The 59,870-nt window shown below is 41.2% G+C and overlaps 2 protein-coding genes across 6 annotated transcripts in view; one reads left to right on the top strand and one right to left on the bottom strand.

Annotated features, from left to right (window-relative positions):
* Positions 1-4,359: 4,359 nt before the first annotated feature.
* mpp3a (MAGUK p55 scaffold protein 3a) lies at positions 4,360-30,180 on the top strand. 2 transcript variants are annotated; one of them, XM_079644587.1, is made up of 18 exons: positions 4,360-4,494; positions 4,613-4,731; positions 4,948-5,025; positions 5,471-5,551; positions 5,755-5,892; positions 6,192-6,273; positions 18,515-18,600; positions 19,401-19,475; positions 20,319-20,515; positions 21,524-21,588; positions 22,577-22,597; positions 23,607-23,648; positions 25,613-25,768; positions 25,941-26,021; positions 26,442-26,535; positions 26,937-27,045; positions 27,273-27,401; positions 28,198-30,180. In XM_079644587.1, exons 1-18 carry the CDS (start codon positions 4,458-4,460, stop codon positions 28,375-28,377), a joined length of 1,770 nt encoding a protein of 589 aa, XP_079500713.1. In that variant the 5' UTR covers positions 4,360-4,457; the 3' UTR covers positions 28,378-30,180. The 2 variants fall into 2 exon arrangements, with proteins under 2 accessions (XP_079500713.1, XP_079500714.1); XM_079644588.1 differs by lacking the exon at positions 23,607-23,648.
* A 9,910-nt stretch (positions 30,181-40,090) lies between these two features.
* asic2 (acid-sensing (proton-gated) ion channel 2) overlaps positions 40,091-59,870 on the bottom strand; it is a 364,105-nt gene continuing 344,325 nt past the window's right edge. For all 4 annotated transcript variants that reach the window (XM_079644096.1, XM_079644097.1, XM_079644098.1 and 1 more), the window contains 7 exons: positions 57,116-57,266; positions 56,878-56,934; positions 46,476-46,629; positions 44,932-45,023; positions 43,726-43,805; positions 43,034-43,102; positions 40,091-41,992 (listed from right to left, as the gene is read on the bottom strand). In XM_079644096.1, the coding sequence (XP_079500222.1) occupies positions 41,891-41,992; positions 43,034-43,102; positions 43,726-43,805; positions 44,932-45,023; positions 46,476-46,629; positions 56,878-56,934; positions 57,116-57,266 (705 nt within the window). In that variant the 3' untranslated portion in view covers positions 40,091-41,890. The remainder of the gene's footprint in view (positions 41,993-43,033; positions 43,103-43,725; positions 43,806-44,931; positions 45,024-46,475; positions 46,630-56,877; positions 56,935-57,115; positions 57,267-59,870) is intronic.

The raw sequence follows: 59,870 nt of genomic DNA, 5'->3' as shown, positions 1-59,870 counted from the left end.
ATCAAAAGGTCAGGAACTGTCCAGTGCTCACAGTCATGAGTCAGACCCTCATGTATTTACCCTGTAGTAGCAATCTATTCAAATGTATTCCCAAAAGAAAACGTTTTGTCTCGATATCCCTTCCCTGGGATATGTACTGTAAAATGTCTTCATAAATCACCAAAATCAGATTACTCCACATTGAGTCCATGCATTCTCTATATTACAAGTTTATTCCATACTCTGAAGAGTTTGAACGTGTTTTGGCCTCGATGTGTTTCCATTGTATGAAAAGCTTCTTATTTTTACTCAGATTTTGCTGTGGATGTTTATTTGCAATTCACTTCAAAAAAATATTCACAACAAAAAAGACTTAAATATGTGTTGTAAATAAAGGAGGATAGTGGCAATAAATATGATAATGAACAACATATAATGAGAAGCACAGAGCTCTTAATAAACATTCCATTAGTGTAAAGTCCTCCATTGTGATATCAAATCCATTCACACAATATCTTTAAAGTACTATAATTGTGCACTTTGAACCTTACAGTGTGAGACATTCCATTGTTTTGCCCATTTATTCCACTCAAATCTACAATTTCATAAGATGGATGGGAGAAGACGGTAGGAAACCTTTGAAGGGTGTCTTTGCTGAAGATGTTTGTTATTGTTATAAAACATCAGTGAAAGTAATTATTGATAAGCAGAGTGAAGAACTTTGCCATTCATAGAGACGCTATATTGACAACGATTTGTATTCCATCCTCTCCGAGTAAAATATAGTGAGGTTTTGTGGAGAAAATCCTTGCTGACACAAAAAGAGACTCTCTCTTGTGTGTTGAACCCACTGATTCTCCTGACAGAACAAAGGCAAAAAAGAAGAGCAGCCTCCCTCCTCATCTACTCCTCATCCCTCTTTCTGGCTCTGTAATATGTTCTCTGTGCATTATTCATGAGCTCATTGCTGTCTCACTCTGTCTCTGCTGAGGTTAATCATATTCTGATTATGTACCTTCAAAGCACAAGGATACACTTTAGAAATGCTTTGGGAGGAGAGAGAAAAGTGCATTCCCGGTTGCCTTAAAGCAGCCGTATAGCATGCCTTTCCCCCATCTTTCACACATCTTGATAGACTGTTTGAGATAACCTTTCTTAATCTTCTCTGTCCTTCTCTTCTTAATCTTACCCTGTTTTGTTTAGTTTGTCTGTGTTTCCATTACCAGTCTTTGCTATCTCTCACCGTTGTCTTGCTGCCACTGCAGTCTGAACACCATACGACCTACAGGCACAGATGCTTATCATTAGCCCCAAAATAAACAGGATTTTCTATGTCATTTGTTTCCAGCCGTGTTCCTGTCCCGGCCACCTGCCTGCCTTAGCCCTTTGCTCTTGTATCTGATCATCTTGCCTGCATGTTAATGACTGTACGCTGCCTGTATGCCACTGTTATACACCTGTTTCTCCATACTGTGCATTAGCCCATGACGTGTCATACAAAACACTGACAGTTCACAAACCTGTTCAGTGTGGAACTTTTTCTATGGCTTCGGTAACCAGCAGTTCATGCTTCTAGATGTATTGATTGAATAGTGGCCATTGAACACAGAAAATCAGTTTTGTAAACATTATTATTCATAAAATGTAGTCTGTATGCAAGGAATTACACCAATACAAGATGCATCATCCGGGCAGGCCTCCATAAAGTGGAAGACCCGTAAACAGCCCTACACTGAATTAATCTGTTTATGTTTATTTTATGTATACATACTAAACAGACCACCACAATACTGCCAGACAGCTCAAGCCTTTTTTCTAAATACTGTAGATTCAACACAAGTACATCTTTTGACAGAATAAATATGTGTAGAATATGTAATTCTCTACATAGATCTCAAACAACATTATTGTAGACTGTTGGAGATCGGAGGATGTTTAAAACCAACCTCGTCTCCGCGTGTCGTTTGGTAAACTGGGTAAATTCGTAAAAAAGGAAGGGATTAAGAAACACCAGAATACAAGTTAAACAATAATCTTGTTTTAATGATAAAAAGTAACAATACAAATACAAAGGAAGTACTTCCTGCTCTTCACACACAGGCTTATATCCAAAACCCCAGGAGGAGCTATGCGGCTGCCCCCCCCCGCCCCGAGGGGTCCTCCACTTAGAAAAGACAGCCAATCAGCGCGAGCCAGAGGCGACCCTTACATTCGAGATAACAAACCCCTCCTTGCAAGTTTCACATACTTTTGGCATTTTATAAAGATAGTTTTAAGATATAGTTTTTTATAGTTGGATTATACAAATAACACATGTGAGTTACCTTAACCTCAAACAATAATAACAAGAGGAAAACATCAGCTCTGATCTCAAGCAGTTAAAAAGTACCGCACACTCATTTAGCCTGCAGCTCTTCCAGAAACTTGAGCTATTGTTCTTTAAGAATATTCCCTGCAGAATCTTTATTTCAAATAAAAGGTTGCACATTGCATATTTCCAGCTTCCTTTACACATACTGTTATTATTAATACAAAGTAATCAACCACACACATCTATTTAAAACAAGTAGATTTCCCTGATCATTGACATGCTGAAAATCTCAAGAAGAATGTCCCCTCCCCCAGCTCTCTCGTCCCTGTCATAAAAGCTGCTTCCATTTCCCATAGAGTAATAAATCATGTTTAAGCTAATTTCTCCACAATGTTTGTAGCCCTCCAGTACCCACACATGAAAGAATAAAAACAGAGGAATCAAATAAAATACCAATACAGGAATAGTTGATAAATGATTATACAGGACATATGATCACAGTAAGGAATACACACACATATTCTCTATGAAGTGACCCTTGTTATAGGTCCGAATGTCCTGTCCCCTGACAGTCATGAGTTTTGTTTGATTAACAGAAGTTTAATTGTTCTTATCGCTTAATGGCTTCCCTGAACTTCCCTTCACCCCAAAGTCAGCTTACTAGGAATGAATACATTTTATTGATAAGCTCTTAACTGCCTTATATCTGAAAATGTATCCGGGAATTCCCCTGTTGATTGCAAGGACTATTGATAATTAACAGAGAGACCCTAGGGGCCTCTTCTTGGTATCTGCTAGGCAGAAGTCACTCAATGCAGAAATCACAAGTTTAAGTCACATTCTATATATGAGGTGACATTAAAATGAATATACCAGATTGAACTTTCCTGCCATAACACGTTACTTTAATCCTTCAAATAATTCAAATAATACTTCAAGACCAAAACGGTTTATTTATAATTGTTACCACTTCTTCCAATATGCTAATACTCTTTAGTAGCTTAGTTTTTTTGGATTTGCTTCATTTTTGGTTTTGCTGCTGTTTTTCATCGGTTCCTAGCGTAATATGATGAAGTCTGTGGTTTATGTTATTTACTTGTGTTCCCAGTGGCAGGAAGTATGGAGAATATTGATTGGAGTAACGAGATATTGATTGGTGGTGGCTGCAATAATCCAGCAGTGCTTTAGCTGACAGTATCTTTTGACTCACTCCTATATCTGTCAGCATATGCATACAGATGTGTAAAGGAAGTTATTCTACAGTGTATATATACTGCAAGAAAATGTAATGTATTCCATTATACTGAACTCAAATGGTGTTCTTAGTATGCAACTATATAGATAACTGTCCCATACATATATAGTTGTGTGTGAGAGGGTCGTACGTACCGCTGATTTATGAGATGTTAGTTATTCAGAAATGATTTTTACCACAGTTATCTGTCGTACTGGACTTTGCAATGCACTGTTATTGGACATTTTGGAGCAGTCAGAAACAATCCTGCATAGCCACCACCAGATTCTTATTCTACAAAAGGTATAATACTCCTAATATTATTGGAGGCTAATCTTTATCTGCAAACAGCATAAATACAGGGTTCAAATGGAACAAAAGACTTACTAAAGTATGAAAGCTGCACAGCCTTAATGTTAAAGTGATGAATGAAGCTTCAACACCTCCAATTATTTGTTACAGCTCTAGTATTTCCATGTAGGTTTTGTGCCAGATACAATCCCACTCTCCTGCACTCATACACACCAACACAACGCTCACAGGTCCCGCTGAGCCTAGGCGTGATTGATAGTACCAGCAAGGGCTGTTTATCTTGGTAGTATGGCTCTATAGAGCCAGCTGACTGGCACATACACACCTACACATGCGCATATGAGGTTACTGCACTTCAAAATAGAAAAACATTGCCTCGATTTACAGCATGAAGCCTACAAGGAGATGATATACGGCTATAATTATAGCACATGGGTCTCCGGATGCCTTTACATCAGTTGTACACGCTCACACAATCAAAAATACCATTACCCTTTTCTTTTCTTTTTTACCTTTTTGTAAGTATATCCTCTTCGACTGAAAGCATTTGTATGGAAATGTTAATAATACTTTTTCGTTCTCCTCCTCCCAGGTTTCCTCCCCTCTTCACCTCACTGACCCATGAAAGAAGCCATGCCGGTCCTCACAGCAGGAGCGGGTGAGAGGAGTTTGCACAGATGCTCCACACATAATGTCCCGTACTGCTGGAAGCTTGCTGTGGTTCATCTGTTTATGTTAATGAACATGTTGTGTTGTCTTATTCCTCTCCTCTGCAGGGCTTCATGAAACGTTGGCCCTGCTGACCTCTCAGCTGCGGCCCGACGCCAATCACAAAGAGGACATGGTCTTCCTCAAAGACGTCTTCAGTGAGAGGAGCTTGGGGTACCTGATGAAGGTGAGGAAGTGTTAATACTCAGTGCCAAAGTCTGATCTCACAAGTAACATTATTTACATTTAGACATATTATACAGCTTTCTACCATTGTTTTAACATGCACAATTTGAAAATATGCTCAGGAAAAAAGTTTAAGTGGTTTTTGTGGTCCTTTTTAAACTTTGAATTCATTCCTGAAACCCTCCCCTCTAATAGACAGCATGTCATTGTGTTTCAGATCCATGAGAAGTTGAGACAGTATGAGAGACAGAGTCCAACCCCCGTCCTTCACAGTGCCTCATCTCTGGCAGAGGATGTAAGTTCATCATACACACACACACACACACACACACACACACACACACACACACACACACACACACACACACACACACACACACACACACACACACACACACACACGCTAAATTATTTTTCCCCACTTGGGCACAGCAGTCAGTCACAATGAGTTAGCCCCGACAGAGAAAGCAATGTAGGTATCAAAAGTGAATTTTAATGTTCTCAAAGTGCTGACTCATCCCGGTGCCCATCTAATGAAACTCCATATCCTGCTGCTCTCTCGCTCTTACCAGTTATCAGCGGGGAAACTGCTGACCTTAGCCGCTACTTATCTTCCCCTGTGTTCACGTCTGCCGTCGATCCGTCTTCAATTATTCTCCAGTAAACTGCAGTGTGCATTACCAGTATACACATGCACAGGTTCACACCAGGTCACAGCTTATTTGGTTTGTGATTGGCAGGTGACAGAGGAGCTGCAGAGCGGACCAATGAGCACAGAGGAGAAGGAGCTGCTGCACCTGCTGTCCTCACCACATCTCAAGGTAAACACGATTTTATCTTTTGGTCATACAGTAGTATGAAAGTAAGGAGATCTAGCAATAGTGTATATTCATGTGGCCAGATTTCCTATAGACAATAATGTTCCTCTCTGAAGGTGTTTGTAGACATCTGGCTGCAGTCCCTGCTCCTATGCCGCTTAATGTCAGAGCCGTATTCTCAGCACGTCTGTCTTATGTCCCATCAGGCCGTGCTCTCGGTGCATGACACGGTGGCGCAGAAGAACTTTGATCCTGTGCTGCCACCGCTCCCCGATGACTTTGAGGACGAGCTGGATGAAGAGTCGGTGAAGATTGTGAGGCTGGTGAAGAACAAAGAGCCTCTGGTGAGTTACATTACATGTCACTAGTTAGATGCTTTTATCCAAAGTGACTTACATACTCAATACTGTGGGCAATCCCCACAGGAGCAATTTGGGGTGAAGTGTCTTGCCGAACGACATGCTGACTGCAGTGGGGTTTGAACCTGTCCTCCCCTGATCCGAACATCAACGCACTAGTCCACTGCGCCACACACCTCCCCCTGAGCTGTGAAGGTTTAGAGTGGAGAACTGGATGAAAAGGATTATGGGATTCAGACCTTCTGCTTTTTACTGATCATGATGTTGTTTGATCTGTTCCCTAGGGAGCAACCATCAGGCGGGACGAAGCCACTGGGGTGGTGGTCGTGGCTCGGATCATGAGAGGAGGAGCAGCCGACCGAAGTGGTAGATGATGCTTCTTTTCATTTTGTCCCTCTGGGCTTTCTACAAGCTGTGTCTCAACAATAGACTAACTGCACCTTTAGTTCCAAACCTTAGGGCTTAAACAAAGACAAAGGGTAGTTAAATTAAAGTAGTTAAAGTAATTAAATACATTTTACCTCCCTAGTGCTTTAAAAATGTTCCAATAAAACATTCTGCGCAGGGTTAATAACAATTTAATCACCACATTTTGTACTTACAGTTTATGGACGTGTACCCTATGACGAGGTGTCCCTAGTAGATATTGCTTTGTGTTAAGGGGCCACGAGCAGTAACGTTTTAAACCCTTAAAGATGTGCAAATCAAAGGAAATGCAAAAAAGTTTACAGCGTGAAAGTCGGCCAATACGCAGTCTTCATGAAGATGAGCTGCCAAAACACCTCAGGAGGCTCCGGATTTGTCCAGCAGTGTGATGGCATTTTCCTTCTTGCAACCAGTGGAAATCAGTGACACTTTTTCACACAAAATATACTGTATATGTAAGGCAAGGCAAGGCAAATTTATTTATATAGCACCTTTCAACACAAGGCAATTCAAAGTGCTTTACAAAAAATGAAAGACATTAAGAAAATGGCATTTAAAATCAGTCATTAAAAAGAAAAGCTAATAAAATAAACATTAAAAGAAAAAATACATGGATAAAAGTTACAGTGCAGTCTAAGATATGAATAGTTCAATTAAAAGCAGCGACAAAAAGAAAAGTCTTCAGCCTGGATTTAAAAGTAGTAAGAGTTGCAGCGGACTTGCAGGTTTCTGGGAGTTTGTTCCAGATATTTGGAGCATAATAACTGAACGCTGCTTTACCATGTTTAGTTCTGACTCTGGGGACAGAAAGCTGACCAGTCCCTGAAGACCTGAGAGATCTGGATGGTTCATCATTTAGCAGGAGGTCAGATATGTATTTTGGTCCTAAACCATTCAGTGCTTTATAAACAGCAGCAGTATATTGAAATCTATTCATTGACACACAGGAAGCCAGTGTAAAGACTTCAGAACAGGAGTGATGTGATCCACTTTCTTAGTGTTAGTGAGGACTCACGCAGCAGCGTTCTGAATCAGCTGCAGCTTTCTAATATATGTTTTAGTGAGACCTGTGAAGACACCATTACAGTAGTCCAGTCTACTGAAGATAAAAGCATGGACAAGTTTTTCCAAATCCTGCTGTGACATTAGTCTTTTAATCCTAGATATGTTCTTTAGGTGATAGTAGGCTGATTTAGTAACTGTTTTAATGTGACTGTTGAAACTCAGGTCAGACCATGACCATGACTACACCTAGATTTCTGGCTTTATCTGTTGTTTTGAACATTGCAGACTGAAGCTCGGCGCTAACTTTTAAACGTCCTGCCTTGGCTCCAAAAACCATTACCTCAGTTTTATCTTTGTTTAATTGGAGAAAGTTCTGACACATCCAGTCATTGATTTGTTCAATGCACTTACTCAGTGTTTGAATTGGAGCATAGTCTCCTGGTGAAATTGTTACGTAAATGTGTGTGTCATCCGCATAGCTATGGTAACTTATTTTGTTGTTCTTCATTATCTGAGCCAGTGGTAGCATGTAGATGTTAAAGAGAAGGAACAACAAATCAAAACCTGATACAGTAATGAAAGTGAGACCAATGTGAGAGCTACACAGCAGCGGCAGGGATAGTGCCGTTGTTGCTGAAACACAAAACTCTCCACGGGTCCCCGGAGAATCAATCACACTACACAGACTCGGCAAAGATCCTTCCATGGGCGTTACCATGGAAATATTGGAAATCTCAGCAACATAAAGGTCAGTGTTTCCCCTAGGATGTAGTCACAGCAGTCAGCAGCGGTGCTAAGGCACGTGGGCCCAGCATAATGTGAGCGCGGAGCTCGTGGATTTTTTTAGTGTGTGCGCGTGCGAAGTGCGCCCCGCCAATTTGTTTTTATGTGTTTGCCAGCACAAGAAAGGCTCTTGAGGCCTAGTACCAGGGCAGGTTCTAGCCAATTTGCTGCCCTAGGCGAGATTTTATATATGAAGAATAAATGAAACATCCTTACTAAAGACAAATACACTACAAAAACAGAAACTTATTGACATAGGTAATATACGTCAAAATGGCTTGAAATGTATTCAGTATTGTGTATGAACACGTGTGAATTGGGGGGTGGACGTCACATCCTCTAGGGGAGTCCAGGGATATGCCCCCCCGGGACGAGATTTTTTGAACATTTGAAAGTCAAATGCTTCGATCTGGTGCACTTTGCTGCGAGACGAAATGTTTTGGAGACAATGGAAGACTGTGAATTGATCAAGAGATATAGGATAAATCGTGAGGGTATCAAACTTGTTGTGGAATTAGTGCGGGATGCAATAACATCCCCGACTAACAGTAATAACCCGATTAGTCCGGAAATAAAATGTTTGGAAACACTACGATATTTAGCAACAGGGAAAATGCAACTTTGCAATGCCGACGATTTAGGAATATCGCAACCATCAGTCAGCCGTGCCATAAACCAAACCATCAACGCGCTCTCTAGACCACATATCATCCGACAGTTTATCCGGTTTCCTTTGGACAATCAACAACTACACAGGATCAAAGCCAACTTCATGGCAATTGCAGGTATGCCCGGTGTGGTCGGTGCTATTGACGGGACGCACATAAAAATAATTGCGCCATCAAAATATGAGGACGTGTTTGTCAATAGAAAGAAAGTACATTCCATCAACACGCAAATTGTTTTCATTCATCATGATAGGGGGACTTGAACGGAGGTATGGGCTGGGATGGATGGGGTTACACGCTTTGACCAACAGGGGGTTTATGTTCAAATGAAGCCCGATGAAGCCTTGTAGAGATGAACCCAAAGCGAACCAATTGGCTGGAAAGCTTCAAAAGCTTCCCGTCTACACTACAGGCATGAAAAAATCTTGAAGCTGGGCGTGTCTGAAGCTTGGCGATTTTTTGCGAGCAACCAATCACATGAATCTCCCGCCCCCGACATACAAAGCAATAGCAATGTTAAAACGAACTAAACTGGATATAAACTCTCCAAACAGGCGAAAAAACTATCAGTTTCACCCACTGTCTCTGCCACCTCCCTCCATGCCTGGTTCCTCCGGTTTGTATCCCGGTAAATAGTTCCGGTCGTAAAGAACCGGCTGATTTGCTACCGTAATATCTCGTTTGGAATATGAGGAAATGAACTGCGGTCTGGCTCTCCCAGCTTGCACGCGGTTTGATTGGCTGAGCTTGCACTGGCGGGATTTGCATAAACGGAATTTGATTGGCTGATGCCAAGCATCGAGCCTCAAAAGTTGAACATTGTTCAACTTTTGATGCCGATAGATGCTCGTGATGCTTGCAAAGCCATGCCATGCTCCCCACAATGCAGTTCGGCGAAGATTCAAAATCTTCTACGTCACCCCATTCAAGTGAATGGGCGAAGCGTTGAAAGCATTTTTTGATGCCTGTAGTGTAGACGTACCGGGGCGGGGTGGAGAGCAGAGGGCTTTTTGAGTGCGTGTCTGTGTGGGCGCGTGCGTGTGGGTGAGAAAGGCTGCATGTTAGGGAGAGGAAGAGCAGCACGTTGTTGAGCGGTTTGTTGTTTTTGGTTGTTTTGGCGTGGTCCCGGCCCACAGTGACCCTTCCTGTAACCGCAATAAAGCTGTTAAGATTGTATACGCTTCGCTCGTCATTCCGACCTGTCCGGGTGGACGTTACAATACGTCATACAGTTTTTTTGACGGGTATAAATGTTAACGATTAATCGATAATTGATCGTTAACGTCTCACGATGATCGATTAAAGAGATTTCTTAAAATGCCCATCCCTAGTTCGTGTATAACAGGTGATTTGATGGAGAGGGAGCGGCAGTTCAGGAGTGCGAGGGAGATGGATGGTGGAGCAGGGGAGGGGGTACAAAGGTTGTTGAGGTTGGCAGTGCGGTGGATGGGGATGGTGGGGGATAGTCCAGAGTGAGGGGATGGGTGAACCGTCAGGGAGGTGTCGGTTGCGGGGGAGGCCAGCGCCCCGGTGGATGTAGCGGCGTCGGCGGAGGATCCCAGCGGCGCTAGCTGCGGTGGCAGTAGCAGCAGGGAGACGATGGTTGTTGTTGAGGCTGTGGAGGTCAGCAGCAGTGTAGATGAGAGGGCGAGAGGTTGGTGGTGTAGTAGGCTGAAGCAGCGGGAGAGATAGTCCAAGCAGCAGATGAAAGGTAGCAGCAGATGAGAGTAGCCAAGGTAGTGTATTTGCAGTGGTTATTAACTGATTGGCTAGGAGTTGGTAGGCAGTGAGATATGTGAAAGCAGCAGTGGACCAGGTGTTGGAGTGAGTGATGCGTGTGGTGTTGGTTACCCCAGACCGTCCCTGCGGCACCATGTCTGGACCTAGCTACCCAACAGTAGACGAGCTGGAGGGGAGTGGAGGCTCCCCGCAAGAACGCCGGCTGGGCAGCCAGACAGAGTGAGTGTTGTTGTTGTTGATGTACGGCGCACAACAGGTCGGTCCAGGTTGGCACAATCACCATCACAAAACACACAGCGTACTCACCCGAGTCCAGAGCAGCGATCAACACACCCAGAGCCAGGAAAAACAATCCAGTGGTGTAATCAGGTAGTCCAATTGTGACGGGAGCCAGCTGTTAGCTTCGGTGGCTAACGTAGCATACAGACCGGGTAGTCAAGGTGACGGAGTGGAGCCAGCTGTTAGCTTTGATGGCTAACGTAGCATACAGTCCAGTAGTGAGGGAGCCTATGAATGGAAACGGAGCTGGAGAGATGCACAACGGAGTGAAGAGCAGCCTTGGATCGGCGAAAACCAGCATAGAGACCCGTAGACAAAACAAACAAACATCCAGAAACAGTCCGGGGGTAGAAGCGGCAGTCAACAGACAAGACGCCAGCGTTGCTCTAGCACCGGAGGGACAGACGTGACGTGACACGACAGCTCGAGCCGAGATCTTACCGCTAGGAGTGCTCCTAACTCGCGCTAAAACATTTTACGTAGGAGTTTTTTCTTAAAAGTTATTCACAAAGCCGCTGAGACCTACTAACTGCTCTCCTCACAGAAGCCTGACCATAAAACAACCGTTAACAGAACACGTGAACATTAATGCAGGTCGATACAGAATAACAGAAGTGAGAAACTCACTTTTATGTTTATTTAAATGTGCAAATGTTAAACAAAAGAAATATCCCCGACGCCTCCGCGACATTAAAAAAATAAGAGCCAGTGTTCTTAAAACAAACAAAAACAAAATAAATACAATTCCGCCTCTTTTAGACATAAAACATTAACTAACAATAGTATAATGAGAAACTCCTGTGTTTAAATGTGCAAACAATAAACAAAAGAAATGTCGCGGAGGCGTCGGGGATATTAACAAAATAAGAGCCAGTGTTCTCAAACAAAATAAATACAATTCCGCCTATTTTAGACATAAAACATTAACTAACAATAGTATCAGAAACTCACTTCTGTGTTTAAATGTGCAAACAATAAACAAAACAAATGTCGGAGGCGTCGGGGATATTAACAAAATAAGAGCCAGTGTTCTCAAACAAAATAAATACAATTCCGCCTATTTTAGATATAAAACTTTAACTAACAATAGTAAACACAAAACAATAACACGTTATAGGCCTCGGTCTGACTAAAGGCTACGGTGGTTAGGAGGCTATAGCTTACTTAACCTACTGGTTTTTGTTGAGGAAAATTAGCATGTTAACATGCTCGGGGGTGAGACGTGAACGGAGCCGAGTGACGGTCAGTCCAGCGGCTGAAAAGACCCGCTCTGACGGGACCGAGGTGGCGGGGATGCAGAGATAGCGTCTAGCTAATTTAGCCAGCCTGGGAAACTTTCCACCGTTCACTTTCCACCAATCAGTCGGGCTGCACTCCAGAGGTGGGGGTATGTCCCTCAGAAAGTTCTGAGTCTCTGTTTCAATGCCAGTGTCCTGTGGGGTAGATGAGTATTGCTCCCCCAGGAGAAGTGCCATCGCAGAAACGTGCGTAGTGGCAGTGACAGTTGTGGGACTTCCCCGGCATGACAACACCGCCTCCTCTCTCCCAGTCTGTGGGATAGCCGCCTCACCTGCATCAATTGCCTCTCCCAGTTCAACTAGTTTAGCATTAGCAATTAGTCTCTGTGGTGGCGAAAGAAAGCTCAAATGCTTGTGACGGGGATCCAGCATGGATGCAATCATTGGGGCGGATGTCACAAACTTGTCAGACCAAACCTGTATAAATAAATTATAGAAAAATGTCGGATGATCGATAAAAAACGTTTGAAAATATGCCATATCTAAATAAGCAAAGCACATAAGCGACATTTAGCTATGCCTATGTCAGTCTCGTCATCAGCGGCTATTTATTATGAGTGTCATGTCAACTAATTAGTTAGTTTACCTTCATTCTGTTGCTGAGGGAGGACTTCACTTTGGTCTTGAATTCGGTTACTCTGGTCTCGTCTCCTTCTCTCCGCATGAGATGGGTGTTGATGAGGCTGAAGCTTACTGGATAAATGTTTGAGATGGAGACGTCCTTCTCGGCAGACATGGCAGTTGTGACACACTTAAGTGCTGCTAACACAGGCTGTGCGTCCTCCATGAGCCGCCAGTGCTCATCCTTCAGCTCCAGGACCCTGGCATCTTGAAGCTTGGTCAGGGTTCTGTCCGAGAGGACAGCAACAACAGCCCAGCGCTGCTCCACAAGTCGCTCAAACATCTCACAGACTGAGTTCCACCGTGTTTTGCACGATTGAATAAGCCGGTGGGTGGCGAGGCCCATTTGCTCCTGCTTCTCCTTAAGCGCATTGGTTGCCACAGTGCTGTGATTAAAGTGGCTAACGAGTTTACCAGCTGCAGAGATGACCCGATGCAGGTATAGAGCAAACCCGTCATTTATGGCTAATTGGAGAGTATGTGCAAAGCAAGCAACAGACACCCAGCTGACTCTGGTGGGATTGTTGGCAGCCGTAATGTTGGCCGCGTTGTCGTGGACGCAGGCGATAACTCTGGCTTCAAATCCCCACTGCTCTACAGCTTCATTCATCTTCTCAGCGAGAAGGTCGGCAGTATGCCGGCCTGGAAGGCTTTCAGTGAGCAGGACCGCTGAATTCATTTGCCAGTTGTCGCAAATGTAGTGGCATGTGATAGTGATGTAGCTCTCCGCTGTTAAAGCGGTCCAACAGTCTGTTGTTATAGCAACACTAGCTGCTGTGGCTAACTTGTTTAGGAGCTCCTGTTTTCGCTCCTTGTAGTGGGTTTCTATGACCCTGGTGATAGTGCGCCGTGAGGGAATCTGATACGCTGGTTCAAGTAAACTAACCACATCTCTAAATCCTTTCCCCTCGACGACACTTGTGGGGAAGATGTCCACTTCAATCATTTTGGCGATACTTTCTGTGATTTTCTCCGCCCGCTTCGCATCACAGCTCCTCCGGTTTAAAACTGATGTGATGGTGGGCTGAACGGAGGATTCAGTGCCTCTTAACACGCTGGGATGAAGGCTCTTTAAGTGGTACATCATCGGAGTTGTTGTCGTGTTGTACTTGTAAACCGTGTCGCAGTGTATACAGTGAGCGGACTCGTTTTTTATCTCAAAATGGTCCCACACCGGACTTCGTTTCGCGCGCTTCATGTTGTTATCTTTGTGAGTGAGCAGCTCGCAGGAAGTTTTCTCTGCTGTCGCGACTCCTTACGCTATATCGCCCCCTGCTGGTAGGATGTTTTATTACCGATCATCGATAAGAAAAATACGAAATCGACAAAATCCTTAACGATCAATTATCGATCATCGATTAATCATGCCCATCCCTAACACGAACTGCTACTGGACAATAACATTGATCTGCTTCTCCTCTGTGAAACATGGCAACAGCCCCTGGACTTCTACGCTCTCAACCAAGCCACTCCCTCCAACTACAGTTTCACTGCCAGACCCCGCCCCTCCGGGCGCGGGGGTGGTCTCGCTGTTCTCCACAAACAATCCCTACACATCACTGAACTGAACCTCAACCTCCCACCTATCTCATCCTTTGAACACCTTGCTTTCTCCCTCCCCAACTCTATCACTACTGTTCTAATCTCCCGTCCCCCGAAGCCACACCCCTCTTTCCTCTCTGAACTGTCTGAACTACTCACCATTGCATCCTCTCTATCTTCCCACCTCCTACTTACCGGCGACTTCAACATCCACATGGATCAGCCCAATGCCCCCCTGACATCTGACTTCCTCTCCCTCCTTGACTGCTTCCACCTCACCCAACACATTGACTTCCCCACCCATACCAAAGGCCACATTCTGGACTTAGTCTGCTCCTCCTTTCTACCATTATCTAACCCCCAGCCCCTCCCCTTCCCACTCTCTGATCATCTCTGCATCCTCTTCTCCGCCCCTCTACCCTCCCCCCACCAACCCCAAAAAACGCACCATCACCTACCGCAACATCAAGGCAGTCAACCCCCTCACGCTCTCCCAGCTCATATCCTCTGCCTTCCCGCCCGACTCTGCCCCCTCTTCCCCTGACGACTATGCCACCACACTCAACTCAATTCTCTCTGACTCCCTCGACTCTCTGGCCCCCTGGAAAACCTCCTCTGTTTCATTCACCAACCCCGCCCCCTGGTACACCCCGGAACTCCGTACCATGAAACAGACCGGCCGTCAACTTGAAAGATTGTTCAAACGAACCCACCTCACCGTCCACGCCGAAGCCTATAAAGTTCACATCTCCTCCTACCGTGATGCTCTCCAAGCCGCCAAATCTGCCCACTTCTCCACCCTCATCGACAGCACCAACCGGAACCCCCGCGTCCTGTTTTCCACCATCAATAAATTGCTCCAGCCACCTGACATCAATCCACCCTCCTCCCCTGACCTATGCAACTCCTTCCTCCTCGCCTTCAACAACAAAGTTTCACAAATCAACAGCTCCCTAACTGCCATGACCACTATCTCCTCCAACCCCCACGCCCCCCCTCCTCTCCCAGTCCACCCGCCCTTCCCTCCCCTCACTGCCTTCTCTCCTGTTGACTCCTCCCACATCCTAGCCATCATCACCTCATCCAAAACAACCACCTGCTTTCTTGACCCCCTCCCTACGACCCTAACTAAGGCCTGCCTCCCTGTCCTCATCCCCCACCTCACCACCCTCTTCAACCAATCTCTATCCCTTGGTCTTGTTCCCTCCATCTACAAACTTGCCTCCATCACCCCCATCCTCAAAAAGCCCACCCTTGACCCAGCCAACCTCTCCAACTACCGCCCCATCTCCAACCTGCCATTCCTCTCCAAAACACTGGAGCGTATTGTCGCCACCCAGCTCCACACCCACCTCCAGTCCAACAACCTCTATGAACCCCTCCAGTCTGGTTTTCGCCCACTCCACAGCACTGAAACAGCCCTGGTCAAAGTAATCAACGATCTCCTCTCCTCTGCAGACTCCGGTGCCCTCAACATCCTGCTACTACTAGACCTCAGCGCAGCCTTTGACACTGTGAATCACTCAATCCTCCTACAAAGGCTGCGCCAACAGGGTGTTGAGGGCTCCGCTCTCGACTGGCTCACCTCCTACCTCACCGACAGGCAACAATTCATCTCCCTCTCTGGCCACACATCCGCCCTCTCCCCAGTCACACAGGGGGTCCCCCAGGGCTCAGTCCTCGGCCCCCTCCTCTTCATCTGCTATCTTTTCCCCCTTGGTCACATTATTCGCAACCTCAACCTTGATTTCCACTGTTACGCCGATGACACCCAGATCTACATCACCACCAAATCCCCTCACAACCCTCCCCTCACCCATATCGAAACCTGCATCTCTTCAATAAAAACATGGCTGACTCACAATTTCCTTAAACTCAACAGTTATAAAACAGAGCTACTCATCATAGGCACCAGATCAACCCTCAATAAAACAGGACCCATTTCACTCACCATTGAGAATTCGACCATCACCCCCTCCCCCCTGGCACGCAATCTTGGCGTTATCCTGGACCCCACCCTCTCCTTTGACCCCCATGTCAGCTCCATCATCAAGATCTCCTACTTCCACCTCCGCCGCATTGCCAAAATCAAACACTACCTCCCCCCCCGTGCTGCTGAATCCCTCATCCATGCCTTCATCACCTCCCGCCTCGACTATTGCAACGCCCTCCTCACTGGCATCTCCTCCCATTCCCTCCATAGACTCCAAATGGTACAAAACTCTGCTGCCCGCCTCCTCACCCACACCCGGACCCGTGAACACATCACTCCCGTTCTCCGCTCTCTTCACTGGCTCCCCATCAAACAACGCATCATCTTCAAAACACTCCTCCTCACCTATAAAGCCCTTCACCACCTAGCCCCCCCCTACCTCTCTGACCTCCTCATCCCCTACAACCCCCCCCGAGTCCTCCGATCCTCCTCCACTCTCTCCCTCACAGTACCACCATCAAGACTCAAAACATTTGGCAACAGAGCATTCTCCAGATCAGCACCCCGCCTCTGGAACTCCCTCCCCCAATCTGTCCGCCACTCTCCCACACTGTCTACCTTCAAAACCCAGCTGAAAACATACCTCTTCTCCCAAGCCTTCAACTTACCCTACCCCCCAACCCACTGACTTCACTCACACCCCACGCTGTATCTCTTATTCACCCCACGCTGCATCTCTTATTCATACATTCATCAACTTTTTCTTTCCTCTTTTCCATTATGTTGTCTTTTGCTCGTTGTCCTATGCTTGCTTCCCCCCTGTGTTGTCCTTTGCCTGTTCATGTAATGTTCATGTTCAATTTTCTTGTCCAATATGTTGTCTTCTGCCTGTTCACCCCCTTTCTGTACTTTTAATTTTTTTTTGTAAGCGACTTTGGGTTATTGAAAAGCGCTATATAAATAAAAGTTATTATTATTATTATTATTAAGATAAAATGCTTTGTGAATACGGCCCCTGATCTAGGGGGTACAACTCTAAAAATGAAAAAGATCGGTTTACATTTGAATAATCAATAAGTATGTGAACATAACCAATAACCTACCATAGCCAATAACAAATAAATGTAACTTATTTTATTTTTGTTGTTCATTCATATCTTATTTTACCTAGTTAACATTGATTTATTTATGCATATTTTTGAATCTCTCCAACTTTAAACGATATTTTTGGTTTACTGTCCTATACTATACATTGGAATGATTTCAAACCTGTTTTTATTTATCCTAATAATTATAAAGGAGTGCCTTGGAAATATGTGTTTACATAATTTGTGGTCAAAACGTTTGAGACCCACAGAGATAACTTAGACTGAAATTAACTTATCTAAACACTCAGAGAGTCCTTTACCTCACTGAGCCTCTCAGTCTGACAGGAGATCTCTCCTCCACCCTGGTTGTAGAAACATCTACTTCTTATATCCGTTAGCGCAGCTAGCACCAGATTCTAATAACAACAGCGCCGGTACCGGTGCGCCCTCTCTCTCTCTCTCACTCGCTCGCTCTCTCGCTTCCATGTTTGCACTTTGGCTGTGAGCTGCGGGCGCCTGATAAGCCAACATCCCCCACTTTCATCACTTACAGCGCCCATTGTACAGGGCAAATGAAATGTGTAACCGGGATGAAAATGGTGTTACGTTTACTTAATTATGAATGTTGTTACATCAAGGCCGAAAATTAGGATGAGCGCCAACGGTCAAACATTTTCTGACAGGCGCCCCCTTGCAGCGGTGCGCATATTTCAGCAGCGGCGCTGCGCCGCCACTATTTGTATATAGGGGAAACACTGAAGGTGTATGTTTGGCATTGGAAACGGAAATATGCATAATGGACAACTGAACCAATCAGTGTTTGCATACATTTATGTCTTCCTCTGTATTCTTGCTGCGTCAAGTGATGGGAACAGCTCTTGTCAGTGTGGAGACAGAAGCTGGAGAGTGATTTCAGAATCAGCCCTCAGGTCTCTTTGTAAATGAAAACTATATTTGAGTTTGATTGTACAATAGTGTGTCTTCTATGTTCTTCTCTGTCCTGAGGGGAAAGCGTATTGATCTGACTTCACTCAGCCTTTGATTTCATTGTTGTTGCTGAACTAAATAGACCACAGCTGATGATAGACGCGGCTCGTATCTGCGGATCTGACAACGATTTTTAGATACGAGTGATAAACCCCAAAGACCCAGGGAAGACTCTTCTGTTGTCATTGATGTGTCTGTCTGTGCAGTCTGTCTTCATGCGGTCCCTCGTCCTCACAGGGTTGGTGCATGTAGGAGATGAACTCAGGGAGGTCAACGGAGTCTCTGTCATCCAGAAGAGGCCCGATGAGATCAGTCAGCTGCTGGTAAGGCCCAACGTTCTGATGTAGATTTTAAGAAAGGCTGCTGTAGATTGGCAACATAAAATATAATGAAACAATTATTTTCAATTAAAACTGGGCACTTAAACCCATTTTATCTTCAAAAGATAACAATACTGGTACTTATCTTTATTATAATCAATGTTATCTGTATTACCTGTATTATTATTATGTATTATATATGGGACAGAATCAAATCAGCATGCATAAAAACAATTAAAATCAGGACTTTTGGAATTCAAAGTAGTTGTTTTCAAGATATTTCTGGTGTATTTAATGCCATTAACATTGGATCACCATACCATAACTATTAGTGTTCAATGTAATACTTTTGCCAATCGTGACAGCCCTATTTTAAACCCAAAAATAAATCTTCAAAAAAACACTTTTTACACAAGTTCTATACTTTCAAATATTAAAAAACTATATTATTATTATGTCATTGTAATCAGAAATGTCTAGTATATATAAGTAGGCTGAACTAAAAAATGCTCTGCCCATGTTTTGTTTATTTGTAAACAAGTTATTTGTCCCAGAAGGAAGCACAGGTAAATACTATACAGAATAACTATAAACTAAAAAGACCTTAAGACTCGATTAAAGTGAATCCTCACCTAAAATGTTCCGATCATCTTTTATTTATTTATAAACAGGGTGCACTGTTAGTCCATTAACATTCTAATCCACCTCAGGGAGCCTTTTAAGTGAAGTATACTTAGTGTCTGTCTTTAATCCCAGGCTTCAGTCACACCCTCCTCTACTTCCTCTGTCTATTTGTGATCTAGTCCCAGTCCCAGGGCTCCATCACTCTAAAGATAATCCCCGCCATTAAAGAAGAGGACCGCCTGAAGGAGAGCAAGGTGAGAGGAAGAGTGACCGAGCATGCTCTGTGAAGCTGCAGCTGAAAGGAAACAGTTTGAATGGGGAAAATGTACTGTAATCTGATATTTTATAACATTTCTTCAGTGGCACTACAGATACATAATTTTAAAGTATTTTTATACAAATACATATATTTTCTAAACTCTTAATGTCAATGCAGGCCTCCAAAGAAATGTTCAGAGGGTTCAAATCACATTTAACGGTCTCCTTTCATGCAAAAATGTGTATGTCTTTTATACACAATTATGTGTCCCCGGTGTGTAAGGGCACTCACAAAGTGTCAGAAAACAAAAAATGTACATAATATCGTAAATATGGGCTTGCCCACGGCCCTATCAGAAATGTTGCTATCAGAAACAATGCCCGACGTGTTTTAGAAGTAATACCGTCTTTGTTTACATTAACAAGCATCGCTAACACTCAGAGCTAACCTGTACTGGAGAGTATGTGTAAAGAAGCAGGAAATAAAAAGTACTCACCCACCTTGTGGTAAACCCGCAAGAGAAAATGATTTAAGCTCCATACTGTTTCAGAAATAATCCTTGATGTGGTTTGGAACATGATATGGCGTTTAATCACAGGGCTGAAATAGAGGGATATGAGGCAGGGCTAGAATGGGTGATCTGTTTGGTATTTTGAGTAAAACACTTCATAGACATGTTTTTTTATATATTTGTATATATCTGAGACCTATAATATATGCCTAAAAATAGTATACTATGAGACCTTTAAGCAATTAATCAGGTTAAAAGCTTTATTCATTTTTAATTACCTAAATAAAAGAATCATCTGAACTTGGTGCTTCATGTTTTTGATTACAGGTGTATATGAGAGCGTTGTTTGACTACATCCCTTTGGAAGACAAAGCAACGCCTTGCCAAGAAGCAGGACTTCCCTTCAAGCGGGGGGACATCCTGCAGGTGGTGACCCAGGACGACCACACGTGGTGGCAGGCCAAGCGTGTGGGAGACAGCAACCTGCGGGCTGGGCTCATCCCCTCCAAACTGTTCCAGGAGAGGTGAGGGCGGGGTGTCACATCATGTGTCCCAACGACCTGTGGTGTGAATAGATAAGTGCCAGGACCCCACACTGTGCTGGTATTTATGTTATGTAATCTGTCAGATCCACATTCATGTGTTCCACTTTGAAGGGTCAACCATGATTACATGGAGCATCAAAGCAGTCGGGAAAAAAAATTAATCAAATCGCTTCCTTGAATAGGCGCGTGCTGATACTGTTAGTGTCATAATCCGTCAGAAAGATGATCTCAGCTGGCTGGGATATCCCTGCCAAACACTGCAGCGTCTGTTGGAGCAATAACAACAGCTTAAACACAGAAAAGACACAGGTCAGAGAGCTATCCAGGCTCTGATAAGCGTATATGGGTGTTTGGTTGTTTAAATAGATGTTGAACAAGTGTGATTGAGAAAAATGTCTTTAAATGTTTCAGCTTGATTGAACAAAAATAGCATATGCTCGGGTCTGCTTACTGACATTATGTCATCATTGATAAATTACGGAACAGGCCTAACCGAAACAATGCTTCAGCTTGAAGTGAAGTATAAAATGATCTCCTCGAAGTCAAAGCGAAGTAAAACAAAACCAGTGTATAGACAACAAAAACACCTGGACGAGACATAGAGACGTAAAAAGACCACTGAGACCCAAAAACACAACAAGGAGACAGAAAACTAACAAAGCCACAAAGTGGAGTAATAAGGACCACACATAGATGGCTAGGACCCAAAAGACACAAAATAATCACATAGATGAAAAAAGAAGGCAGAATCTGTTTTGTGTTCCTCTCAGTTTGGGTCCTTCCTCTTATGGAGGATGGACAGTGGGTCTTTACCATGTTTGTGCCCAGGGGCTCTCATGATCTGTTCATTTCTGTTGTATTTTCCTCTTTCATGTTGAAATCTTTTGTTCCGACTTTCTAACATTCCCTCCCCATCTTTTGCTTGCTGATGACTCTCTTCCTGCCTCCATCCTCTCTGGCTCTCTGTTCTGCCGCACATTTCTCCAGGCGACTGGCCTACAGGATGAAAATGGGCACACTCCCGAATCCAAAATCCCCTAAAAAGCCTGCCTGTAAGTTTCTGCTTCTCAGGATTCAACTGCATCTTCAGCATTATTTCATCAACACAGTAGTGTAATACCTGCAGCCTCTCTCTCCTCTCCTCTCCTCATGTACTTGGCCACTGTCATCATGGGACAATGATATCTCCGCTGGATAAATGCAGCAATGTCTTCATTGACATGTATTGACCTTTTCTGTTGGTAATTGGCATACTCAGAGGCATTAGTATTCATTGACCGTCTTCTCCATATTGCTATGTAGACAACGTTTTTGAAAGGGATGCGAATAAGATGGAGGGGCACGGAGACGGAGGGACAGATCACACACAGTTATGAATTCATCTCTTTCATGTTCGTCCATCTGGCCAGCGAGCAGCTTAAGTCGATCCAGACAAATCAAATCAAGTTTTATTGATAAAACACATTTAAAAGTGATTTTTGGTCGAGCCAAAGTGCTGTACATGTAATAAAAACACATTAATACAATCACAATAAAAGACAATAATCTAGACAGCGTTAGGCATCACGCCCAGCGGGAAATAAAGCCTCAACAATACATAACGCTCTCACTTTATGGGCATGTTAACCGCCAGGTGAGTGGGTAATATGAGTGGTGGCTCTTCGTGGCGTGTAAGCTGCCAACGATCCGATTAGCTCTGAGCCAAGAGAAGAGAACAATAGCTTAGTGTGTTAGCTAGCTCTGCTACGCCACGCTACAGCGAGCCTGGGGGACTCTTCTCTCTCGGCCTCCCTCATGCTCCTCCAGCTCCCTGATTCATTCCCTTAAATCCCTGAGGGGGGCCCTTTAAATGTGACCCCCCCCCCCCCTCTCCCCCTCTCCCCCCATTTCTGTCGTCATACGCAATGACAATAAATCTCTTCGATAGTAAAAAATCCTCATTTCATAAATATCCAAATTCTCATTCTTCCATCTGCTACCTTCAGCTTTACCTTCTCTAATGTGTCACACTTTGTGTCTCTTTGTTGCTAACTCTACCAGATGAGCAAGGATGTGATAAAGGTGGGTAACTGTGCAGCAACACATATGATTGGATGAGAACACAAAGACACATTTTAACACAAAACACTCAAAAGGAAATGTTCATAGAAGCATCAAAGCCTCAATGTGTGTGTTTGTGTGTAGATAACTTGCATGTGTGTTAGTAAGGGGTCCATTTGGGAAGTACTTAGCTTCCAGCTTAATTCCTCCCCTCCTGCTGTTAGTGCACCAGACTAGAATATAGAATAGACGTTCTTGCCTAGTGTGCGTATACGTGAGTGTGCGTGTGTGTGCGTGTGTGTGTGTGTGTGTGTGTGTGTGTGTGTGTGTCGCACCAGGTGATGTGCAGGCAGAAAAGCATCCCAGGAGCCTATAGCCCAACCAAGCAGAGGTTGTTAAAGATAACAATAGCTCCTCTTTTCCTTTGCGTCATTCTCTGTCCCTATTATCTTTTGTTCTGTTTTCCTCCTCGTCTTTATTTGATCTGCTGCAGTCCCAATCTGCTGTTTACAACGTTCTTCTGTGTTTCTCATTCTCTTAAAACAATGCATATTGTCCTACATAAAATGAGTTGAAACGACAGAATTCAGACAACAAGTAGTGTTTTTCCTATGTGAGACTGTTTGTACGTCAGCTGTGAATCTTTGGGAGGCGAGGTTTATTTACATGTGTGTGTGTTTGGGGGTCACAGCGACTCGGCTCACACACAGCTGGCTGCTTCCAGATGATGGAAAGCCAACTTTTTCCTCCTCTCCTCTCCTCTCCTCTCCTCTCCTCTGGTATTTTTCTTCCTCCCTTATTAGTTAGTGGCCGTTGCCTCAAACGACGTTCCTTCATTGCCTCTTGGCTGCCCGTCGCCCCTCGCCTCCTGCTGTCTGCCTGCTTGCTGCCTCTCTGCCCCGCCTGCCCTACCCAGCGCCTCCATGGCCCGCTCCCCTCTTTAACTCTTCCACCTCCCCCCTACTCCTTAACTCTTCCAGGTCTCTTACCCTGTGCTTACCCCCTCTTTTCCCTGCTTGCCTCCCTACAGAGGACTGTGACTGTGAGGGCTATTTCAATGGACAGTACATAGGTGAGAGCGTGCACATCTTTCTCCACCTCCTTCTCCCTGACAGCTCTTTGCCTGCTGCAGCCTGGCTGTGCGCTGGTTCCTTGGGTGCTTCTGGGCCGGGGGGGTTAACACCACTGCTTGTGTAGGGTTGACCTGTCTGGGGCCGGGGGTTGAGGGATAAGAGGAAGTTGTGAAGGTTTTAAAGGTTCAAGAGACAGGTTCGAAGACAATGCAAGAGAAGGAGGATGGATGAGAAAATGAATATCTCAATTTCTTTTGGCAGAGGAAAGACTCTAAAGCAACACATCTGCCTCTTAAGTGGCTGCATCAATAGCATAAACAGATGGTTCAGGGACACCTCAAAGTGTTAAAGCAATCAAAATTAGACTGTCACATTTATAAATAAGTGATTTCTTTTCATAATTTTGCGCTGGTGTGCTACTTGTAGGGTAAAATGACGGTGTTCAATAGATACACTTACCTAACACCTAGTAGAATAAAAAGTGTTTTTGTAAGGCCCCACATAGAATATGAATACATGAAAATATACTAAGGTTGTGACAGACCTGTTTTAAAAAAACACGCCTTTAGGACCAAATAACAGTTCTTTACAGAACACTTTCTTGTACAATAATCCACTTTATCCTCAACCCCTCTCTTGCCTTCAACTGGCCGTCCCTCCCTCAACCTTCTTCAGACCCCCATTTACTCCCCCACATCCTGTGAGCTGCTGGAATGGTGATGAGCACAAGGAGCGATATAAACACACCTCTCAGCACCTTCTCCCAAACAAAATACATTATTAAAACGGTATGTGTGCTTCCTATCATGCACTCTGCTTGGAGCTGTAAATCCCTTAAACCCTCCCCTTCATCCCTCCGCCCACCCCCCTCCACCTGGCAGTGTTTGGAACCTCCCCTTCCCTCCCGCCCTGCATCAAACTAACCGACCCTGCTAACCCCCCCACCCCCCCTCCCACACACACAAGGGCCCTGCTGCGTTGGACGCATTTCACACTCAACCTGGCACGTTTGCTGCTCGTTCACCCTGTGTGGAGCTGTGAGGCTGGGTTGTGTGATGCTCTAACGCCAGTTATAGTCTCTCCTAAGTGTAAAGCAGTGGCGCCCTCCTGTGGCCAGGTGTTTTCCTGGGAATTTTATTCAGGTACAGTGCCCGGCTCATTCCCTCCTCAGGTACACACCACTGGTGGGGAAAACAGACAGTACTGGCCATGGGAGACCCTGATTGGTCACTTTCTGCTCTGACGCAGTGTTTCTCAGGGCCAGGCTGTCCTGTCTGTCCTGCCTCAGCACTGTAGCCTCGCTCAGAGCAGCATGCCTTGTTTGGAACATTATGTTGGACAATGATGTCTATTCGGGGTCACTGAGATCAGACTTGAACCGCTGTAATGGTGTTTATACTGTATGCCTTTTGTAAAATGAATTTAAAGGAATACTTAACCCACAAAATGACCATTTGTATATCAAATACTCACCTGTGGTACCTTGGAATAATGGAAGCAACGCTTAGTTCTTTCGCATATCTTATTTTTTGGCTTGTGTAACCATTAGCCAATAACCAACCAAGGTAACACCCTAGCAGCTTCACCTAATGCATTTACTATCGGCTGCATGTAATCCAATTTGAAGCATGAATAATGGCTCTGAGTTCAGCTCATATCTCACACTATCAAGTATTTACACTGCAAATAAGAGTGAGCTATTTTTATCCCTCTGCACTATTTACAAAGGTCTTTTTAATGCATGATGTCACAATAGATTGGCCTTGAATTTGTTGTAAATATTGATTTAGCATTTGCCTGTTGCACTTAACTCATAACATTTTTCTAAGCTTTAAGATGTATGCACCATGGCAGTGAAGTTGTGTACCGATGTTATCTAATCATGTGTAAATAGTAAACCTGACAAAATATTTGTTTTTTCTTTCTGTTCCTTCTTTCCCTCCCTTTCCCGGCTTCCCTGCAGCTGGTTTACGGAGGAGTTTCCGGCTGAGTCGTAAGGACAGGCAAGATTCCTCCGGAGAGGGCTCTGATTTTGGGGACAGCGACTACACGACTTATGAAGAGGTTTCCCGCTACCAGCAGAGGCCCAATGAGAGGCCCCGTCTGGTGGTCCTGATCGGTGAGACCCTGAGGCACACATGTCCTGTTGTAACAGCAGGGACCTCTAGTGGACAAAAGCGTGTGTTACAGCATACTGATGACCTAGTTGTTGGAGCTTTTTTAACAACATAATCCATGTCAAATCAATGTTTTGTTTATTTTCTTTCCTTTCGACACACAATCTTGCAAAGGATCCCTTGGAGCACGAATCAATGAACTCAAACAGCGGGTGATTGCTGAAAACCCACATCGTTTTGCAGTGGCTGTACCACGTGAGTTATACACAAACTTAATGATCAATTAACCCATAGTATAATGAATGATATGACAACATGCATACACATTAAAGATCCATGTCGTCCGTTTATTCAAAGAAAACTGAGAAAATAGTCAACATACGGCGTAATACTTGTATCATGCAGAGATCACCATGCGGTTTCTTTGCGGTGGAACATTATTTGCCCTTCCACTCATAGTGAGACACACCTATAAGTAATGTCACTATAATTCATCATCAACATCAATCATAACAATAATAAATATAAACACAGGCAAATCCATTACATCCTCTGCATAGTAAAATAAAACTTACAAAACATTAATAATATTTCATTATAAATATAAATAAGGTAAATATGCAAAATGGCTTCAACAATAAACATTCAAGTAAATTCCTTTTTGTGTTCCGACAGATACCACCAGGCCCAAGAAGCCTCATGAGAAGGAGGGTGTGGAGTACCACTTCGTCACCAAACAGCAGTTCGATGCAGATGCTTTAAACAACAAGTACGTTTACAACGATACTTTGTGTATCGTATACTTAAACGTAGAACATTGTTGATGTAAAATGAAACCTTTAAGAAATACTGAATTTAACCTAGAACTAAGCAAAGAAACTGCTAAAAATAATGTGTTAAAAATATATTTCAGTTTTGTTTTTTAAGCTATCAGCACCATAAAAAAGGGACACGGATTTCTGTCAACTCGTGTGACATTGAAACAGAGGACTTGAACAACTTAATTTCTAGGATACTACTAAGTATTTTGTAAACATAAATGTAAGAAATTATTTCTGGCCTGAAAAAAATAAACCTTAAACCTGCTTAGTATATGAAAGTTTCATAATTTATGCGTAAACATATACGATTGGTTCCCTGCTGATGTAAATGTTTGTTGTTTCTCCACAGGTTCATAGAGCATGGGGAATACAAGGAGAACCAGTATGGCACCAGTATAGAGGCTATCCGCTCTGTGCAGGCCAAGAATAAAATGTGTGTGGTGGACGTTCAGCCTGAGGTGAGGGTCATGCTGCAACAGCTGATCACTTCGTATGTAATCTTCATCCACATGTATCATGTCATGTCCTGCGCTACAGATCCTGCAGGCAGCAGCAGTTTGCAGAATGCAGGCAGTCACATCAGATCTGTGTGAAGTGTGTGAGGTTTCTCTGTTGACCCTCTCCTATCATGTCTGATCTGTGTCCGTTCTGTGCTCTATTGTATGCAAATCCTCCATCCCCCCAGGCCCTGAAGAGGCTGCGGACAGCAGAATTCAAGCCCTATGTAATATTTGTCAAACCTCGTGTTCCGGAGAGCAGACGTCGCCGCAGCGCTGCCACTTCACCAGGAGGGGGGGAGCGCGGCCGCGTAACAGTGAGTCCTGCAATGTCTCTCTGAAGAACTGTGTCCCCATTCAGTGGCTCAGAACGATAGCATATATTTTACACCAGTATGTATTGTGTACTTTTTAATGCAACAACAATTATATTTAGATTCAGATTCATTAGCCAAGAGTGTGACTCCTACTGTAACATTGCTGTAATGTAAATGTCCCAACTGTATTTAAAGGAGCTATAATTAGCACAACCTTAAACATCTACAACATTAAAATGCAATATGCACAGCACTGATAATAATGCGAAACACATCATAAATACTGTAACAGTTAACCTTTGAAAGGAACCTATTGGAGGGTCTAAAGCAAGGGTGTCAAACTCAATTTCATTGCGTGCCACATTAGCATTAAGGTTGCACACTAAGGGCCAGTTGTAACTTTAAGACTATATAAATATATAATATATAAATAATGTAATATGTTACATTTTTGCCTCTGCATTGGATTATAATCAGATAGGGTAATAACTTCATAATTAACTACGTCTGAAAGCAGAAGTCTAGGGAAAATAATTGCAAGTCTCTTTAGTGTGCATGTCACAAAATGAGATGCATTGTGGGACATGTATTAAATGGGCAACATGCTTCTGTAAAGCGGCATGTAACCGTATAATAAACATACTATATTCTTTCATAGCTCTTGCGGGCTGCATAAAATGAATTCGCAGGCTGGATTTGCCCGGGGGCCTTAAGTTTGAGACCCCTAAAGGATCTAATTACATTATTTTTGCCACCGGCTGTAACGACCAGCTTTTACCTTGTTTTTCTGCAACAGGATGAAGACCTCCAAGAGATGCGTCAGTCTGCCATTCAGATTGATCAGCAGTATGGACAACTGGTGGACCGGGTCCTGATCAAGGAGGACTCAGCCAGTGCCTGTGCAGAACTGAGAGGTATCTTGGAGAGGCTGGAGCGAGAGTCCTTCTGGGTGCCTATCAGCTGGGTGCGGACCTAAACCTAACTTCCAGAAGAACTTCACAGCCACACCAACCAAATCCTGCACCAGTCCTCTCTTAATGAGCCGATACCCCTCCCATAAAGACCTGCTCCCCTGCCTCGGGGGGCGTTGAACTCTGACTGATGCAGGATCAGCCACAAACTAATGCACAATAAGGAGAGGATGAGTCGGAGGAATACCTCGTTGTCTGGGGTTCTGCAGCAGAAGATAGCTCTCGTTGCCCAGAAATCACAGTCTGACTGTCACTTCAAGTCATATTTATTATTTTAAAATGATTGATCTACTTCAAAGACAAGGGAAAGCAAGTTTGTAGTTATAGAAGTGTTTTAATTCCCCACGCTGTCACGGAGAGTGGCAGGTTTGGGGTCCCACTCAGAGGATTGCTCAGTCAGTCAGCTTTATTGTGACTCTTGTTGGAGTACCTTTAGTAGCATGTTTTTTTTAGGTTTATTCAACTCAATTCATCACAGAATGCTTCCTCTTAATTCTTACTTGTCATGTATCCTGTACAGTATTATATACAACGAAACATTCAGAAAAACAGGAGAAAATGATATATAAAGTTAAGTTAATGTAATTTTAAACTACTGTGTTTTTTCGCTGAATATAATTTCCACACATGGACGGAAACACAATATTATCCAAATGGCATGTGAGAATTTCATTTTCTACAGAGCAGTTTGTTTATGGGAAACGCATGAAAGCGGATTCCTCAGTCTCAGATGTAAATATTGTAAATGTGACCTCCTCGTGTGCCATCGAAAGATGTCGTAGCACTTCAATGCAACCTGTTTACCTTTGATCCCTGGGAACCCACATCCGTTTGTGTGTAGAATAATGCTGTGCACAAAGTGTGTGTGGATGTCACATTCACTTCCTGTTTTCAAAAACAAAAAAGCGAGGATGACATGATATCCATGGATTGCAAATCCTTTATCTTTATCAGCAGATACTTTAATTAAATCCTAATTTAATTCAATTATCAAGCAAACATGCCAAACCTTATGTGATCACTGTTTTTCAAGAGACACAGTTTAATAACTAATGACCCAGGAACAGATTAAAGGCCTGGCTTTGAGATGACATACAATATACATGGGATGTCATTATTAATTAACAGTGGCTAGTAGAAAGTTATTTCACCTGCTAGTCTCTTCCTAGCACATTTACACATTTGTTGTTCTGTGTAAAAATGTGTTCAAAAGTAGCCTGTGTTATTATACCTAAGCCAAATCAAATGTTTTTTTTTCAGATTTATTATATTTGGTACAAAATGTTCACTTTTTGTTACTATCCCTTCGATGCAGCTCAGCAATGGACAAGAGGAAAGTTAACTGAATCTCTTCTCTGTTGAAGCCTTTTTGTGTCAGCTGAACTTCAAATGTTATAATTTCACAGAACAAGGATCTTGTCCCTTTGCAATTATTTCTGAAATGACTTTAGGTGAGGATATTTACAGTCCGCAGGGAGAGGGGAGACGATTACGAAGAACATTAGCTCCTTTCAAGTACATATCAACATGTGCGTATCATATCAAAGTAGACTTGTAAGAATGTAAGTCTACTTCATTGGGTTTATTGACACAAAACCGATGATCTATGTGGCTTGACTAAAGGATGGAATAACGATTCTACACTGACATTTCTATTGTTTGTGTGGTTAAAATGAAGCAGCTTCTTGATGCTTTTTTTTGTTGAAAGATGCCATGTTCTCTTGATGTCTTCATGTTCTGGACAAACCCAACATTTTGAGTTTATAACATGAACTGTACAAAGTGCCATAATTAAAGCTAGCTGAGTCAAATAATTGGTGTGTGTGTGTCCTTACAAAACCTAATGTTTTGTTAGCATCGAAATCTTTTTTTATTATATTTTTGACGTACTAAACTATTCTTTTTGTTCATGATATTTTCGACAAATTATACTATTTTGTCACAACATCTAATTATATGACGTTTTCCATGATATTTTCATCATACTTTAGTATTTAATTTCGGACATTCTATAATATGATTATAAAGTCAGTCCAAATCCACATGCTGGACAAGAAGGAAACACCTCTTTTATTTTGAGTTTTTGATTAATCTCTTGTAGCAAATAATTGGAACCAACGGAGACAGGAGAGCTTCGATCTGATTTTAGACCCTGACATTCATTGGAAGTTACGGCTTGTTACACAACCTTTGCCCAACCAGCTCTGAGATGATGTACCCCAAATTGTTCCTTTAACCAAAAGAAAGCCAGTAATCCAACATTCCATCAGTAATGCATATCAGTTACGTTTCTTACAGAGAAGCAGGCCCCATAGGTCAGCGATCAGATAAGATTGACATTCTGACTCATTGCATATCATTACCTGAAGAAGAGACTGTTTCCAATCAATCAATCAATGTTTATTTATATAGCCCAATATACATATACATACAAATACATTTGTCTCAGTGGACTTCACAGTTTGTACAGAATATCAGTATGACAATATGACACCCTCTTTCCTTAGACCCTCACATCGTACAAGGAAAGACTTCCAGAGAAAACCCACAGTTTAAAGGGGAACATGGGAGAAACCTCATGGAGAGCAACAGAGGAGGGATCCCTCTCCCAGGACGGACAGACGTGCAATAGATGCCGTGTGTAAATTCCAATCTTGTTTATTGTATATTCAGAAGTAAAGAGGTTTTCTCATAACACAGAATGTGTTATGAGAAAACGAATATGAAGAGAGTTTAAGGAAAAAGGCACCAGTTCATCTCCTACACTAGGCTGCTCAAGATCTAAGGCCAAACTCTGCTGCCTGTGCATACAGAGAAACATGAACTGAGGCAAGGACACCAGAGGAGAATCAATAGAAGGACACTAAGATAAATGTGTTTTTTCCATATTTTATGAAGATTTAAAATGTTGTATTGAAAAATCTTGTTATTTAATATAATTATAATTAATATAGACTTAATTTTTCTTACACATATTTGGTTATGCAGAATAAGAACATCTGTTTAGGAATTCGATTTCCTCACGGACAAAGCAAACACAATTACAAAACAAAGCAGAGTGAGATCATCAAGTGAAATATAATAAGCCCTGGGTTTGTTTGGACCTATAATGATTAACAGTTCATTATAATAGTTTTCAATTGAGCTTGGAGTCTATCGGCCCGCCATTCATGAAGTGTTTGAGACGATCTATTTGAAACGTATTTAAAAATAACAGAAGTTTAAGATGTCAACATTGTTTAGTAAGTGAAAGTAGTGATAGAGTATGTTTGAGGCAAGGATAGTAGAAAATAATATAAAAGATGAACATGGCCTTGGAGGCAGCTATAATGAGGATGATTCATTGAGCTATAATTAAAGCCAGATTCCATTACAGCTATATGGTGTTCGGCACAGTGACCTCTGTGTATGAGGCAGACTGGATATAATTCAGCCTTAGAAGTCGATAGAAGATATAGTTGATGATAGACTTGGCTTTCACCTAAGGGCTTTTTCTGGAGATGAATGAGATGACCTTCAAAAGTCAAAAGGTGAACATGTCGCTAATTTCCCTCTTTGAATAATCGAGTTGAGATTATTATCAGTCAGAAACAGAAGTGTTTTTCATCTAAGGCATGAGAGTTAACAGTCCTTAATGGTAGAATACATATTCTTTTTTACATTTCGAACTAAAGTTAACCTCTTTAAATGAGTGGAAGATCTGACGTAACTCTATTAATATCTACACGTAATATTAATCATTTGTCTTAGATTTATACATTTTCCAAAGTGCCAAAAACGTGTTATCTTACCTGTTTGATTTATGTGAATGTTTGATTTGGATTTTTTTCCTGCTTCCTGAAATAACGAAGATGTTAGAGTAAATCAATTGTAAATCCACAATATGGCTAAAAACTAGTATTGGGACATCTTCATATTTTTGTGTACTCTTGCAAATAGGACATCTAATATTTTCATCATATAAAAATGTGTCTGTCCAAACAAAGATGTTTGGTCTATGTATCACTAAACTTACCACGTCATGCATGGTTATGCAATAATATAACACCTTTGTATAATGTAAGAACATCATTTAGTGAGCTGTGACCACTAGATGGCACAAGCAGGACATGAGGCAGCCAATTATAGAGTAGATCATTTTAGCAGGAGACGGTGTTAAAGCTGTTAACCCTAAAATAGTTTTTTAAGGATAATGTCAACATCCTGATTCTTATTGCCTCCAGGCACCAAGAGCCATGTCAAAAACTCCACTTTGTTTACTTACTTTAGTGCAGTGAGAAACAAGATGAAATAAAAAGCTGGTAAATACATATTTCTCAGGAGTGATTCTGAAAATGACACTTGTGGTTGAATCAGAACTCAACATGTGGTAATGATAACACGCAGCGGGGGTCTGCTCTCCACTATCAGCCCATCTAATGTAATCTGTGTTGCCTCTTGGGTACAGTACAGCGTGAAGGCCACATAGTAATCTTCCCAGATGACTTTTTCTATAATGTAACTTGCACCAAGTAGATTTTCTCAGTGATGGATGAGCCATAGAACAAATGATTGCACTAGCGGAGGCTCTTCTCTAAAGGTTTCCCTTGTGTCCTTGATTTCATTGCTCTCCCCCCTCAGGCTGTGTTATCTATCACTGTTTGGCACAATACATCTTATTGAAGAGCACATGCACACACACTTCACGCACACACTCACGGACGCGCACACACACACACACACACACACACACACACACACACACACACACACACACACACACACACACACACACACACACACACACACACACACACACACACACACACACACACACACACCACACTTGTTATAGTGACTGTGATTGTTTCAGGATTTGTGGATTTTAAATTGTCCAATTTTAATTTAAATCAACATTTTAATATTAAATGTGGGTTATTTATTTACTTTAGTAAGATAGAGGAAGTTTTGTGTTGAAGGGGGTTATGGCAAAGTTGGCCATTTTATAATGACATGTTTTCAAGTCATCCCGAAATGACTAACATAGCCGGAAGAGGTGTTGATTTCAAATGTGACAGAAACCTTTAAGTAAAAATCCAAAAACATACTTCTATTGTGCACATTAACACCACACACCATATATACCCATATACACACATATACACACATATCCCCCCCCACACACACACACATACACAGCCTGCTTCCTGTATTTATTATGCCACATTTTGAAAACTCCATTAGTGACAGTTAGAAAATAATTATATGAAATATACATGCATTTCAATAAATGTTCATAACAAAGAGTGTTGTGATTTCTAATAGGTTTTTCTGCAGTGTCCCTTTAGTTTAAGGACACATATTAATTTGACGCAAACAAGACGCCTTCATTGCTGAAAACACAGCTCAGAATTGTATTCAAAGTATGCAAATACAGATGGAATAAATTGCATACACAGTTATGCACAACATTGTAGTGTCCATATGAATATCTCAGGTGGTTTCCTCGTGCATCTTTCCTGTTTTTCCTTGCAGACCCAAATGGAGATGGAGCAGAAGGAGGATTCTTCAGAGATGTTGACCGCACTGCTTGTGGTGGCCTTTTTGGTTGATGTCATTTGTTTTTGGAACTTTAGAGCATTTATAGTTCTTTGGATACCTATCTTTTCATGAATGTAGGCCTTCCTCATCATGGCCATTTCATCCTGTCATCAACCATAGCATACTTTTCCTCTTGAAAGGCCTTTCTTTCCATAAGTGGTTCCCTGAGTTCTTTTATTAAAGGTTTCTCTTTCCTTTTTAATGTAGTCCTTCTCCAACTGAAAGGTATTTCATTCCTCAGCACACTCTCTCTGAACGGCCTCTCTCGCGCGGGTCAGGCTTTGCTTTCCATCTCCAGAGCCTCCTTCATGATGTTTAAATGTGTCTCTTCACATAATGGTTGGTGCTTCTGTTTCTTTCTGCTGCTCCAGCATGTGGTTCTCCACAGGGAACCAGCTGGCTGTTTCCTGCCACAAATTGTTTCTTTGGGGGTAAAGCAGTGACTGGCTCTGCATCACTGGAGGCTGGAGGGGAGAGTACTTAAAACCACCATTGGTGAAGAAACAGTTAGCCTCGCTGTAGTCAGGGATGTCGTTTCTCTGAAACTGCTGGACCTTTTCATCAGAAGTACTCTTCACCATGTGCAACCACCAGGTGGTTGTTCTTGCAAAAACACTTTAGGTGAATAGAGATGTATCTATTCTACAAGGAAGAGAAAATCAGCATTCACTTGATAACAAGTGATGAACACATTTTTTTTAATTTAACATCACCTTTTTGGTGTAGTTCAAACCAACCAACAAATCTTACAGTTCACTTTTTTAAATTAAATGTTAACAATCTCAATAAAAATGGTTGAACTGTGTGTGTGTGTGTGTGTGTGTGTGTGTGTGTGTGTGTGTGTGTGTGTGTGTGTGTGTGTGTGTGTGTGTGTGTGTGTGTGTGTGTGTGTGTGTGTGTGTGTGTGTGTGTGTGTGTGTATTATACAGCTTTCTACCATTGTTTTAACATGCACAATTTGAAAATATGCTCAGGAAAAAAGTTTGTTAAGTGGATTTTGTGGTCCTTTTTAAACTTTGAATTCATTCCTGAAACCCTCCCCTCTAATAGACAGCATGTCGTTGTGTTGCAGATCCATGAGAAGTTGAGACAGTATGAGAGACAGAGTCCAACCCCCGTCCTTCACAGTGTCTCATCTCTGGCAGAGGATGTAAGTTCATCACACACACACACACACACACACACACACACACACACACACACACACACACACACACACACACACACACACACACACACACACACACACACACACACACACACGCAAACACATACACACACACACACACACACACATTTAGAACTTCACTTTCAAAGTCTTCCTGTAAATCACTTTAAGGTAATTTGTACGGGGCTTTAGCTCATCAGGCCATGGCCATTTGAGAGGCATGTGTGATGATGTCTGCAGCAATGTTTCAGATATTATTATGACACACCGTGGTACTAAAACTATTGCGAAGAATCTCCAAAGTGTTGACACACGACAGTCGGTCAGGTGACGTTGCATTAGCGGAGTGGATCATTAGCAAAGTTAACTATTACAATTGGCACTAATTTCCCAAGGGCTCTTTAGGAGTACAATGAAACTGCGCTCTGGTTAATCTGTGCCTTGTGATTGAATTGGTAATCAACTCTCCTAAGCAATAAACACATAGTCTGGTAATTAATTATGAATCAGCCCCAGGTCATGGCCAGTAAATGTCTGCGTGAAATAAAATATTGCTTTCATGTCTGTTACTTTGTTCTGTTGAGGGCACATGGTGTTCCCTAGAAAAACAAACTATTCTAATTGAATTCAGTAAATATACTGTCTAGATGCATACACATGTAATATTCAGTATGGTGGAGTATAAACCTTTGGTGTATGTTTGAGTTTGAAATGCAATTTTGTCACACATTTATTTTACATTTGCATGTTCTTAATAATAGAGATTGAGGTGGTGGCCAACTGAGGTAAAGGTTTCCAATAAATCAGGAGGGAAATGGTTTCTTGAAGGTTGGACAATCCACTTTGTCAGAAGAGAAATGAAGCCTCCCATTCAATCTCTCTGCCTGACATGTTCTGTACTTCACTCAGCTCTTTAGGGACTGCCTTAATGTCAATGTACGATTTTCTCTTTGTTCAAAGTCCAATTATCTTTCCTTTTTTTCTTGAATCTGCTCACTGTCACATTACTCTCCCTAATATGAATGTAGAGTATAAAAGCATGTGATTATCTGCGAAGTAGAGAAGATTAAATCAAACTTACATTTTAATGTTCTGTTCTTTGACTTAAAAACATGCTGTTGTTATTCATAGAAATAAATCAATATAATATCCAACAGTAAAAAGACAAAGGTTTTAGCCTTGTTCTTTTTGTTGAAACATATTGTAGATTAGAAACGGAGGATGATGGAATAAACTAAATGTAATGCTAAACTCACAATGTAAATAGTAACATGCCCAAACTAAAATGTTTTCCAAAAACTAATTCTGACTTATTAAAATATTAAACTTGTGGGAGTTTTTATGGGATCTTATTATGTACCGTTTTATTTGACAATGTTGCTTTAACACCGCCTCAGGTGGCACATTTCTCAGGTTGGCTTGAAGTGGATATTGTGTCGATGTATTCGGTGCAGCTTCACAATCTATTCCTGAGTTATGTTGAGTCAAATTGACCGTGAATACAAATATTTGGCAAATGATCTGTTAAAGCAGAAAATATTGAACCTTGATCAAAGGAAACAGGGGATAAAGTATGTGCTTCTTTGATGTACTGATGTGAAATCTGCAACAAATTAGGACTCTCGTTTCCAGCTTATTAAAATGAGTTTTTGTCTCAGCTAACATGCCAACAAACAAATCCTAAAAGTTAAGTTCATGAGCAGAGGAGCTGTCCTACATAGGATAAAACAGCTTGAGGTAAATAAGATTAACATCAACGTTACAGTCAAAGTAATTGTTTCATAAAAGTTGCACTAGATAGTAAATTAGTTAGTCAACAGTAAACTTAACTATTTTGATGATTCATTATAAACAATGTATTTATTAATGGATAATAGAACAAATAATAAAATAAGGACAATTTAATAGATAGTGAAAATAATAGTTAGCTGCAGCGTAGTTTCCACAGTTTTTGCAAGTAAATGTTATTATAAGATCAGAGACAAGTGGAAGAGACACAGAGATGTTTCAGTTTACAGTATGTGTTTCATTGAAATAGAAAAAAATAGTTGTGCTTATAATGCCATGAAGCCATAGAGCATGCTTTTGGAAAAGCGGATGTTAAACCCTTACAAATCTTCAACAGATACCTCTGTAGAAACACTAACACAAAACGAATCACACAAACTAAAGAAGCAGGCCTGAATTATCGGTGCGCCTGCATTTAGTACCAAGGCTTTTGGTACTTGTTGGACTGTTACATTATTTACACACCCAAATTCAACTTTTTGAATTTGGATGAGCATTTTTCTCTCGAAATAGATTCCAAAACAAACAGGAGTATTAGATCTTATGGTTTCTACAATTATCTTTGAAGAACTTGTAAAGCTTCTGCTGTGTGTGAGTTCCCACTCTGCAAAGGCATCCAGTCTGTTAGCAATGAGTTGCTGATGCACTATGGCTGACCTGCAGGCAATTTCCTCTGCCAAAATATCTGCTGAATGAACTGAGACTGAACTGAGGATAAACTCCCAGCCTACAGCAGCTCCAGATGAGAGTCTGTGTAGAATAACAAAAAGTTAACCAAAAACCCAGAATAATTTCCTACAATATTTAACTTAAAGAAATTGAAACTCCCGCTCTGAAAACTAGAGCACATATCAGGCCTACAAGTACATCCATTTATTACCGTCATTCCTACTTTTGCTTTTGAGGCAATCTTCAAGTTGAATGTCATCTTTCCTAGCAGTCATTCATTCCCATTTCATACTGTACGTGCAGAGAAGATAACTATTCTGAGTGCCAGTGCCCTCTGCTGTTGCTATAGGATGTTCCTATATGCTGCAAAGCTTCATGGAGCAGCAGGCTCAATCAGGTTTCAAGCTGATCTTTTCGCTGCTGTGGCGTGACTCCTTCCATTGTGCATTGTGCATGCTGCTGTGTGAAACTGAATAAGAGAACATTTCAGACAATATAAAGGGTACAGTACGTAGCATGAACACCGGATGAAAGTTGTACCTTGACAAGAAACTGTACCCATTTAACCCAGCAAGTCTTTGGCCAGTTTCTTTATGCAGGGTTTTCAGGTGCTTTGTGTCGACTCCGTTCACTTGAAAAAAGCTTCCAAGACATGACACATTGCCGGGGATGACTGCACTCACTCCAACTCTCTATTATTTATTTAATTGAGGTTTCAAAACACTTCTGTTTGCCACTGCATTTTGTTAGAATAAATGTTGGGCTATTTATTTGTATCGTGCACTATACTGCAGCCTTTTTATTTTTATTTTCACACAGCTTCATTTGAGATAAATACATCCCATCAGAGGGCGCACAACATCTTCAAAGACACCTCTCATCCTGCAAACTATCTGTTTGTCCTCCTGCCCTCGGGGAGGCGGCTCAGGAGCCTCCAGTCCAAGACCAGCAGGTTCAGGGTCAGCTTCTTCCCCAGGGCTGTTACCCTGCTGAACTCTGCCCGCTGATAGACTCAAGCCCATACCCACCATCCACCTGTTTATATATTTTATATTTTATTGTCAATGCTGTTTACACTGTATATATTAATCTGCTTATAGCCTATTTATAATTATTCTATTTATAAAAATTCCATGTATAATTATTCTCATTATGTAGACTCCTGCACTGCTATTTTGCACTTCTGGTCAGATGCCTAAACTTACATTTCGTCACAAGTACATGTACTATGTAATGACAATATGTTGAATCTGAATCTGAATCTTATTCCTTCTTTCAATGCAGCATCACCAGTCTTTTTATGTCTGTAAGTTCAAATATGTTGGTAAAGAGTGGATATGGGGAAATGCTGCAGAAATGCATTTTTCCAAAGGATAATTCCTCCCGACTTTTCCTGTAGCAGCTCCATCAGGATGACATGACGCGACAAGACGCGTCTGACTCACTTTCAGAATATACTACATCAAAAACGTGACTTATCCCATTACATTACATTTGGCTGAAGCTTTTATCCAAGCTACTTAAAATAAGTACAACAATCATAGAAATTCAAGTCATACCATTGTAAGTGCTGGTGAATTAGTAACAAGACCTAAATTAACTTTTTAAGTGCTTTTTTAATTACATTTTATATCCAAATTTTGTATTACCAAGGTACAATAGAAACGGTTTTCTATCATAGTTTTCAGTTTGCGAAGGAAGATATGCAGAGTTTCTACATGATGTCAATGGGGAGCTGATTCCACCACTGAGGAGCCAGGATAGCTAACAGGCGTGTTTTTGAGGGGTACCTGGGTCCCACTCGCAGTGATGGAGTGGCAAGCTGGAGTGTTTAGTTTAACCAAGGCCTGCATTGGCTGATCCCCGCACAGCTCGGAAGGCTACCAGAACTTGGGGAGGTCGAAGACCAGTTTGCTGGAGCATTCTGAATTAGCTGTAGAGGTCGGATGGTAATATATCCAGAGATTTTTCATCTCTTGGTATCCTGAGGGCTTTTTTGTGACTTTGGTTAATTACAAATGACCTGCTAAACTAAGGACATTCCCGTCAGTTTCAAAGTGCTAATTAATACATGTTGGCTTGCTGACACACTCAGATGGTAAACATGTCACCTGCTACCCGTCAGCCTGTCAGCCATTTCAAGGTGGGCATGTTAGCATGCTAATGTTAGTTTTAAGCCTCACAGTGCTGCTTTAATGGCTGTGCACTCTTAAACCTGCATGGAACTCAGCAGAGAAAGAAAAAGAGGGGGAAAGGCCCATTGCATTTATACATAAGATATCTTTCAGCAGAGGAAGAAAAAGAGGGGGAAAGGCCCATTGCATTTATACATAAGATATCTTTAATTAAGGCGTCCAATTTTGAGCCATTGTTTTCAGTTATCGACTGCACATGTGAAAGACACATTAGTCTTGTTGTATTGTCTTGTGTTATTATTGCATTACGTTTTGTTGTCCTTATTATTGAAAGTCGCATTCAACATAATCTTGCCATGCCACAACTGGACGCACACATTGCAAAACAACCTTTTTTTTATTTAAATGTTTCACATTAAAAACACACAATGTATGCTGCATCACAAAATGAGAAAAAGCTGTCCTGCGATAACAATTGAAGCCAAAATAGAGAGAGAAATCAGCCGGTGTCTTTATCAGAACGAGAAGTGAGACACATTTGTCTCGCCCCCCCGCAGGCTGAAGATTGTGTTCATCTGAAGCGACAACATGAGATACACACAGACGGTAGGTTGAGCCACAGATGGGAAATCATCATTCAAACAGTCTCACAAAGCACTTGAATTCATTCCTACCTGTAATGTACATAACCATGATGACAGAGACTGATCATGGACACTAAATCTTCCACATATTCTCACACAAGCTTTTGGTGTAAAGCCGTATATATGCAACTGTTGCTGAAGACACAGAAAGTTCAGAGAGGTTCAGGTGCTTACAGCAAAGTGTGTCTTCCATTTTTAGCATGACATTCAACAACCGTCAAAATGCTACTGCCTGTAACATCGTCAACCACTGAGAGAGTAACATTAAGGAACAAAATGACAAATGTGAAGTCACTTCTGGACATTTTTTTTTTTAGAACAATTCTACTTCAGACATGTCTGTGGTACCTGCTTTTATGAGAAAAAAACAGAACACAGATATTTACACCATATCACAGCCGACCCTGTATCCTCACCTAATCCTGGCTGAACCCATCGTGCTTTTGTTTATTGTTTTGTTAATTGCCAGAATATTTTGTCTTTATTGGTGAAGGACAATATGACTTTAATAAAGAGGTATGAGCTGTCTTAAACATTACCCTCACTTCTGCTAAGGAAAAACTGTTCAAAAACGCATATTTATTCGATGCAACATTTTCTACACGGCTTGTTCTCTGGCAGGCAAATAAATTCAGATTCCACCTCTGAGCTGGGTGCTGCTTTGGGTGCAGCAGCCAGAAGCCAGCGAGTCATTTCTTCACATAAATTAACAGTAAGTGTATGACATCCCTTTAAAGATGTCTGTGGGGAACAGTTTAACACCCCGGCAGTCAGGTAAAAAACATGCCTTTTAGTAAACTGATTCAACTGAAACTGACAGGTGAAAATAAAAATGCTGCCTGCATAATGACTTTACTATTTTCAGAGAGCAAAGGTGTTTTTTTTCCTGCTCATACATCACCAACCACCGATACATCGCTCATTAGAATCGTTTTTTGAAGGTTTGGTCACATCTGAACTATGATTTCAAACAACCATATGTTCAATCTGTACATTCTAAGTTTATATCTCACCTGGGCCCTTTCGCAGGCCTGTCCTGCAGTTAGAGAGAGAGAAATGGCACACATGTACAGTAAAGCAACACTGCATCAGCAAAGAGAGCAAGAGAGATCGATAGATGCATGCAGTTCAAAACCAGTTTGTACAGTTCATTTGGCAGTGAGCGACATATGAATGTGTTTGTAACATGGATATGCTGCACAGGGGAGAACCCCATTGTGGGATGTCAGCCCACCCAGTTTCTGCTCTTCTGTGTGCGTCTATGTGGAGACCCCACTGCAGGTCTGGCCCAGCGGAGGCTACCGTCCCACCAGAGTACAGTGCAGGGTGACAGAGAGGGCTGATAAGTCCAGCCGACAGCTCTTTAATCCCCATTAGTGCCTCAGATAGGGCGGTGTGACAGAGTGCAGCGCCCCTCTGTTCTTGTCCTCGTCTCCTCCCCCCCTGTTAGGGTCCTGCAGGTTGCCCTATGTAGCGCCACCCAGTGGAGGCAGCCTTTGGATGTGTGGGGCTCTGAGGGGCGGGGGGGAGGGCCTCAACAGGCAATCTCCTCCAGGGTGCCCAGCGTTGTCTGCAGGGGGACGGTCACAGTGTGGCTGATGGACTCCGAGTGGTTTGCCACAGGGTCACAGGAACTCTGGGAAAAGAATGAAAAGGCGTGTATTGTACTTTCTTTGCTAATTCCGGTTAAATGACCCAGAAGTCTCCAATTGCAGCAACGATAGGAGCTTTGAAATCTCTGAATACTAATAAAAGCATTTTCTCATTAAGCATAAGGTTATGCAGAACAAATGCAGTTTAGAAGAAAGACAACAAGTCATTAACAGGAAGAGTATGAACCTGTCATGAGTTTGCACAGCTCGGTAAACTCCAGCCTCTGTGGGCTTTATTTGGTCGAACGGATAAAATAGGCTGGGCAGCTTGCTGAAAACTAGCTACATGAATGGTTGTTAACAGATCAAAAAAGTAATCGGAGTACATTAAAACAAAAAATGGTCTATTACCATTGACTTCTGCGCGCCATGACCGTTATTAAGCACTTTTTACTAATATGCTGCCATGGTAACATGACACAATAACCTGTATTTTTTACATTTTAGCAGTAAATGGACGTATAAAATGAGAGTAGTTCACTTTGCGCAAACAAATCCACTGATCTTAGTGGATGTATTTTGGTCCTTTGTTGGGAGAAATAGGTTAATTACTTTATTTGTGCGTTTTGAACAGGGTGCTGCCACTGAATCTGCAGCTCCTTCACTTTTTCAGCTAACTTAGCCACATGCTTCCAAGTGATGTCCAGGGACATTATTTGACCATCCTAACACTTCTTACCAACTGACCTGCACATTACGTCATGCAAAGGCCATCCTAACCTTCTCCTTTTGCTGAGCTTTGAGTTTTGATGATTTAACTCAGATGTTGATGGATGTGTTTGTTAAGAGTTCCATCAGAGTCCTAATTTCACTTTTTAAGAGGTTCTCCAGAGAGCCAATTTGTCCTGCTACTGTCTCTCTGCACACAACCTGGGTGTTCTGTCTGCATGCTTGGGTGGAGGGGTAAGGATAGGGCAAGGTTTGATATGCATGGTCAGAGTGTGTGAAATAACAATGTATCTACACGCTCCACTTACACAGCACTCAGAAAGATTGAGAAGTGAGGGGTTAAAGGTCGCTCTTACCACATCCTCTCCATGACTCTCCTCCTCCTCCTCTCTGCTCAGTAAATCCAACAGTCTGTCTTTTACCACCTGTAGATCGGGAAAATAAATGTCAATAGGCGTAGCTCAGTCTGATATTCGAGAACTCAACTTGTAATTAATGACTGCACAGGAACATTTGACCCCAAAGTAAAAATAAATGAGGAGGTTGATATGGCAACGCCATTTAAGCTGTTAAATTAAGCCTTAGAGCTGCGTTTGTCATCAACATGAGGGTATCATCTCCCAATGACTTCTTTATGGTAATAAAAAAACACTTTAAAATGACTTTTTCTTGGATATTTTCTCTAAGCCTAGGGGAGACAAAGACTATAATGTGCCTGTCAGAACCCTGTGCAGCCCATAGCAGCGTGGTGAGCTCTAAAGAGGGCGAGACAGTAAAGCAAAGGTAATGGAAAAAACACAAGCACACTTTCTTTCATCTCAGCCGCCTTTGAAGTAAATATATAGCTCTTGTATCAGCTACATGAATTAGTGACTTTGTTTCTGTTGTCACCTTTCATGGTCAAGGCAATAGCTCTTCACTGCAAAACCAGAAAACAAGAGCTCTGAAAATGTTATGTACAGACAAAAGCTGTGAGAGCCTGCAGAGGATTGTGTGTGGGCGTAATTCGATGATTTAACAGTGGTGAAAATAGCAACTTGAGACTGACCTCATAAGCATAGTCAAAAAGCTCTAGGATAGTGAGGATGCTGGCTCCAATGAACAGACCCATCTGGCCTCCAATATCACCTGTAGAAGGGCACAGCCACAGTAGAAGTGTAAAGAAGAATAGAGGAAAATAACTTATATGTTGAGACTTTGATGTAGGAAAAGATTTAGCAAAAGTTGTTTGACACACTGGAAAAAATGCTGCTCCAAAAACAAGTTAAACAATAATGAAAACAAGCTTTTTTCACTTGAAATAAGGACACACATCTGCCAATAGAACAAGTGAACATTAGCTTGGTTAGATTTCTTGAAATAAGATTGGATATTTAGATCAATCAGATCTAGACCAGAATCAGGAAATTCCGTGTTACAATATAAGCCGCACATGCTCAAAAGTGTTCTGTTTTCTGATGTTAGTTGGTGATTTTCTAATAAATGTCTAAAACATTAAGTGTTTCATCTGAGATACAACTCAAAATACGATTTTTTTTTACTTAAGTTGATGCATTATCTAAAAACAAGACCCGATATCTCACTGCAGTGTTACTTCTGAAGTTATTATGTCTTATATCAAGTGTAAAGACATATTCTGACTAGAAATTAGACAAATATACTTGGCAAGATTTCAAGTTTGGAGTGCAGTACACCTCAACATAATTGTGGGGCAAGAAAAAGTGAAATGCAAATAATTGGCCACAGCAAAAACACATTTAGACTCAACACCAATGTCTCCTGAGAACAACGAGCCAACATAATAGCTTTTTGTCTACAGCTGAGACCCAAACCCAGACCCTACCCATGTTTTTATGACCCCACTCAAATGAACTGGTAATGCCATAACTATGGCTTTATTTTTGCTTTTTTCTATCTATTGTTGACCATTAGCTTGAATGGCTCATGCTTCACTTTGGCTAACTGCTGTCTGTGTCCCTGTTCTTTTTGGCTTTTTATTTATAGTTGTTACAACTTTTATAAAAAATTATCAATTGCAGCTCAGTGCTAGCTAAATCACAACATTTCACGGAGCCAACATTTTGTTGATAACTGTCACACAGACCATGACCTTACAACCAGGCATCTATATATTACTTATCCAAATATGCTGCCAAGATGGACAATTTCCTTTTATTCAGTCAATAATTGTAAAAGTAGCATGACTGAAGTAGACTGAATTCAGGTTTGGAAAAAAAGGTAACATGAATCTTACCCAGCAAGCCAGCAACCTCGTAAGCTTTTTTTTGCTCGATGGTCTCGTAGTTCAAAGCCTCAAAGAACACGTCCAACACCAAGATGTTGTCTCTGCAAAGGTATACATTGGGCATTAATCTTAATGTGAGTGAGGACTTGGCAAGCAACACAATCAGCACCAGTCTATCCATGTTCTACCAAGCTGAGCAGGCAAGGAAACACAGCCAATGTGTGGGCGGAGGACAAGCTCACAGTAGCTCATCTTTTCATAGGGATAACAGTATTTTGAGTTTTTAATTAAAAGGCCTATATGAGACAATGTTGTCAGCAAAGAGGATGAAAGGTTCTCTCTGTGGTCATTTGGAGACTTTGTAGAGCATCTGAATTGGTGGTTGATATGAATGTTTGCTTGGGTTAGTGTTTTCAAACTGAATGAACGTGGTTGAAAAATAGTCTAAAATATGATCAGCTGCACTCATTGTGCCTCACTCAAAATGATAGTTACTTGTATCCTTTTGTAAAAAACGAAATCAACGAAGATTGCTTGGAATTTACGAGAAACCACACATCATATCTTTGTGAATTAGTATTGTTTTTAAATTGCACAATGATGTATCTGCAATTAGCATGAGGGAATAAAGGATCTGAATGGTTTCTGGCATTTTCCCATCAGAGACAACCCATTGGTGGAATTGTTGCTTATCAGTTTGCAAGTGGTTTCAACTGTTCATTTATATCTTAATTAAAGCATTAATTTATTCCAAATATACATAATTATGTTTATTTGTGCAGCAAATGTTCAAGAGCAGTAGTCACAAAGTTCTTCACAACAAAAGACAAAATAGAAAAATGCAACAAAAAAAAAAGAACAGACTTGAAATGCAAACTTCAAGCTTCAAGAGACATTTAACAAGCAAGTCGAAACAAAGGGATCTTGAGCTGCTTTTTAAAAGACTCCACAGTGTTCACAAATCCTAAGACCAATGGGAGCAACTTTTAAAGCTTAAGAGCTCCAACCTCAAAAACACATACTCCTTTAGTATTTAGCCTGGAGCAAGGAACACCGAGCAAACAGAGGACAGCAGTGGCCTGCTGCTGACGTGGGGCTGCACAAACCCACAGGTGAGTGTAGGCCAGGCAGGTGAAAAGTAAATTACATTATTCAAGAAGGAAGGACATTTACCAATAAAAAAACAGTTCCAAATGGTAGAGAGAGGAGACATTCAAACCATTTACATTCGGGACAAGACTCAAAGTCTGGTCCATAGAAACATATGGATTATTGAAGGTATATCTTTTAAATGAATGGCGGAGAGGAAGCATGTTCAGAGAAAAAAACCAACAAACCCAGGACAGAACCTTGGGGAACACCACAAAACATTGCTTATCAGTAATGGATACAAAACGGGAAGGTAAGAAGAGAACTCCTGAGATGATGAAATGATTCACACTCATTGTCTTTTACTATGTCTATGTTATTAGCAGTTAGGGATTTCTCCTTATCAACCGGACATAATGAGCAGAACCAGAGCATCACTTGGTGGTTTGTTACTGGCTACTTACGTGATGTACTTCTCAGACTTGTTGAACTTCTTCTGCAGGTAGCGGGCAGAGGTCTTACTGGGGATTTTAACCATGGACAGCTCTTTGTTGTAGCGGGTCATGTTGCATGGCGTCCTGCAGAGGCAGTTATTGCTCTCTACAGATGAGAGTTTGGCTTTACAAAGGAGGGGGCAATGGAGATGGGAGGTGTGTAGAATACGGGGGTAAATTGGAATGATATGTCGGAGGATTGGTTGAGGATGATGAACAAAAGGGATAGATGCTTTTTTAGAAACAAAACGAGACATCTTAGAAAGAGAAGCTATACAGTAAGAAATAAATACAATTTTTTTTGGTATTTTAAGGTATACTGTAGAGTCAGTATAAGCTTCTAAACACATTTGAATCTCAATCAAATACAAAATAAATACATTTATGCATTAATAAAACATCTTGCTCTTTTAATGTTGAGGATATATAAGTTTGTATTTATTTGGAAATTTCTTTTATAGGTCGTTGGTCAATTTGAAGTATTTGACCAGTATTACACCTTTTCTTACCATTCATTTTTCTAGGAATGTTGTCAGCGGGACGTTTTATTTTGGTTCCCAGAATTTTCTTCTGAAAGGTAGGATAACGTTCTTTAAAAACATTCTTGAAATGTTTGGTGATAACCTTCTTAAGATGTTTTTGATAACCTTCTTAAGATGTTTTTGATAACATTATTAAAACATTATGCCCTCCTGTTCTTAAAACGTTTTCAGCGGGGCGTTTTATTTTGGTTCCCAGAATGTTCTTCTGAAAGGTAGGATTAACGTTCTTTAAAAACATTCTTCAAATGCTTGGTAATAACCTTCTTGAAATGTTTTTGATGACCTTCTTAAAATGTTTTTGATAACCTTCTTAAGATGTGGTTGATAACATTGTTAGAACATTATGCCCTACTATTCTTAAAACGTTTTCAGCGGGAAGTTTTAGTTTGGTTCCCAGAATGTTCTTCTGAAAGGTAGGATAACGTTCTTTAAAAACATTCTGGAAATGTTTGGTGATAACCTTCTTAAGATGTTTTTGATAACCTTCTTAAGATGTTTTTGATAACATTATTAGAACATTATGCCCTCCTGTTCTTAAAACGTTTTCAGCGGGACGTTTTATTTTGGTTCCCAGAATGTTCTTCTGAAAGGTAGGATAACGTTCTCTAAAAACATTCTTACCATTTTTGGTGATAACTTTCTTAAGATGTATGAGCGCATACATCTTAATAATAAGTGCCGTTCAAATTCTCTACATGATAGGAAAGGAGGTTTCAAACTTCTTTTATAACCTCCTTTAGCTTAGGAACCACTGAACCTCCCTTACTGAAATGAGAGGAGAAAATGCTGCCCAACAATGCCTTGCAGCCGCAGCATTTGCCATCACACAAAAGTCGGCCGTTCACGGAAACAACCGATTATGATGGAGAAATTATATCATGAAACTTACGGTGCTTATTAAGCATTTTAAAACGTATGTGTTAAGTTGCCAAAGTGCTTTGTTTTGAACGTTCATCAGTATTATAATCAAAAAGAGAAATATGAACGTTAGGTTTTACTGAAATGATTAAATAAAGTCAACATTTCACAGAGCTGTGTGGGGTTTGTTCAACTTTTAAAATATGTTTGAATGGTGATATACACAGTGATAGATGTTAAGGACTAACGTTTATAATAAATACATCCCAGCTAGCGGGGAACGTTCTCACAACTTTGGCTAACGTTACCTATAGGTTCTAAGAAGGTTTTAAAGAAACGTTTTAATCTGATGTTCAAAGAACCTTTTTAGGATGTTTATTTGTTCAAATAATGTTCCTATAAGGTTTAAGGTTAACTAAGACATAACGTTTTAACTGCAACATTCAGAGGATGTTTTGAGGATGTTATTGAGGCCTTTCATGTGATATGTTAACAAAGGTGGAACGTTTTGCCTGCAACATTCTAAGGACGTGTTTTGGACGTTGTTGGGTAACACATTAAAGAAGTTCTATATAAAACGTTCCCTCAATGTTACATGATAACAAATAAAGAATATTCTCTAAGCAACATTCTGAAAATGTTTTCAGGATGTTATTGAGGCCTGAGATGACAGAAAGTGTTTTATAAAATGTTCCTTTAATGTGATAAGTCAACAAAGGTGGAATGTTTTGCCTCCAACATTCTAAGGATGTGTTTTGGACGTTGTTGGGGTAACACATTAAAGATGTTTTTTTATAGAACATTCCCTCAATTTTACATGATAACCAAAGAACAACATTTTGGAAGCAACATTTGGATAATGTTTTCAGCAGGTTATTATTTTTTTATAAAATGTTCCTGTGATGCGAAATATTAACATGGTCATGGTCAATGTCAGATTTATTTGTAGTGCGCTTTAAAAAAGTTAAGTTTTTGCATTTGTTTGAAAAGGATGTTTAAAAGAAATCTGATGTCACCACATTTTCCTTTTTAGAAAAAAACAAGCACGTAATTCATGATATTGCATGTTTGCGTAGGCATGTCTGAGTTCCCAGCTAGACATTGTTGGTTCTAAAAACATTCTGAGAATGTTACCATTCATTGTTCTAGGAATGGTTTCATTGAGAAGTTTTATTTTGGTTCCTAGAATGTACTTCTGAAAGGTATGATAACGTTCTCTAAAAACATTCTTAAAATGTTTGGTGATAACATTGTTCGAACAATATACCCCAAGTGTTTTAGTTGTTTATGCACATACGTATCTCTATTGTCATATGGATCGAATAACACTTAGAAAACCAAAGACAGACATATAAAAGAACGGACCGACTATCACTGCCCGTCCCTGAAACCCCTGTTAGTGTTTGTGTGTTTCTTTCTACTGTGTGTCTCTCTCTCTGCCTGCTGGTATGCTCTACACGGCTGGGAGCAATCTCCAATCGACCACACCTGCAACCTGCTCGTCAGCCACACTATGAAAGCCTGCAGCCTGCACTCATTCCCTGCCGGATTGTTGCATGCCGCTCTAGCTTTTTACCAGCATATTCTTTGACAACTTTGCCTGCTTTTGCCTCACACTAATTTTTGTGTCTCTCCCAGGAGGAATCCAAGGCCTTCCACACTCCCAAGACCAGCCAGGCCTCTCTACCCACCCTGGAACAACTGTTTCCCACTGCCGCCATAACCAACCTCCACTCCCAGCTCCCCTTTTCTAATAAACAAATGTTACTTTCACCAGCTGATTCCGTGTCATCCTTTTACATGTGTTAATAGTCAAATTCCAATAGTTAAGTAAACTATCATAATCATCCTAATGACCACAGTGGTCAGTCCACTTACCCAGGAATTTTGAGTTGAACAATTACAGGAATATTATGTCTTTATGTTCAAATAATGTAAACATATTTTAGTAAATGGTTACCATAGAACATTTGCATAATTTCTTTAACCATGTTATCCTTGTCTAAAATAATAACATTCTGGCAACATAAAAAATCTAACTTGCAGCTGAAAATGTTTTAAGAACAGTAGGGCATAATGTTCTAACAATTTTTTCAAAAACATTTTAAGAATGTTTTTAGTGAACGTTATCCTACCTTTCAGAAGAAAATTCTGGGAAACAAAATAAAAGCTTCTGCTGAAAACGTTTTAAGAATAGTAGGGCATAATGTTCTAACAACGTTTTCAAAAACATTTTAAGAAGGATATCACCAAACATTTTAAGAATGTTTTTAGAAAGCGTTATCCTACCTTTCAGAAGAACATTCTGGGAACCAAACAAAAACTTCCCGCTAAAAACGTTTTAAGAATAGGAGGGCATAATGTTCTAACAATGTTATCACCAAACATTTTAAGAATGTTTTTAGAGAACGTTATCCTACCTTTCAGAATAACATTCTGGGAACCAAACAAAAACTTCCTGCTGAAAACCTTCCTAGAACAATGACTAACATTCTCAGAATGTTTTTAGAACCAAAGATTTCTAGCTGGGCTCCTTCATACTGCACCTTTAGTCTTGCAGATGTCTACTCCATAAAAGCCAGAACGACAGTTTAAGTCAATGTCATTGTCAAAGTCACAGAATGTAAAGCGCCCAAACACAAACAAGCCCTGAAGCAGCATCCGTGAAAACAGCCTTCACCCTGACAGAGACACAGTCCTGATGTAGAAATGCCAGGCTCTATTCAGGGCTCTGCTTAGGCAGTTTGAAAAAGAATAGAAACTTAAATGCACTGAATGATTTCATGTTAAGCCCAGAGCCTTCTACATAACACCAACTTTCTCACACTGACGGTAATGTTAAGCGACACAGGCTTTTCAAATATAGCTCCATCAAAAGCTTCTCCAGCACCGAGGCTGCCTACTCCTCACAAATCACTTTCTAAAGCTGAATTTATGAAATCGCAAAGTTTATATGAAGGTTTTAATTTCGACAGAGAGACATTTCTCACAAAAAAAAACGTACCTCTCTTTAAAAATCCTTTACAACCAACCCTTATTCTCTGAATGTAGATGAGAGGTGAATGTTTTAATGAGTATTTCCTACTGAAAAGCTGTCTGTGGCAGACCTGCACAGCACAGAGCACCAGGCAGATGTTCCCTATGGCGCACTAATAGCCGGTGAAGCCACAGTCACGTAATAGCAATAGGAAATTCAATATGGCCTCTCAGTGGTCTCTAATTTGTATTCAAATTATACATTATTGGATACACAGGAGCAACGCCTTGTACATTAAAATGATTTATTTATTTCTCTTTATCCAGGTAACTCTCGTTTTCCCTCACACTCATTTTAATCAAAAATATAAAAAATACCATCATATATTTATCCATGACAACTTTCTACTTTTAAATAAAAATCTGTCTGAGAGGTAGACACTTATCTAAAATCTTGGGTTAAGAAGAAATTCTGTCTAGGTTATTTTAAGATGTCCCTTTTTTCCCTCAAAAGCAAACGATAAGAAAAGCAAGTTGTTCACAGAAAAAAGATACAGCTGTCTTCTATCAAAAATATGTTTTCAGTGCTGTCTCCAAAAGTTGAGTGATATAGCTATGAGGACAGAAGAACCAATCAAATGTTGCAGAGTGAGTCGTTCTCTTGTGGGAAAAGCAAATTGGCACTGAGTTTAAAACAATAAATAATTTGCTACCACTGATTCAAACTGAGTGAGTGTGAGATTGTGAAACCCCTACTGTTCCAAAAATAAAGCCAATTATAGGAAAAGAGAGGAAGGAAGCTGTCTGGAATAAGCACCAAAGCCCCCCCCCCCTGCTGCACAGTGTAACGTGGTATCCAGCACACGTTAATAGCACACAGCTGCAATACGCTGAATGCCCTGATGGTGTGGGAGCCTGCAGCCTTGATGCTAACGGTCTGAAAATGTTGTTGCCCTTGACTACATTGCTTTTGTAATAATTGGATTGATTTTCCCTGCAGGGAGAGAGAGCAGAGAGCCTGTAGTGGAAGGAAAGACACTTTTAACTCCTAGAAGTTGATAAGTTCAGACGTTACTTAGTATGCTTTTGAATCAATTTATTATTTATGTTTTCACTGACTTCTATTCATCATACATTTCAAGTAGGTTCAAAATAATATGGGTAACAGAGGCTTTAATTCTGTATTGTATATTATAGTATGCTATAATTTATTAATAATTATGTTAGAAAAATTAATTAATCTTCAGTCAATCTTTAGTCTCTTTAATCATAGAGCTATGACTTAAGTTTCCAACAGGGTCATATAGAGTCTTAAAAGAGTCAGAGTTCCCCCGATTACAAGATAGTATATATTCATAATATTTTACCCTCACAGTAATTCATATGGAAGACATCGAGTCCAAAACATGTGTACTGTTTAAAGGGTTTAAACCGACCAATGGGCTTGAATACATTTCGAAAAAAGGAAAGCCATCTAAAAGGAGGCACTGGACCGAGTCAGACCCGATCGTCAGATCATATTTATTCATCGCCACGGCAACAGTAGAAGGATGTATTGCACAAATATACCATTTCATGCTTTTATTATCCCCCTCGGTGTTCACAGCCATGCATCTTTTTTCTGATACAGAGCTCCGGTGGGCTGCACACATATTGGAAGATCTGGAGTCACGTCAAGGTAACTTAAAACATTATCTCGCCTCGTCTCATTGCCTAATAAACCACGGCAGTGCAATTGCTTTTTTATGTGAAATGAGGTCCCCCAACAAGAGATAGCACTGAACAAAGGGTCTATAGTGTAATGGCTTTGTTAGATGTATGTTACTGAAAAAGAGAAGATCACTGAGAACTGTTTAATGTGTTAGTACCCGTTTTGAATGATATCAGCCTATTAAATGGCCGGCATTAGTTGTTATCACTGGCATTGAAATGGTTCAAACAGGGCAAACTGCACCACAGTTGTGAAAGTGAAACTTGACATTGTCATTTTAACCTGTTAGGCCCCAAGCCTGTTTTTCCGGTTTCAAGGGTTAAATAAATAATCTTTTTTCTCAAAGTAATGATAAACCTGTGAGTTGGATGTAGAAAAGACAGAATCAATATAGATGTTTTTTATTTTAAAAAAATTCAGATTGAACATGGTAAAAAACTGTAAATTATAGTGTCCGTCCCAAAAATATTTTGTACTTATAGTGAAAACTAACCTTGGATCATCATCCAAGGTTATTTTTCACTATAAGTACAACATATTTTTAGTAGACTAAAAGCTTTAGGAATCCAAAGTACAACAGATAATAACCTGTATCAAGATTGATGCAAAACAAGGGATATTTGACCTTTTTAGACAGATTTAGCAAAAAAAACCTCTTCTGGGGCCATTTGGGTGGATTTTCCATATTTCTGGCCCCCCTTGCTCGATTTTGACATGTGACAACTCTTCCTGACCGTTAGAGCCAATAGAATCGAAGGGAAATCGTCCTATAGACTCTCATGTTAAAAAAAAAAGCTGTCTTCTCTGCGTATGCAATCTTTTGCAGAGCGTAGGAATATCCCTGCTCTGATATCTGGAAACGGAAAAGCAGTTTTATTGCTTATGGATTATCAGAACATTTCAAAGGGGACACAGACACATTGGATTAACCTATGGATTAACTACACCATTGTTTTTTATCGTTTTAATGCCATTGAAGAACAGTTTTGACAAGAAAAAGACCAAGGTAAGCCATGTTAGCGTTTTTGGCTACCTCGCGCCACATGTTTTGATGTAGATTTTTGTTATTTTCTCCGCAAATTTGTAGTCTTTGAGTGTTGAGGTGGGTACCAATAGATTCTGTGTCTCCTTATGATCATAAACGATGTGTTGGATGTGCAGCTAGGATAAGTAATAAGGGTGCTAGGATTGATTTTTGGTGGAGTAATAGGTTAGCATTTTTCGCTCTGGGCTAATTCAGAGGGTCAGTGTTAGCATTTTGAGTTTTTTTTGAAAAACAAAATGAAAAAGATCAGTTAAATTAGTTTTTTTTCGTAATATGGATATAACATATTCATAGTTTATTAGATATTAAGGTTCCTTAGACTTTGTTTCCTGCAAATGACGCGATTTCGGCCCCGGAACTGGGTCCGTGGGGCTTAAAGAGCCTGTGACAGCATCCCAACAACTGTTGCGCAATGAAAAATGAAAAGAAGGTGCGATACCGTTCCGATAAATATCAATAATTTCGAACATCGCGGGGAAATTCCTTCGACTCATTTTGAAGTTGTGGGGGAAGCCGGAAGTGACGTCAATGCGGGAATGCTTCACTGTGCGGCGAGAGAGCCAAACACGGACAAAGTGTGTTGTCATGCGTAGAAATGGTGAATTAATGAGTTTAGGCACGTTAATAACGTTTTAATGAAGTTGACTACAGTATATTCATATTTGTCAGTGCTTTCATGTCAATTCGGCGAACATAAACATAAATGATCGTGGTGAAGATGATGATTAAATTAGGATTAAAAATCTGTAGTGAGGGCTGCTGAATTTCCTCCCGTCGGATGTGATATAAAAACAAATCGATTATTTTTGTAGTTGTAAACTCAAGTGGATGAAACTACATTTATTAGTGCTTTCATGTCAATTCGGCGAACATATGATACATTAAATGATCGTGAGGATGATGATTTAAAAATTGTTTGTTTGAGCCGGTCTGCATTTCCTGATGAGAAAACAAACCGAGGCTTTTTGTAGTACACCAACATGGATTAAACGTGTGTTTTTTTTACCAAAATGTTGGGGAAATTAATGGATGAAATGCACAGATTATGATTGTTATTATTCTCACTCCGATCGGGACACTAGTCACCGTTTCTCCGCAGCGAGGCTCCCCCCGTTGACAGTTTACGTGGGCTGGGCTGGGTGCAGTTGCAGACTGGCCATCGGGACGAATCCCGATGGGCCGGTACCGAAGTGGGCCGGTCGGATAAGTCACTAGCACATCCCCCACTCCCCCCGTTGACAATTTACTAGCGGTACCGAAGTGGGCCGGTCGAGAGTCCCGGGCTGATTTTTAGTCCCAGTCCACCACTGGCAACATGACCGTATGATCGCCCATATTGACGCACCTAATTCCTAAACTTCTAACAGATAAAGTCTGTCATAAACCGATACTTCAGCCTCATACGAGCTCTCAGACACGTTCAAAATTAAACTGTCATCGTTGTTTGAGCTTGCTGCTGTGTGCCCCATCGTGCGTTTACATGCAGATGCTAGGATCCTGAACGGTGCAGCTGGAGCGCTGTGCCCGCAATGACGTAACACATAATTTGGCGGGACTTGAAGAATCCCCGAGAAGATCCAGAAAATGGTCAACATTGAAGGGCAGATTAATGGTTATCAAAGTACAAATATCCAAAATCAGTTCAGTAACGGTTTTCAAGGGGACAATATTTACTCAAATTGATGGGTTTGGATGATGGGGGAAACTCGTGTCACAGGCTCTTTAAGAGAAACACATGTTCAAGGTTGGCATTCAAACAAAACAACTTGTTTTAGGCTTAGGTAACAAAACTACTGTTTTTATTGTCCTGCAGATAAGATCTATCCCTTTGTGATCCAGCAAATACCTCTGGACTTCTAAACAATTTCCATTGATTCTAATTTAGATAGACAAAAAAACATATCTCATCTTTATTTCATTAGTGTCTCTATGGTCTGAGGCAACAAAAGGTAAACCTTTACACTGAAACTTCAGGGCATTTTCTTAAGTAATCAGTGCAGAGAAAATATCAGTTCAATATCTTAAAACAGTTGGACGAGCCAAGTTAAAAAAAACGTATCATAAAAACTCGAATTAGAAGGAAAGGAGGACAGGCTGCCAAAAAACCTCCTATACAGTTGTTTAATTGACTTCAATGACGGAAATATTAGGCATTATCTATCTGACCAGTCATCCCTTAACTTCAACCATTCCACTGCAGTCCCTGTCTGCTCTGATATTGATAGCCGACTTGATGAGCTCTAGTCACACAAGGGGAAATATTGTTCTGTTATTTTGATACATTTGAAAGTTACAGGAAAACTGATTGATTAACTTCATATATGTAATCTGAAATACTTGTTTTTGCGACTGACAGGTTCAGATTGGTATTGAAGGGTCAGACAATATTAAACAAAGTAACTTACAGAGAAATACAATGTTTTTAATCACCTTATGCTCGATCCAGTCTGTTTGTTTATGGTTCTAACCAAGTTTCGCGAAAGAGTTAGGCTTATGCACATTGTTAAAATCAGCAAAATATTCAGCCGTGACATGCTTCCACCGTTGTCTCTCTGCAAAAAGTCCCCTTGGCAAGATGTAATAAGAAACAAACTTGGAAAAAAAATTCTCTGTAGGATTATTTCCATAATATTGTCAGACAATTATAATACCACATGGGCCTCTCAGTGGAAAACACAAACATTTCAGTTCAATGGCCGAGAAGATAACATTGCAGCACCTTTTTCTGCTGCAGTGTTCTTGTTCGATAGTGTAACAATGAAAATAATGGTTGTCCCCATTAGTCACTTGGACAAACACATGGTAAATTAAGATCCAGGTTGAAAATCCTGAAGTTTTCGTTTGAGTAGGTTCCACCATTGATAGTATACTGAAAATACTTTTACCAGTAGACCGTTTGTGTGCCTGCAGAGTCCTTTTTGACAGCGCAATTTCCTTTTGAAATGATAACGGACGGAGAGGAGTGACAGTATGGTGGCTATCAAACTTCCCAAAGAAGACGTGTTTCCCTACAGTGCTTTGGATTTACTGATGATATACTGTAGCTGCTCTTGAGCTGAGCTGTCTTAAGCTTAACATGCTCTGCGGTGTTGCTCATCTTTAAAGCAGGTTTAGCATTAAAGCTATGTATCAACAGGAAAAAAAGATTATCCCAACATATTTTCTGAGGCATATGAGGAAATACAGCATGAATGTCGTCTTAAGTCATGTTCATGGGTTTGTGTGTATGTGCAGGCTTACCAAGTGCAGGCTCGGCGCAGTCTTTGTACTGCTCAGGCGTACAGTAAGAAGCATCACCTACAAACAGTTATGAAGGGGAGGAATTCAGTCAATGGTAGTGTTAACACATCAAGTTCTTGAGAGCTTGCTGGATGAATGTAGAAATACAGCCCATTTCTTTAATGCCACAATCTTATCCAGTATTGACTTGCTCTATTTTTTATGTTGTGAGTGTTGAAGTCAGGCCAGTGACACTTACCAGGCATGTGCACCATCCGGCAGTTGCAGTTTTCTACAATGTAGCGTGTTTCACAGTCAATCCTGCAGGCGGTCACACTGTAGACCTGGAAGAACCCCGACTCAAGAGCCTTTGACTCGCACTCTCCCCACGGGGGAGGCAGATAGGTTATCTACAAGTGAGAAAGGAGTGTGGGGGTTAATTAAGGCACCAGAGTTTTTGCAGGGTTTACCAAATGAAATGCAAAACTTTCTTAATTCCAAGTGGTGCAATTAAATGAATTTTTCACAGAAACAACGGAGAAAATAATAAAGGAAAAAACAATGAAGACAATACTGCTTTAAAACAAGTGTTTACAAGCTGTACAGTACATAACAATGATTCCAAATGATACCTTATATATAATTATGGGCATCTGGATATATTGTGAAAAACGACGGATGGATTCAAAATAATCAATTTCAGTTATTCCATGATTTTGCAATAGCTGACATTTGCCCAATATTAGAAGGTGCAACAATTCTTGCTAGAGTTCTGCCAGTGCTGACTGAAACTACCCAAAAAAGGTTAAACAGTCTGCTCAATGCAAATGATCTATAGCCTCAAGAAAACTATGACAAATAAAGTTAGAACTTTACTCTTTTAAAGACTTGGGACCATCTTAGCCACAAACATACATAGAGGAAATCCATGTATAATGTGGACAGATCCTGACAGCATCCCTCCTAAATGTGTTCCTTATTCCTTGAAACCCAGCCAGTACAGAGAAGCAGAAGAGACTCTCAAAAACAAGGCAGTGTGGAAAACAATTCAACAGATAGCCAGACTCTGTCAGGAAAAATCCCACAACACCCTGCCATGGGAGCACAACAACTCCAAATGTTCTCCTCCTGCTCCTGTGGCTCGGAGGGCTGGGCGAGCAGATGAAGAACGAGGGACACCGGGCAGAGCGGTGTGGAGGCCCATCTGCTCCAAACACAGGCAGCGTGCTCTAGCTGTGCACTCGCTATCCATCACCCACCACCCTCTACTCCCCAGTTCCCCTTATTCTCATCACAATGCTTCCCAACTGAGGCCTCTTCCTCTGCCAACAGCGCAATCTTTGGGGAAGAGGCGAAATCACAACATCCTGCCAGGTGAAATTTGGCCTCAGTTTACTTGTTGGTACTGACAGAATTTGATACCCTGCCCTTCCTCTAAGGCAATGTTGTATCTGTGTTTCTGAGTTTAATGCTTTAGATATTCAGACCATTTCACCAACACGTACAACGATAAGATTGAAACACAATCTATAATAGTGTAACAGCAATCTAGCATGCTGTATATTACAGCGTCCAAAAGCCTCTGGTCTGCTACAATGTCTCCTATGGTTATTAAACATACCCTTCCTGAAGTCAGCAGCAAGCACTAGTGATGAGTTCCGACATCCAGATGCTATTAATTTTATTAGGGACTTAAGAAAAGAGCTTTTGAGGAAGCCTTGACCTTTACAGCCACCTTCACACCTGAGCTAATCTCTACTTCTGGCCTAATTAGAGTCAGACGTGGCTGATTGGAGATCCGATTATTTCTCTGTAATCAGATAATCCAAGGACCTCAATATCACTAGAACCTGTTGACCTAATTATGTTCTATGTAATAAGAGATTAGGCCTGTTATTAATCAGCGTTTCATCCCCCTGTTGTACCAGCTCAATACTTTAAATAGGCTTTTCCAAGTTGGTCGACAGGGGACATCGTTAAAAAATGTGTATTTGAGAACAGGGAGGGTTTTTACTTTTCATTGTGTAATGGTCGTCTGAAGAGTGCTGGTTTGAAATGAACCACAACATCAAACAGGTGTACAGAAGCAAGACACAATAAAAAAAAAGAAAAAAAGAAGCCCAAACTGAAACACAAAGACTAAGCTAGAATCGAGAGGCAGCAAAGGAATAATGCTATAATTAAGGCTTTTTCATCCTTGGGAAGAATGGCTCTATGACCCAACGGAACACCATGCCCTTTCAGATTCAGTCAAAAGCCCACAGAGGGGTAATTTCTATGTCTGGAGAGCTTATATTTTTAAATTGCCTGTCTGCATGTGAAACTGATTCAAACCTTAACTATAGGCTGTGTGCTCTGTGCCTTGAGCTAACTTTATTGAGCTGCTTTGATCGAAGTCCAACATTATAAGCCAAATTAGCTCATTTAAACTCTTTGTCGAAGTAATTTTCACACTTAGAATGACTGGTATCATTACAGAGATCCCTTAATCACCATTTCTTTAAAAAACACCTTCCACAAGGCCCATTACCTAATCTCTGCCCGAGATACTTAACTCAATCGTCATAATCAGGGTTGTTTTTGGACGTATTAGAAAGAGCCCTCCGGACGCTTGAAAAGATAGGTGGGAACATCCAGCAGCAGGAGGGATTTTCTCAGACTTCTGATACAAAGTGCAGTTCTGCATTAATTAGCTAAATTGAATACGTTCCCCACTGTGTGTGTTTATGGAGCGGGGCAGTATTTTCCCAGCAGGCAGGCAGACAGGCAGACAGGCAGAAGAGGGACTCTCTTCACCCCTGTCAGTCACAGAAGTGGGCTGACAGGCGAACAGAGATAGAAGCCCTGGAGGCTCATTACCCAGAAGGCCTAACCCTCACTGGATAGATCTCCTCCTTCCTATAACACTCAGGTGACTCTGCATCGCAGCACTTCACTGAGCGGAAGTGAAGCGAGGTTCACAATGGATTTTTGGTCACTCACTTACATACAATTGAGAAAATATTCACATTATC

This window comes from Notothenia rossii, assembly GCF_949606895.1.
Source record: "Notothenia rossii genome assembly, chromosome: 8".
In the NCBI taxonomy this organism is placed as follows: Eukaryota; Metazoa; Chordata; class Actinopteri; order Perciformes; family Nototheniidae; genus Notothenia; species Notothenia rossii.
The sequence above is the reverse complement of the archived record's forward strand: the minus strand, read 5'-3'. Positions and strand labels throughout refer to the sequence as shown.

Bases quoted from the DNA above. Each gene is read 5' to 3' on its own strand.
- mpp3a (XM_079644587.1), top strand. From the start codon at position 4,458: ATGAAAGAAGCCATGCCGGTCCTCACAGCAGGAGCGG. The intron at 20,516-21,523 runs GTGAGGGCGGGG...ACATTTCTCCAG, and splicing joins TCCAAACTGTTCCAGGAGAG to GCGACTGGCCTACAGGATGA. The intron at 25,769-25,940 runs GTGAGACCCTGA...AATCTTGCAAAG, and splicing joins CCGTCTGGTGGTCCTGATCG to GATCCCTTGGAGCACGAATC.